General features: G+C 39.1%; 1 protein-coding gene across 3 annotated transcripts; it reads right to left on the bottom strand.

Annotated features, from left to right (window-relative positions):
• Window positions 1–21406: 21406 nt before the first annotated feature.
• Window positions 21407–65744, bottom strand: LRIG3 (leucine rich repeats and immunoglobulin like domains 3). Of its 3 annotated transcripts, none has more exons than XM_032106303.1 (19): window positions 65301–65744; window positions 58053–58124; window positions 57706–57780; window positions 44368–44502; window positions 43590–43733; window positions 41536–41679; window positions 41073–41216; window positions 40503–40646; window positions 39159–39239; window positions 38427–38498; window positions 37996–38067; window positions 35561–35724; window positions 32538–32858; window positions 31728–32009; window positions 30830–31282; window positions 30458–30616; window positions 28855–28995; window positions 28495–28770; window positions 21407–25324 (listed from the first exon to the last, which is right to left on the bottom strand). In XM_032106303.1, exons 1-19 carry the CDS (start codon window positions 65483–65485, stop codon window positions 25080–25082), a joined length of 3309 nt encoding a protein of 1102 aa, XP_031962194.1. In that variant the 5' UTR covers window positions 65486–65744; the 3' UTR covers window positions 21407–25079. The 3 variants fall into 3 exon arrangements, with proteins under 3 accessions (XP_031962194.1, XP_031962195.1, XP_031962196.1); XM_032106304.1 differs by having other exon boundaries at window positions 30524–30616; window positions 65301–65693; XM_032106305.1 differs by lacking the exon at window positions 65301–65744 and adding an exon at window positions 64747–65061.
• Window positions 65745–72089: the final 6345 nt, after the last annotated feature.

Raw genomic sequence — 72089 nt, 5'->3', positions numbered from 1 at the left:
GCTGACTGAAAGGGTCTTTAAGCTGTTATTGCTATTGTCAGTAACTCTAGAAACACTGGAACAATTTCAGAAACTGGAAGAAATTTAATGCTGTACCAGTATGTAAATGTGATAAATGATGACCTGTCTGAATATAGTCTATCAGGCTGACCTTGACCCTAAACAAAATAGTAGAACAGATACATTACATCAATAAATAATAAAATATTATGAATGCCATTCAAATTAGTCTTCTGCAAAACAGGTTCCCTCAAGGTAACATGATTTTTTTTCGGATGGGATTACAAGTTGAGCTGACAAAGGAAGGTACGCCAATGTATATAATCAAAGCTCAGTCAAAACTTTGACTGCATATCACAGGAAAATTTGATTAAAAAATCTAAAATCCTACAAATTTAACACAGTGAACACTATGCATATTTTCCATTAAGTAAGTGACAGACGTCAGAGAAATCATCACCAAGCAGGTGTGCTTTTAGTGTGGTCCCATAGGCAATGCTTAATAATACTTTTTAATGAGTTTTTATCAATGACCTGGAAGATAACATAAGAATATCATGAAGTTTGCAGTTACCAGGAAGAATTAGAGTTTGGCAAATAATAAAGAAGAAATGATATTGACAAAGGGCAGTCTTGATTGCCTGATAAGCTATAAGCTTGCAAACAGTATGTGTTTTGATTTGAACAAGCAGAGAGAGACTAAAGAAGAAAGGAAGTAGATGATACCAACAGAGGAGGAGATGCTAACACGTGAAGGAGTAATTCTGGGAAGAACAGTTGGGATGGTCCTGCTTTAAACTGATCTGAGCTTCACATGAGAGTCTGTGTTTTGAAAGGCTAACAAGACCCTTGAATTTAGTAAAAAGGGAAAACTGACCAAGTGTAAAGAGTGAATAACATTTATGTATTTCTCCCAAAGTAAACTTTATTGGAATACTCAAGTAAATTCCTTTGCCTGCAGTACAAGAAGGATTGATATTTGGAAAGAGTTCAGAGAAGATTTGTGAGAATAATTAGATTATAAGAAAACATGACTCATAGCAAAAAAAATCCAGGCACTTTATCTTTTGAAGTTATGAGGTGATCTTGGCTTGCTTATACCTATGTGAGGAAAAAAAAATTAAAAGGTTGTTCCAGCGGTCATGATTTAGCTCCAGTAAAATCTAAGCTGGGCTAGCCTGATGTCCTGTGTCACAGCTCAAGGTAGTTAACCACACTGGGTCATTTTTGAACATGTAACCTATGACTCATGCAATACTACTTATTTCAAACCAAACAGAATTACAAATTGAATTTGAGTAATTCGAAGTAAGGTTATAGATGGTTACACATTTGAGACAGGCTTCTGTGAGACATCATATTTTGAAGGGCTTGTCTTGACTGGAGAGGATCTGCTGAGCAGGAATGAAAACTGAAAGGTTTGTTAGACTATAGGAATAATGAGGCTTAGTTATGGATGGCATACCTCAAAAAAAATACATATATAAAAAAGGACTAATTTTTTTAGGAAGCAGAATAGAAAAAGATGAAAAAGATAGTGTTCTTTTCTGATTCTTAAGCAAACTGATTTTTTTCCCAGTTATTTCCAACACTTAATTCTTTGGGATAATGAGGAATGAGAAAAACAGTTTGGTTAGAACATGAAATAAACCAACCCTGTCCCAGATTCCAATCTAATGTGGATGACCGTGTAAAAAATGAAGTCAAGGCAGATGATCACTTAGTTTAAAGAGAACAAAGAATTCATATTCTTAGCTCTGTTCTGAAAAAATTGAGTAAAAATAACAGTCACAGCTGTTGCCTGAACTACAAACGCAGCTTCATGTGGATGCACAGAGGCAGCTTCAGAAAGAAATGCAGCATCACATCTGCAACAAGAGGCAAATGGTAGTCATGCCACTCAATAAGTTGCAATCATTGAGCCCAAAAGGATACCTATTGATGTTCAAAATATTTCAATGCACAAATGGGAACACAGGAGGAAGGACAATATCACTGTCAACTCTTGCTCAGTTATAGGATGTTGCTTAAATATCTTGCCTGTCTTAGGGTCTTTGCTTTATGATTAGAAAAGCTAAATCCAGTTCTTTCAACTTTCTGACCTGTATGGGTGGAGAACCAGTCAGAGACGTCTGCAGAAGGAAGTGACATATCCATGAGGAGCTGATGATGAATCTGGGCTCTTGTTTAGATAGGGAGAGCAAAAGGAAGAAATAGCTGATAAACATTCAAACTTTTGAATGTCTTATCCAAGCCTCTCTGGTCTGGAAGCAAGACTGGAAATAACTCAAATAGGATTTCTTGAAGGATTTCCAGAAGCATTTGGTTTTGGCTGAGTCAGGAGTACAGCAAGAATAGACTTCCTGGGATATTTCAGTATTGCTGTTTCCCATCTCAGACACAAACAGAACATTTGTTTTTTATCTCCCCTCCCCTCCCATCCCTTCCCTTCCCCTCCCCTCCCTCTTTGTCTCTCCCTCTGTCTCTCTCTCTCTCCTTCCCTCCCCACCCTTCTAGCATTTCCAAACAGCTCAGGCTGTGGTTCAGCTAGAGATTAGGACAAAAGCTTTGCTTTGGTTGAAACAGCGTCACCAAATTACCTACATGGTTTGCCAAAGTACACTGCTATACACCAGAATCCACGAATCTAAAAGCAAATAGTAACATTTGGTACAGAAAGGAAATGGGAAGCTAATGAATATTATAATTCAGGGAAGTTACATTTCTCTTTCTCCTTAAAACTGTTGATTATACAGAAGCTCAAACGTGTACACACAGAGCCAGATCCTATCCCCAGCTATGCACACACTGTTCCCATTGAAGCACGGAAGCCACACACATGCATCTGAGGGCAAAATGGGGACCCAACAGCTGGACCTTTTAATACAGCCACATTAATTACAGAGCTCAATGACCACTGCATACCACTGAATCTCTGACCACACTGAGCAGATCAGCCTTGTAGTGCCACTTTTGGCTCGTGGACAGCAGACAGCGATGCCTGAGGGAAGAGAAACACACTTTTGAACACCTGTTCATTCTCTGCTTGCACACTAGCATTGGCACCCATCCTTCCATCACCAAGGACTGATTGTTACATACGTGGCCACACACAAAGCCTGCCTGGCAGACAAAGAACTCATAAACCAAACACTGTAATCTACTTTGCTGGCAGCACTCAATGCTATGGATGCAATTGGGATAGTGGTCTTGCTGACTTGGCAAGGGTTTCTTTAGCTGCTTCTGTTAACATTTCAAGATTTGGCTGCCACCAGGCCTTCCCAGCTGCCTTCTTTCACTGGCTTAGTTCAAAGACCCGAGTGAACTGAGTGTATATAGACTGGTTCAACTTTGTTCCACTACATATATACACACATGCAATTAGCTGCATGTATTGAGTTGAAAGTGGTCTCCTATTGACAGTCGAGAAACTGAACATAAATTTTGAACTTGCAATTAAAAAAAAAATTAAACCGATAAAAAAGTAATTTATATTGTTAAATATTGGGCAAAAAGGATGTAATGTAAAATGTGAGACATAAAATTAATACATAGGAAGTGTTCTGTATTTCTGGGTGATGTATGAGGCCTTAAGAAATGCTCACCTGAAAAAGCATAATGTGCTTTTTTTACATAGAAGTGAATCTGACATTATACGTTGGATTCTAGCCTCGCTTTTGGTGTCTTTGACAAAAAAATGTGCATGTTGGCCTGAAACTCCAGTGGAATTACAGCAGGCTGAATTTTGCTCTTTGTGATTCATTAAATGCTTGTTTACCTCTGCCTTTGTTTGAATGGGCAACAACAACAAAACATTCTTTTTTTGGGAAATCCCTTGCTTAAAAATAGAGGAAATTAAAATTACTCTTCCCCAAGAACTTGCACCACTGAACAGCAGTGGAAGAGTTACTTTCTAACAGTGCATCATCAATTTTGCTTCATTTGCCCAGTGTGGAATACACCTTTGAAAAGTGGAGGACAAGGTGAAAGTGCCTTTAGAATACAAATAATTAGCTTGGCTTGGTTTTTTTTTTTTTTTAATGAGACGATTCAAAGTCAGAAAGACTGATTACATTTTACCAACTGGAAATCCTATCCTACAAAGTCAGAAGGCTATTAGCATCAAGAGGAATGACACAACGTGGGAAACCATTGTCACCACAAAAGCATATTACGTCAGAGGACATTAGCAGCTGATAACAGTTTTGGGGGGTAGTTTGTTCAATTTTGTACTAGTTGATTTTGATTTTTTTTTCTCCCTGAAACTATTTTACATATATTTATATTTTAAATATTTTTTTCTTCTGCATCAGAGATTTCAAATGGTTTTGATTTATTGACTCTAAGAAATACCCAGATTCCACTACAGGAGATCCTGTGTCCCCAGGTTGAAAATCTTGCTCTATCTTTTAAATTAAAAATAAATTATAGTTTTATAATGTGCTATGAAATTTAAAAAATGGCATCACAAAAACAGTTGTATTTCTTTAAGGAAGGATACTGTGGTTTTCACAGCAAGGAACAGTTCCCAGCACAATTAAAGTAACAAAATAAATAATAAAAGAATGGAGGATGGCTATAAAACACTTGCACCTGAGGTATTTCCATTTGCTTGATGTAGACCACTTATTGCAGATGCTGGCTGAGTCCTCACCCTCCGTCTCTGATCCTTTATGAGTGTGATTCATTCATTCACTTCTGTTCTCTACACCGTTAATGGAATCGTCATCCCTTGAACCTGTCTTTGTGTAACCAAGGTTCTCTATTTTCTTTTGCCCTCTTAAAATAACGTTCAGACAGTGATGAGTACATCTAGATTCTTCATCTCTTCACACCTCCTCCACTGTTCTTTACAAAAGGTATTGGTACTTGTTGCTTTGAAAAGACTATGAAAAGGAAAAAAGAGAAAAAAAGGAACAGAATATGCTAACCAAATAGATTTCCTAAATCACTTTCTTTTTGCCGATTCAATATATTATAAATATAATATAGATTCTTAATATATACTCATATATAATTATAAATATAATACAGATTTTATTAAATAATGTTCCTTTTAAAGATGCATTTCTTGTGTATATCACAGCACAGATCCACTAAGTACACATTCCTCGAAATGATAATTTCTGTGATGTGGGAACCTTTGTTCTGAGGCTGTAATCTTTAGTATTAAAAACTTGATAATGAAGTAATGTTTGGTCCCTGATATACGTCTGAATAAAAAAAATTAGTTTCTGGTATTTTAGCAAAACATTTATAAATATTTAAATGTTGGCTTTTTTTAAAGGAAATTATATTTTGAAATAATCTACACAATTACTGAATGTACATAAAAACAGTGAGAAAATTAATTTTTAAAATAACATCATCAAGCTTTTTAATTTTAGTAGAGGAAATCAGGTTAAAAAGAGCAAAATATTTATGGTCAAATTCTTTTTCTTTTCTCTTTGCCTGACTTTTCTCCATGGAATATATTTCTGATGCAGTAATTTCACATGTATAAAAACATCCTCTGCTGTAGTTTGGACAAGTCTGCTGAAGGCGTGGCTATGTGTGGGTAGGGCAAAGCCATGTAAAAATATTCATGTTATCTTTAAATGAGCTATTCTAGAAACTTGGTTCAAAAGAGTTTCTTTAGTGGGATCAAACACTATGGGAAAAAATGCACATCACTGTTTTCCAGTACACATTTTAACTCATTTAGGACTGGTTCCTATAGCTTAGTTAGGCACTGCCTACTCTGAGTTAACATTTAGTGAGTTTAATGCTTCAATGGACAACTCTTGTAGGATAATGTCCTATGGCTCAGTCCAAGTCTACTCTGATGAATTTTGCTTCAGAATGTGTGAAGTTTGGACTGCATCAAATACCTTGACGCAGAAGAGAGCACATGGCACTTTTAATGGCACAAAAGGGAGGATATTGCCTGCCTTGCAACCTGGTCAAGAAACTGAAGGAGCAGATGGCAAAGAAATTTACTGTGCTGACTCTCTGCTCTAATCTCCCTCCACAGCAGTGATGGGTTCATATTACACTGCTTTATGATTTCTCTCCTCAACTGCTCCCTGTAACTCGAATTCTACAGCTAGACAGGTATAGGGATTTTCAGTTCAAGATTTTTCATACCATTATTTAAAATAAGTGAATTTTAATTCAGGAGCAATGTAGCCAACCCCTTGATATTTTCGAGCAATTGCAATGGTCTCACCACCTGCGGGGTCACAGATGCAAGTCTCTGTCTAAGATATAGCCACAAGGGTACATAGATACCTTAACTATTAATTTTAACTTCATAAGAAAACAGTATTTTTTCTTCTAAGTAATTGTTGTGTATCACGCTAACTTTATTCTTAAACTGTATTGATCCACTTGCATAAATATTTGATGATCATACTCAAGCATATGATTAAATCTCATGTCTGTATTGAAGCATACTGATCAATATTTGATTCTTGTTCACTGCAGAATTGTTAAGGATCCTCAATAAGCAACATAACATTTTCATCATGAAAGGATGTTATCCACTGTCATGAGGCATGCCATGCTTTGAAACACAACTCAATATCAAAAAACAGTGCAAGATTTCAAATTCCATAAAATTGTAAGTGGCATTCATCTCAACAAACTTTTAAGCACTAATGCAGAAGGCAGGTACATCTGGGTTATTCAGCTAGATTCTTTTTATTGGAGAGGGCATTTAAGTGGCATTAATGACACATTTGAATGGAATTACTAAATCTTACATTTATTACGATATTTTAAGTCTGTTAGTCAGGATGAGGTGAGGTGCTTTCTAGGAGTAGCTGTTTCTCATAGCAGTCTGAAAAAGGAATACCATTAGATATAGATTTCTACAACACAGATGCCTATGCTAGAGACATTTTGAAAGCTACCATTGTTGTCTGACTGCAAAGGCATCTTCTGAAACACAGCCAGAGAGAGCTATACTGGGCTCTTATGTACATAAGATTGTTAAGTTTAATTATCTATTTACGCTGTGATTTACTTCAGTTCACCCAACCTACCTCTTGGCCATATTTTTTTCCGTATGAATAATGCAAATCATATCACTCTTTCCTCTCCTCATGAAAAAAAAAAAAAAACAAAACAAACCAAAAAAACCCAAGGCGGTTATATTTCTGTATGCAAGAACTGAGGAGAAGAAACTAAATACAATCTATTCTGTGTAGCATACATGTTCTATTAATATGTGTAGGATAAATAGCAAGATACACAGGTGAATGAACTTCTTGTATCCATTATCCTTCTCTGGTTGCAATATGTTGCTAGTATAGCATTAACTTGTGATAAGAATGTCTGCTGCTCCAAGTAAGATAGGAGTTGAAAAAGAAAATAAATGAATTTGATTTGGATTCTCAAGGCCAGTATCCAGCCCAAAATGCATTATGCCCGTAGCCAATGGTATGTTAATTCAACGGAAACTTAGTCCAAAGACCTTTGCCTGTATCTTTTCCAAGCTGCATTACTAAACCATTCAGAACAAAATAAATAGGAGAATAGGTCATAAAGGAATTACAGTCCCAAAGGTAGTTGACTGAAGCTCAGATGCTCTTGGCAGCATGACAAATGATGTGCATATGATCAACAAAAAGCATGGAAAAAAAGCAAAGGATAATGACATATTTTGCTATTGTGTTTGTTTTTCTTCCATTTTGTTCATTATATACAAAATTAGAGGTAGAAGTCACAGCCAGAAATCAACAGCTCAACACAAAGTAAAACAGAACGCCTACCCAAATAGCTGGATTAAATAAACTGGGAACAACACCAGGAGCAGCAACAACACAGAAGAGTCAGGAGAGAAAAAAAACAGACCCAACAAACAAACAACAAAACAAAATATACAAAACCATCATCTTTATACCTTTTCAGTGATGAAAAGATTGTGAAAATAATAATAAACTGAAAATTAAATCATAATCAATGGTTAGTTTTCACATCTGCTTCAAGACAAATTCCTATCAGAAATCTCAGCAGGAATACTGCACCTTCCCTGGAGACCTGCGAGTTCCCACATTTGCTTGATGGCCTCAGCCACCCTTGCTGTGTCATCTTCATCACTACCTGCTGCACACAATGAAGTTGTTGGGAAAAAGGAATTTTCTTCCTTAACAACAAACCTGATATGAATCCTACAAAATTCTCTATGTTTACAGAAAAGATATATGTAAAAGTGGAAAAAATATAAAATATCAGAGCTCCTGACAAAAAAAAAAAAAAACCCTAAAGTTTGTTAAAAGACATTCCATGCCAAAGAAAATTTTAAACAAAAAATATGCCACTAGTTCCAACTTAACGTTTTCATGTTCATTTAAACCTGTCTTTACAAGAATATTTTGTGCTCTTTAAATTCACCCAACCTATTCTGTGGGCTGTGCAGGAGGATTTAGTAAGTACAGGAGCCTTATGCAAACATGTTCATGTCAGTAAGCTTTTGTGTTTTGATCCTGAGGCAATATCTTGGCAGCTGTACTTGTGAGAGAATGTCCCTGAAATCTGCATTTTGCACAAGTGAATTAATAAAAACACAAACAACATTTTGCCTTGTTCTTCTGAACCCCTGCAATGTAACAGCTTCAGAAAGAATTATTCAGGTGAGCCTGTGGAATAGATGGCAGGGTAAGAACTCAACTACATTTCACTATCTATCCTTCCATTTTGTGTTCCAAGATTCTGTCTTTATTTCAAAGCTTCCCTGTGAGAGCAATATGGGAGATTAAACAGAGACTGAAAGCAGTGCAATCATGTTATGTTTTTCTTCCTTTTGCATTTTAAAAGATTGGGGTTTATCCATCTTTGTGTTCTTCATTCCCTCAGCTAAACTAGACACCTCTGAAATTTTGTGTTGCCCTCTGGGTTAAAATCCATCCTGGACTTAAATCCATATATATATATCTCCATATCTATCTATATTGTCTATCTTTCTCTCTATATATATGTGCATGTGTAGATATATATATATATATATATATATATATATATATATACATATTTAAATATAAAGTTGGTTTCTTTGGCTCTGACTTTCCACAAGACCTTGAGCAAACCAGTTTGCAGTTGTCTGATCCAGTTTCCTCACCTGGATAATTTTTAAAGGCTACTTTACTTTCTCTTATGCATTGACATTACAAGCTGAAATTACATTATTGCCAGAAAGCCTATCACAGGAGTTTAGGAAGCAAACAGCAATGGATGAGAGACTGAATCCCTCTGAAAATCTCTTAAAATAGCATTGGTGGCTCTACGAATTTAGGAAAGGTTACACTACTATTGCTCGTGGCATCCCTGTTGTGCATGTAAGGAGAGAAAATTGCTCTCTAGAACTGACAAAACCACAAGCTAGAGATTGACTACATAAACAGATAAAATGTTAAAACATGTTTCTCCTTTCTCTGTGTGGGTTGCACTTGTCGATTTGGTTTATCAGCTCTGCACTCTCCACACACACATTCAAAATTCAGGTGATTGTTAAAGACTTATAGGTTAAAACCATAAATAAGCTATAGTCCATCAATATAATGTGCCCCATCTTTTTCTTTTATCAGCCAAGTGAGAAACACAGGCATAGCCATTGAACACTGGTTTAATTGAATCACAGTTGCTTAAGTGCTCTCAAGAGGTGATAAATTAAAAAGTGTTTTATCGATGAAAGAAATGGGTTTCTGCAAGTTGAAGAAGCAATATGGCATGAATCTAGTAATAAATTGTTGGTTATCTACTAACACCAAATTGCTACCAATAAAAATTATCTGTGAGCTTTTTTTAACAAGGAAGGAACAATAAACAGAAGATTCTAGCCCAGACATTACTTTGTTTTGCTTTTTTTGGTCAAATTAATGTCAAGTTAAATGGAGAGCTGATCAAATTATTTCTTGAAGGCAATTATTTCAGTTAATCTGATTTATTTTGCCCTGACTAAATGTTCCCCAAGGAATGCTGATTAGATGATTTTATGTTTCTTTTCCGAATTTTGAAACTATGACCTTTTCTGCAAATTTCTTTTTCTGAAAAGTTCTTATTAACTTTTAAAAGAATTTGCTTTCCCAACTCATATTCTACTGGTTATGTAAAGTCACTGAATAGGGTTTACCTGCAAAAATCTTTTCTATATTTTAATAAAAGTTTTTTTTTTCCTTAGAAGTTGCTAGGTAAAATCCTGACTTGTCTAAAGCTAGTTGATTTTAGCAAGGACAAGAAGCCATATTGCCTGTCTTGAAAGTAACTAAAAATGCAATTGAATAAAACAGAAAAGGCATTTAAAACTAAGTAAAAAAGAATGGCATTAGGTAAATATTAAAAATATTCCCCGGTTATGATCTCTGCCTTTTCCTCCTGCACTGGTTTTCACTGGGACACAGTTAACTTTCTGTATAGTTGTAGTTGTATAGTACCTTGAATAGAGCAATATGTTTTGGATTTGTGACTGAAACAGTGTTGGTAACACACTGACAATTTAGCTATTGCTGAGCAGTGCTTTCACATCATCTTGGCCTTTTCTTCATCAGTGCTGGGGGTGCACAGGCATTCAGAGGGGACAAAGCTGGGACAGCCTCCCTTTTTTTTTTTTCCCTAAAGATCCCTTCCTTCCTTCCTTCCTTCCTTCCTTCCTTCCTGCCTTCCTTCCTTCCTTCCTTCCTTCCTTCCTTCCTTCCTTCCTTCCTTCCGAATTCCTTCCGAATTCCTTCCGAATTCCTTCCTTCCTTCCTTCCTTCCTTCCTTCCTTCCTTCCTTCCTTCCTTCCGAATTCCTTCCTTCCTTCCTTCCTTCCTTCCTTCCTTCCTTCCTTCCTTCCTTCCTTCCTTCCTTCCTTCCGAATTCCTTCCGAATTCCTTCCTTCCTTCCTTCCGAATTCCTTCCGAATTCCTTCCTTCCGAATTCCTTCCTTCCTTCCGAATTCCTTCCCAATTCCTTCCTTCCTTCCTTCCTTCCTTCCTTCCTTCCTTCCTTCCTTCCGAATTCCGAATTCCTTCCGAATTCCTTCCTTCCTTCCGAATTCCTTCCTTCCTTCCTTCCTTCCTTCCTTCCTTCCTTCCGAATTCCTTCCTTCCGAATTCCTTCCTTCCTTCCTTCCTTCCGAATTCCTTCCTTCCGAATTCCTTCCTTCCTTCCGAATTCCTTCCTTCTTTCCTTCCTTCCTTCCTTCCTCCCTCCCTCCCTCCCTCCCTTTCCCTTTCCCTTTCCCTTTCCCTTTCCCTTTCCCTTTCCCTTTCCCTTTCCCTTTCCCTCTTTTTCTCCCCTCCCTCCTTTTTTTTCAACATATGATATTCTGAAATTATGTAAGGACTGTGTTACAGCCTATGAAATGCTTCGGAAGCCCTGATTTGAAGGCATGTGAGAAGGCTCTGCAGGGGGACCACTGCTACTGCTTCCCCAGCTGACCACTGGGAACAGCCTCAAAGAGAGTTGTCCCCAGAAACACATCTGAATTTGATCACAGAAGGATCTGCTTGATTCACTCCAAAAAAAGACAAGACCTGAACAGGGAAACAGAGATGTTAAGACACTGAAGATATTCTCATCCTTCTGCAGGATCCCAATCAGGAAATCTCATTTTGCTGTGCAAGTTTATGGATACAAAGAGAGAATCTTTCTGATATAAGAAAGGCAGGCCTTTGATGTATCCCAATATCAGATATTTCTGGTTCATCAGACAAACTGATAAAGATATTTGGACTTTTCTGAAAACTTGAGGACACTGCTTGGGAAGTCCCTTGGAATTTCCCTGGAGGAAACCAAAATTGAAAGATTCAAATTTAGAAAAAAGAAAACAAAATAAAATAATTTTTTTCAGTCTACAGTTATTTTAGAATGTCAACAATTTTTTTCAGGATTTTATCAATATGGAACAATATTTTTGTTGGAAAAAATTGTTAATCTCTTTTTCTGTTCTGTGTCTTCAGAAACAATATCTTTTATTTATTTATCTTGCTGGTAGTATAAAGTTACAAGAGTTTTCCAGCAGCAAAATATAATTTTCCCATTCAAACTTACAAAATAAATATCTACCTAGTGGATAATTTTATAATAAAACAGTAAATGAAATACAATACTGTTTCATGTTCTATGGCCTTACCTCTCAGGGTTCAGAATAAGACTGAATATATTATGTCTTTGGGGAGTGTGTGATAAAAATTATCCCTGTTTGCACATTTGTGTGCTTAAAGAAAGTCTTTACAGTTCCACCCAGGTTAGTAATGAAATCCTAGCTGTTAGAACCTCGTACATGAATATGTTTCTGAATGGATGTTAGTGATAAAGTAGTCTCTCCATCATGTGTGAGAAGAGCAACACAAAGCAAAAGCCCAGGAGTGATTCTTGCTAACCGAGATGTTTCCCTAGGTCTCTGCCACAAGTACATTTCACTGTCATTAGAGAAACACAGGCACTTCCAAAGGGCTGTCTAGAGCATGGGCTCAGCCAGTCTCTGCAAGGCGTGGATGAATGTGGTATTCTTAAAGCACTCTTGCTAAGTGCTTCAGGAATGATAGGATGCATTAAAAAAATAAAAAGAGTTACATTTTCTTTTTTCATTTGTATATTTTCTTGTATCTTTAGGTTGTTTTACGCTCAGCTGGTGAGGGGTTTGATCAACTGTTTCCATTAAGGAAGTATTAATAGGGGACTAAACAATCTGTTGCAAGAAAACTAATTCCCTTTAGATAATGCTGGCTGCACAAAAGGGCAAAACCCTTCAGCAAATACACAAAAGCAAAAGACAAACCAAAGCCAAAATTAGAAGTAAGCATGTTCTGAGCCAATGCAGATTCATCCTGCAGCTGCAGAGGAAAGTCACCTGCCCGATTTGTGAAATCATGAGGAGTGTGAAGAATCACAGAAAAAAAAGAAGCATTTGGTGCCCAAAGCTGGGCTTGAGGGGTGAGAAAAGCTGAAACTGGGGAACGCTCTGCAGCCAGTTGTGAGGCTGTCTCTGCTTCCCAGAGGAATGACCCTTTCAAAGCACAACCTGCTTTTCCTGCTTGGCCTTTGCCCCATGTCAGGACACAGACAGAAACAGAGACATGTCATAAATGCCTAAGCATAGCAGCATGGTAGCTGTTCCCACAGGAAGCTTATATTCGAGCAATTATAAATTCAGAGGAAAGGCCGTATTTCTTTCACAGTGCATCTCAGTTGAAAGCAAAAAGGAGATAAGAAAAAAACCCAAGACCACTAAGTTTTGAAGGGAGTCACGACAACGCTGAACGCATAGGCAGTCTGAATATGACTTCATTTGCTTAGTTAGTTACTTGCGCAGGAAAGTTAAGGCTTTGCGTTTTTTCTTTCACTGCCTTCTCTGTATTTAATTTCAGGTTTAAACCTAGAATGATACATTGGTACAGTGTAGTTAAAATTATTCAAGTGCTTTAAACAACTATCATTCAGTGCAATCAGAATGGGGATTAGACAAGCTAAAGTGTCGGAGTATGTTCTTGCTTTTCATTAAAATTCAGGTTTCTGAGAAGTGGCACATTTTGAATTTTGATCAAATTGATTTATTTCCATTAGTCGTAAGTGACAATTAATTGTTTGTTGCATTAATGAGAGATTAGATCATTTTAATAGAAAGATCCAAACCCAGTGTTCCCTTTCACTGTAACCAGCCCCTTCAGTCATCCTATTCTTAACAGTTAGAACACTAATAAAATCCTAATTTAAATAGGAATATCACCATTGACTTCAAACAAGGCCAACTTGCACCCAGTGTAACTCATCCCATTTTAGAACAAGACAGAACCTTCTTGTGATTCTGTTCAACAGAAATTGTTTTCTTCCTTCCTGGAGCTAAATTAGTCAATATTTAACTCAAAGTTTTGAATAAAGCTAATTTTTCAGAGGATTGCCATTGTTGATTTACAGAGATCCTTTGTTGAATTTATAAATTTAGAGGAAAGAGATGCGCAAAATATTAAGGAAAAGGCAAGTGATATTCAAAGAAAAGTACAGAACTATGGCTTCTCTAAACCAGGAAGGTAGAGAAGGAATATGCTTGGTCTTTACGAAAACGTTGGAATCTACATATTGGATACTGTTCCATCCACTTTCAGCAACAGAAAGCTGTTATTCCAAAGAGCAAATATCTGTCCTGAGTAAATTTGGGCTGAAAATCAAAGAGATTCCTACATTTGTGAGCAAGCGGGTTTTAGCAGACCTTTCTAAGTGGATTGAAGGAGGAAACAGATGGTTTTACAAAGGAACACTTTCTACAATCATTTGTTTGTCATAGTATTGTCAAAATAGACCCAACCCCATTCCTATTGTGAGCATTTAAAGTCAGCAAAAAAGATCATGCTAATGATCTCAGCTTCATCGTCAGAATGCAACACATTACAATTAAATATCTGGGGTGTTTTTTGTTGGCAGCTTCTATAAACCTATTTGGGGCTTTCTGAAGTCAGCTAAACTGTGCTCTGTTTTCTCATTTCTAGTGAGTAACAAATATTGTTATAGCACAAGATTTACTGACCTACCCCTATCTGACCAGAAGTTAAGCTTTTAATTTGATCTGTTTTCTAAGGTTGTCAGCAGAGGTGTGGGCAGCCTTGAACATCAGTGCAGCTCCTTCTCAGATGGGTTTCCAAGACATGGGGACAAGCATCTCCTGAGATGCTTATCACATATCCACTGAGCCCAGAGGAAACCAAGACAGTTACCTGAGCCTACAGGCCTAACCTTCCATTAGCTAAAAGGTTTCAGGAAGAACCCAAGCCCTACCTACCACCTGTATCTGCTTGTATGAGTTAAAACTTCCTTTTGAAGACTTTACAGAAATCTTTTCATGGTGCACCTGAAGATGTGAATTATCTTTCCCGTGTGTGGTTTGAGTGGTGCTAATACAAGACAGTGAAATTATTTTTTGTACTGATCTCTGGCAGAACAGACATTTAAATTTGTTCAGAATAGCTCATACTGTGCAGAGCAGATCCTCTTTGTGGCACATTCAACTTTCTCCTCTCCTTCGTCCCAACCCAACCTCCAGCCTACAGACACGGCTGCAGGGAGGAGTCAGTCAGACCCTTTCTGCTGATTTGTTTGGATTTTCTCAGAGTTTTTAGGTAGTTGATCATCCCTATTCATGCACATCTCTATGTTCCACTCTGTGTGTCTCTTCATCCCACGATTCTCCCTAGTCACTCTCTTTTTCTGTCTTTGATCCCCTCCACATCCATTGAGTTTTTCCACCCTAAGCTCCTGATAAAACCATCACAACATCACATCCTTATTTTAGCCCTTGCCTTCTCTGTGAAAGCTTGAGGTCCGAGGCAGGAGTCTCACCACTGGAAGCCAGTCTTGTGTGGCTTCTCATCACTGACATAAAAGAAAGACCAGGCAGCAGTAACAAGTAGCCACCACTTTATCACTTGAGGGAAATGACACTATTTTGGGTCACCTTTTGGATCAACTGGTTTTAAATTATACAGGATCTAGAAGAATGCTAATGTGCAACATGCAGGGTAATAATAATTTTTAAAAGTAGGCTGATTTTGAGATTAGAATTATAAATTTTTCATAAAATCAAATACTTTGATGGACGAAAGCACCTGGGTTTAAACATGGTCTTTTCAGGAAATACTGATATAAACACTAATAATCATAAACCAGAAAAAAAATAGAATACTCACTGGTTAGTCTTCCAAGTAAGCTATTTGATTTATTCCACAAGTTTTAAATTCTAATAATCCTTGTCTGTTGAAAATTGTATTGCATTTAGTGGGTGGACTGTATTTGAAATATAAGTGAAAACACAGTATACAGACTACTTTACTAGATGTAGAAAACTGCTTGTTTCCAAGCAGCTAAAGATAGATACTGCATGAAGACTTTGACAAGGCCAAATACTCATTTTTACCTTTAAAAACACCTGAATTTAAAGTCTGTAACTGTGAGAATAAATATTCTTTTAGCACTAGTTCTGTGTGCAGCTTGATGTTCGTCACTGTATCCATGCTCTACAAATATTATTATGTAGTGTAAGTCGGAATTCTGTTCTAAATTATGTTTCTGTAGTGATGATTGAAATAATAGCTAAGAAAGAGGTTTCTAGGGTGAGCTTTAGTTGTTAAGCAATTATTCTTTTTACCATTCATTGTAAGAAGAGGCGATATTTCTAAAATTAGTGTTCCCAGAATTTCTGCCTGGCTTTCCTCCCAGGTAGTTCAGCAGAAGCAGCTCATCAAATTCTAAGATTCCTCCAAATGTTTTGCTCTTAGCTGTTGTGTAACAACTCCTGAGTAGTCTTATACTCATGTAATCAAAGGGAACAGCCAGAAAATACTAATTTTCGGAGAAAGGATGGTCTAATTCCTTGACTGGCTCAGCATGTATTCAGATGAAAAGCAAGTTCTCATCAGGGAGGCAGAATGATTGGCACAGCCAGGAAGGCTGGATGGGGGCTGCCTTGTTAGCATGGACCATTCAGTAGGATTAGCTGCATTCCCAAACATATCCAAACATCTCGCCTCTCAGAACTGATCACACAAGGAAACAGGAAAAGCAAAAGATCTCGGGGCGATGCACATTCCCATCCCTGCCCAGTGCTGTGAACTACCAGCACAGTGTTCCAGCTCACTGCTGAATTCTCCTGAGCAGCTCGGCTCAGCCCTCCCAGAAGCAGAAACTCATGGTGGGTACCTGAAATGGCTCTTTTGTCATTGTCTGAGGGGCTGCTGTGAAGCTTGTCACGGTTGACCAGGGCCAGCTCCTACCTTCAGCTGCCACAACCTCCTGCTTCAACTTCCGGGCACACATTCTCTCTCTAAAACCTTGTTAGGAAGAAAATTTTGAGTTTAATGAGAGTATTTATTTTTCTAATTTGCTTCGAGTAGCTGAAATAAGTAATGGAAGTGGTGTACCACCTAGAGGACTCCTTAGAGCGAATAAGTACAGGCAACCTCTACGCCCCAACCTCCACGCACACATGTGCACGCAGGCGCGCACACACACGTGCATACATTATTTGTGACTATCTTTCCACCTGTGCTGACATGGATGGGAATTTACAACTGCATTGAAAAAGTTACAAGCAATACCTCAGAAATTCCACATTTTACTGAGCTGTGTTATTATGGCACATTTGTCAGGCAACCAAATGCTATGTCAGCCCCATAACCGATTTAGAGCAACATCTGTAAGAATATTTGAGGAGAGGAGGAAACTAATGTTCAGTTTTCATTCCAGCGTTGCAAAGAAACTAATGGCCATAAGAGATTCACAAATAGAAAACACAGAAATAAATAGCATATCTAAAAGTTTATGTGCTAAATGTTACAAAAAGGAAGGGGAAAAATAACAAATAAATGCAGTACTTTTCAGACAGGAAAACAACCACAGCCTTTCCAGGCATGTTTTAACTCAGCCATATAAAACACCTGGCCCTAAAAAAGCAGACCCTTTTTCTTTCTTTCCTGACAAATACATGAAGCTTGAGCAGGAAGTCCACATAAGCTTAAAACTCCTTTGTGAAAGACCTCATTAAAAAAAAAAGAAGAAAAACCCCACCAAAATTTATTAAATAGTTTCTTTGTAATTGCTATGAACTACAAGAGCAAATTCCTGCTTTTCCATTTAAGAATGTTTTGTGAAGAGTAAAGAGGTCCAACACTACTGAACAGCTGGAAAGCTTTGAGTGGAGGAAAGAGGTAGGAAAGCCTTTCCCAGATGACTCTCCTCAGCCCCTGCACCTGACCAATGATCAGATGCTACAGACTCTAAGAAGTTTCCTCAGCTGCCTTGTCTGAGAGATAAACTGAAGTGCACATAAAAGGCCACATCAGGTAGTTAACAGAAGAGATGATTTGGGCATTGCTCACACAGCTCCTGAATCTGAGGTGCTGTTTGAGATCTGCTGCAGCAAGGCATCCCCCAGGGGGGGAGTTGTGGAGAGCAAGGCTGCCCCTGTGGCTCCCCTGCCAACAGCACACACAGCAATGCTGAGAGGCCACTTGGAGCTTGCTCAGAACCCATCCTGGGTTACACAGGAGGTGCAGGGACCAGCCTCCTACAGCTCTCAAAGCGCACAGGGAGCAGAACATTTCTAATCACACAGAAAAATCTCAAGCCTGACTCTTTATGATTATAGAAATTTGTTGAATCAGTACTTCTAAGAAGAAATCAAGGAGAGAAACCTACTCTGGTAGGAAGGAGAATCAATCCCCGAGGACCTGCCAAACTTAGATCAAATGGATTTGGGAAGAAGGATGTGCAGCAGGGAAAGAACAAGCAACAGCTCTACACACTCCAGCTGTGTACCTGGTCTGTGTTGCCCTGATAACCCAAGGGGCTCTGCACTTTATATTCCAGTTCTGAATGGAAAAGGAAGAATTCAAAAACAAAAATGAAAATAATTTTGAGAAAAGTAATTTCAAAGTGAAAAATCAAAACATTTCTATTTTTTCAGTCTTTTTTCATGTTCTGATTTAAGACAGTAAAACAAGTTCAGTGACTCAGTGTCACAGAATTGCTTTTTGATTTCATCCTCTTCTCTTTTTTTTTCAAAGAACCCCCATACTTTGAATGTAAATGCTGTTTCAGACAAAACTGCTAGATTGTGCTGGTAGGTGAAATAAAACAGATGTTATAAGCTACAGAACAATAAACAAACACATTTTTTAAATAAGGCACTTAAGAACCTCGGTTTATATTAAAGGACAATTTTATTCATTAACTTAATGCAGCTTTCTGATTAGTCATATTTTCCATCATCACCACCATTTTACTATTTTACCTACTGTGTGGTCACATTTATGTGAAATTTAATTCATTCTAAGAATATTTTTACACGTGGGCTTTTGTGCCCTTGCCAAAATCTGAGAGCAGATTAACTTTTCCCTGCTAACAGCAAATACCTACGAGGCTGCTGCAAGCACCCCTGACACTTTCCATTCTTTAGCTTACATGGAAGGCTGTTCAAGCTAATTACAATGGAGGCCATGTTTCCCCTTTCCTGAGGGAAGGTTAATAGAGAAAGAACTTTACACTAATAAAGAATCCAATCACTCTGTGGCAGAGGCCAGGCTACGGGCAGCTGGCTGCTGTAGCACTAATGCTTTCTTAATGCTGCTGGTGTACAGACCTGCAGCAGGTAGCAGTACAAATACAGTTTATTTTAAGCCAGGAGAGTGGCTAGTTTCAGTTATGAGTTGGCTTAATTATCTATGTCTCCTACCACTTACTCAAACAGCAGCTTCTTCGTTGCTATGCTAGTCAGCCACAGCTATTAAAAAAAGCGTAGAACAAAAGTCTCATTTGGAGATGTGTTAACAATTATTATGTGGTACCAGTGAATGAATTTTTTGTGGTGTGAACTCTCTGGTTAGTCAATAGACTGCTAAATTTTTCTGCATGCAGTAAGGCAGATCATGAGGGACCTCCATATGCCAAATGAAGGACCAAATCTTTCTGCTCCCTTCTAAGAGTCTAGAATCACAATGAGATCAAAAAGCAGTTCCAAAAACTCCATCGTACTGTCCTGCAGAAAATGCACACCTTCCCCATTCAAGGGCTAATAAAGTGGCAGCTCTAACTCTTTGATAAGCTTATTGAATTATGGGGACTAAACATTAAAACCTGCACAAGTTACTCCCTTAGAACAAGAGAACTATTCAAAACCCCTCTGTGGAGGGAAACTACAGCCCTCCTCTCCTGAATCCCCTTTAAGGTATCTCTGTAGCTCTGCCTTACAGTAGCTCTGACTACTTCCCTAACATGAAGCATGCCAGCACAGGACAGAACTAGATACGGCTGTCAAGTGCTGGCACATCTATGAAAATCAGGATGAAAGTAGTCTACTATTTGTTGATGAACAGAGGCTGAATGGAGTCCTGAATTCTTCATGTTACAGCAAAACAAAATGCAAGCATTTTGCAAGCAACCAAAGGACATCAATGTCTATTCCTCCATGACAGTATTTTTTCAGTGATTTCTAAAATAAGTAGGCTGAACACCAGGAAGAGTACCAAAGGGCATTTCTTTAACTGGATAGGAACTGATGTGGCCTTGCATCATTTTGCCATAAAAGAAGCTGAGGCCTCACTCTCCAAGATGTTATTTCACACATCTCTATAACCAATACCTGAATTTTGATAATCCAGCAGCAGACCCAAATCATAAGCCATAGCTTCTCCATGCACACCTACAAAGGAAGTGCTGAAAATAAGTAGGTCACACATTGCTATGGCAAATGAGTGTGTCTTTAGACAATGTTGTATACCAGCCTTTCAAAGTAGGGGCCTACAAAATCCCAAAGCCTGTCTTATATCCAGGGGATCTTACTACCTCTGTCAAGTAAGTTGGATCTTCATTTCCAATGCCATATTTGAAATTCACATGCCTTAAAATTAGTCACCATTAATTTCAGAACAGAGTACATACAGGTACTCACACTGCAAATTCCTGCACTGAAACTGCTGCTCAACAGCCCATGGTCAAGAGCCAAACTGAATAGGAATAACACCAATACCCTTGTTGATGGCTGAGGCAGAGGGATCATGCAGAAGTGCTATTCAGTATTCCCTAACCTAGAGTAATTTATGGTTCCGTTCTCTGTTGTGTGGGGGAAAAGCAAATTCTGAAGTCACAAAGCCTAAATTTGTTTTATGAGCAGCGAACTTAGAATCACTACCAACTTCACTGTCAGGTCCTACTGTCCCATGGCATTCTTGAGTCACATTGATCACATGCATTCTGACACAGTGGACCCCACAGACCACATGACTCTGGGAAACTATGCACCACATCAGCAGTATTTAGTCTTGAACACAAATACAGAATAACAAATGGGTCTTGTTTCTTGCCTACCAGAAAAGGAGATTTTTGATGCAGTAAGAGGTCACTCTCCAGATGATGTGCTCTTCAGTGCATTGCTGTTTTGGCATTTGAAAGCACGGAGGATGAGAAGAATTAAACACGCAAAAAGTATTGTAAAGCTTGTAAAGTACAGAAATGCTCTTTATTATGCTCATATTATTGTATTATAAATATTTTATCCCTGTCCCCTGAATTACGCATTTTCTGCACATTCATACCGAGTTCTTCCTAAAGCTGTGGCTAGCCTGTCTCTCTCCCAACACTTTCCCTCCTCTCTTCCAGCACACAATCACTTACTGTCTGCAATTGCACTGTGCTCTGTACACTGAGTCCATTTGTCCCAGCCTGTCACCACAGTGACATGGCAAGCAGAGAAACTGGAAACAGAGGAGTGTAGGTTACCAGAGAGGGTCCCCTGAGGACATGGGAGCACTATTGAGCCATGAGAAAAAGATCAGCAGGGGAAACAGGAGAGGCCACCTGTGCCTTTGGTAAGAGGTCAGGTGTGCACATATTTATTTCAGGGGAACAACGACCTTTATACTTAAGCACAACAACCAAGAGAAGCACTTTTTGCCACACATTAATGAGTCAAGACATTGTTGCTTTTATTCCTTCCTGTAACACTTCCCTGAAACATAAAAAAGGAAGGTATCTGGTAAGTTCTTAATCGGAGTACAATGGTATGAACACAAACTGCATCTTGTTACACACAGTTTTTTTCCCTTCATTAAACAGGCTGAGGCTCCCCTCTCTCATTTTCTTAACGAAATAATTTCACAAGGCTGTGAACTAACATCCAAGTAGTCAAGACACATTCTCTATGACAAAGCAATACACAAAGTGAACAAAAAAAAGATAGACCTCACTGAGAAAGTATAATTCTCTGAGACGTGTCATACCTGCAACAAGAAATCTTGCAAATAGCTAACAGAATTTCTGCTTATGTTTATATTCAAGAAGGAACACAGTCCCCAATTATAGTCCTGGTTTGTAAGACAGGCAGAACATAAATGTTTGCAGTGCAAATTTAAAGTCTTAGTTTTAAGCTTCTTTGAAGTGGCTCAAGGAATAAAGCTTTCGTGTTCAAGAGATCCCCGAGACTGAAGTAAGAAATGTTTGGTGAAACTAATGAGCCCTCAGTTGGAGAAAACTTTGCACCTAACTTTACCATTTGTCAAGATCCTCTTACAGTTAAGAATTCTAAATTAAAGCACTTGCTGCTGCATTACAGTAGTACTCCATAAGGTTTTTTGTGTTTGAAATTCTAACAGCCTTCAGTAAATGCAGGTATCCCTAGTGTCATCTCATACACACCATTTCGATTACTCGTTAAGAAAATGCTTGCTCCAGAGAGATTCTGGTAAATGAGTAACTCCACTCATCTGTCTAAAACTATTAAAATTATTATTTAGGGCTTGCAGAAACTATACCTCAGCAACTGCTTATGTGAGTTCAACAGATAATGCTTTACATAACAAAATGTTTTAAGTGGATACTACCCTTAAAGAACATTCTACAAGTTTTAAGTGAGCCCATGGCAAGATTCCAGCTGCTGCTGGTCATTAAACCACAAAATGTCTGTTTTGTCATACAGCAACACAACACTTGTTTCTAACTCTTGAGATGCAGTGTAAGCTTTACTCAGGGTTGGCTGCGATTTATTTTCCCATCACATCAATTTACGATTTAGCTTTCAGCTGGGTCAATATCCCCAACTACCAACTCACTATCATCTGCATCTTTAGAGGGGAGAAGAAAAAAAGAAAGAATGAAGGCAAGCAAACTTGCAAGCCTTTAAAACAGATGTTTGGTTACATCAGTGGTCTTAAAAAGAACTACTAAGATATTTGCAACTATCTTGCAAATTTCAGATTGCCACTGTATTTAAGCACAATCTGCTTATTAAACACAAAAACTCAAGCTAGCAGAAAAGAGGACTTTGGAGCTCTCATTTCCATTTCTGGGCATTTAAGGCATGAAATAAAAATTTAAGGCATCCTATGTCTAGATTGCTAAATGAAACTTGATGGAAAGCATTTAAAACTCAAGTCATTGACCCTGAACATTTATTTAGGTACAGACATCCAAGCCTTTGGAAGATTAGTATCTCTGCAAGGGAAAAGATGGAAAAGGAATAAAATGACATTGCCACTGTTCTCAACCTTCACCCACTACAGAAAATAAATTTAAAGCTTGTTTTTCATGATGGACCTTTAACATAGAGTTCTTAAGGATAAACACTAAATCTGGAGTTACTGTTTTTAACTTCAGTATTTTTTATTATGTCAAAAAAGCAATGTCTGGTTATAAACAGGAGCTATCATAGCCCCGGGCTCTCCTCTCCCTAAAAACAGGGTCATTGGGGAGGCGGGTGCAGGGCAGAAAAAGGAGAGATATATTAGTGAATCAAATTTTAGATTGCTTGCCTTATTGACCTACAGGTTTGTGCTTAACTGAGGAAAAATTAATCTCTTTCAAATGCACTTAATTATAATCAAACACCCATACCCATGTCTGTCACCACATCAGCGCATCTGGCAGCAATGAAGACAAATTAACAGTAAGTCAAAAAATCTGGCAATATGATCAACTAAAACACGCAAAATCCATTCTGTAGACTTAAGACCACCAGTGCCTAAGGATGGATTAACTTCCTGTCTCTAATACTGGTGTCTAAATTAAAGAGAAATTGCATTGCAATCTGGGTACCAGGTTTCTGGCTACAGACAACTAAAAGCCCTTAGTTCAGGCAACAAAATCTTTGCTCTCGCTTTAGCCCTGATGCCTGTGATGGCCTATTCTAACAGCTGCTTTTAATTTAGTTTAAAAGAAGCTATTTGGCAACCATGTAAGTTTACACCTTCAAAGCAGGCAGATTTAAAAAGCCAATGTCCTGTAGAATTAACCATTTTGAAGTCTCGCTGTTTTAGAGCAGTGATGACAACAGGATTCACGGCTTTTTTAAAAAGGCATCTGTACATAGAAAAACAAAATAGTGTTTTCACTCAGTTTTAACTACAATTTTATAGTAAGCAATCCTCTTTCTCTGACTTTGTATAGTTAAAGATATTGGGTTCATTACTACAAATACAATCCAGCAAGAGTTTACAATTGCTCAACTTGACTGAGCAATTAAATACAGCACAGATCTCATCTATAACCAGAGAAGGGCAGCCAAGTAAGGAACAGAAGCATGAATTAAACCAAAGAAAACATTATCTTGTTCTTGGATTACCTCGTGTTGAGCAGGGAGTGGTTGCAGAAGCAAAAAAGAGGGAGAAAGGGTATGGGAAAGCAAAGACTCAGGCACGCACTGTGTACTTGGCAAACACTTGACACTGAGCAACTCGGAGAAGAGTGAGGTTACCAGGCAGATATCCAGTGCCTTTTTTCTTCTTTTACTTAATAGCTTGATATGAATTTGTGCATCTACTGCATATATCCCTCCACCAGATGCAGGCACACTAACAAAGGCACGGGCAAACTGCTGGTACTACAGCCCTGCGGGCATGAAAACCAAGTGTGTGCGCGCACACATTTGATATGGGGAATTCACACACTGGAAAATTTACAGCCTTGTTTTGGTTCAAATAGCTTCAACCCACCTTACCAGTAGCTGTGGTGGGACCACACCCACTCTTCGAAGATGAACACATTTTACATAGTAAATCTAAAGGTACATGTTTAAGTCAAATAAAGGTGCAAACATGCATCAGAAGGCACCTACATTTGCAACACTGTCTACAAACATAATTCACACTTTTCATTCTTCATACACTAATGTGGGTCAGAGACCACACGGCAGCATATTTTATTAAAGTAATGTGCAAATAAGATGCATGATACCTGCAAACAGCATGGAGTTTCCATTTGTAAAAAGGTACAAGTAACAGTACAAAATTAGAATGCTTACTACTCATTTCAGGAAAATTAAGTCTGACACAGAAATACATATGCTGTATTATTTACACCATTAATTTACAAAACATATTATCTGCATTAAAAAAAAGTTATAAAATAATTACAAATATAGTATTTTTATAAGGAATGTTTTCCCTGTATAACCAATGTAGAGCATCTTGGAAATTATGCTTTATTGGAAAAAAATTTTTTTTTTCTTCTGATTTCACAGCATCATGTGGTTTCTTTCTTCCCTTCTTCTCCTTCTTCCCTTTTTAAATAAAGTTCCATACTGAGGTAGTAGTATGTCAAATTACTTCTTTGGTTCCAGAAATCATTAAGTCCAAAAGGAGCTATGTATCCAAATCACAGGATTGGAAAGTAGAAGTCCTAAAGTTTTCAAAGGACTGTTTGCAAGTATAAAAGCTGTTTTCTCCTTTTGAAACTGTCCTTTCCTTTCCCTCTTCATCTGCCTCTGCATCGAAGTCCAGTGAGACACGATGACTATTACGGGAGGTTTTTGGTTGGCAACTTGCTGGCTGTCTACAGCTTGTAAGAGAGTCCAGCTGAGGCCTCCATAAAGGCTTTCCAAATGTTCCTGAAAGACAGTGAAAGAGTGAGCACAGAAATACTAATGCTAAAAGCTTTGTGTTTTGTAGGTTACGGGACGGCCGGACGTACGGAGACGAACGGAGACGAGAGATCTCTATAGGCAGGTCTTGGGACACAGTCGGTTTATTGTAAAAGGCGTGGGTATAGGGGCACTGCTCAGAGCTGCCAGACTCAGCTCTGAGCAGGCCCAAGAAAGCAAGAGAGTTAAGTGGGTGAGAGAGAGAGAGAGAGAGAGTGTAAGAGCAAGAGTGGAAGTAAGAGCAGGAGTGGAAGTAGTAGTAAGGAAAGGAATGGAAGTAAGGAAAGGAATCTCTGAAGTCCTGGTTACAATACAATAAATCATCTTCTGTACTGAATATTCTAATTGTCACTAACCAATCTAATACAAGATACAAATCCTATAGCATTTACATACAGCCTATAAGAGTTCTTATATTACCATAGAGTGTTACATCTTAACTTCTAAAAACTACTCTTTGGACCCCTTCTGCTGAGCTAGTAGGGTCTGCTCTGACCCTTGGACCTGTCTGCAAGCAGAGGGTATTGTTCCATCAAGAGGGGATTACCTTCAGTTGGCCATACCATTGTTTTCTAGTTGTTCAGTAAGTAAGACTTGGTATTTCAAAAGTGGCTTTCATTTCGATGTTGCCTGTAGTTTTCATATTCCCAAAATCTTTTGTCAGGCTATCATATTTATAAGGCTTTCCTGTTTCATCTTCCCCAACAGTGTTTCACCCTAGTGTCCATAAGTGACACTGGAATGCAAGCCAAGGATTGACAAAAGTTCATCAAAGTGAGAGTTTACTTAACCGTTGTTTTACCGTTTAACATCCATGCAATCACAAGCATAAGGCAAGATTCTGCCACCAGAGACATTAAAAACATTTCCAAGTAGTTGTATAGCCACCCACAACTTTATTTCTTTTGTTTTCATGACTACTTCCATACCCATTTTTCTTTGGGGGGAGTGGTGAGGGGGGAACGTGAGAACACAAACCAAACTGCAAATGCATCACAGGACACTTTCAAATGCGAAAGTCACAGCAGCCTCCCTGTTTTGTTCTTCAATAAATGAATGACACATGCAACCTGCCATGCAGTTCAGAAAAAATAAAAGGAATTAAAAAAAAATGTAACCCTGCGACCTCTGTCAGGTTATACAACATTGTCCCACAGTACGATCTGAATGCTAAAGCAATCTTCTTATGGCTAGCATCAATAAAGGTGCAGATAGCCACATGCTCCCTTCACCACTGATCATCCACAGCCAGTTGCGGGCAAGGAGAACTGTAGCAACCCAAAGATGATTCCACATTTCAGTTCAATTTTTATTAATAATTATCTGGATTTACCAGTCAGAAACAATCAGTGTGTGTCACTTTTCACCACTGGGAAGCTGCTAGGATCAACACCTCTACAAGAAGGGCCTTCTCTTTTTTCACTGAACAAAGATACAGCTGTCAAAAGTCATAGTGTCTGTAAGGACTTATTTTCAGAGGACAATGTGCCACAGGCTGACTTTGAAGAACTCTAGTTTTTATTAATAATTTAACACTGCAATCTTTAATAAATTTTGGACCTGAATGCAACACTTCTGCTTTTGCTTAGTTGCTAGAAGCAAGGGTTTCAAGTAAAACTGTGATCTGTGAAGTTAATAAAAAAGGAATTCAACAAAATCTCTATTTGCATCAATGACTTGTAGAGCAATTTTGACCTAACACAATATGAAAGGATGTTCCTCACAGCACCAAGCTACAAATGAATTCTGTCTTAAAACCAAAGATCCTACGAACTTTCTGGCTCATGCATCAACAGTGATGCTAATGCCAGCTGTCTTCTTCACTGTGATTGCACAGGCAAAAGGGGGCTTGAATTTGACAACCATTTTGAGGAAGCAAATCCACAACTAAAGACAAGAAATATATCACAGGTTCTTATACAGCCACCACCTCCAAGATCTAACCATAGGCTCTTTGAGGGAAGAGTGCTAATGATTATGAAGCATCCAAGGCAATGACAATGCAACTTAAGTGGGGTAGTACGCTCAGAGAACTGATGAAAGAAGTAACTCTGCATAGATTTTTAGGGCAGAAAGAGGACTATGTACCCTTGAGGTGACATTAACTCCTGGATATACGAACATACAGTTGAACTACTTTCTGCAGGAGACATGCTAAAACCCTATCTGCACAATCTCACCACAGTAATAGTGGCAGGCAGCCAGGAGGCCAGCCATGTGCAGTCCCAGGGTCTCTGCCAGATGTCCTGGCATCTGCAACATTTTACAATTCAAACATCTGGCTTTTGAAGGGGGAAAACTTCAGAGCTTGTGCCTCCCTTCCCACCTCCCGAGAACAAAGAGCCCAGTGGTGAACATTCCCCCAGGTCCCCTTCAGAGCCAGCAGACCCAGACCTCGATCAGCCAGTGCTGACACGCCAGCTGGGAGACAATCCATGGTACCAGGGCTGTGCTTGGCGCTAAGATATCACAAGGATGAAAGCAGTATGTGGTTTTATATGCGTTTTAAACCAAGCAGCCAAACCAACATCCAAAATTTAATGAGTTTCAAGGAGAAAGCAATGTTTTTCTCCTTCCCCCACTTCTCCCCGCAATGTGGATTAAAATTGTAAACCCTAAACTAAGCTTTGGGAATTCTTTTGTCACGCACATCATGAGAAAATGACAAAGGAGGGATAGAGAGGGCATTTTTACATAGTGCCTTATTTTGAAGGGTAAATAGTTCTGGTTGATGATGTTACACAATACGTACGCATACAAGTTCAAGTCTCTCTCCACCTGCCCTGAGCCCTCCTTGCATACCTTTTGCCTGTCAGGCAAAACTTCTGGTATGCCTGAAGTTTGTTAAGGTATATTTAAGTTATGTATTCTAACACTCACAGAAATCTGCCAGCTATATTAAGACAGAAGATAAGAATCGCATCACTGATGAGATTTTTACATAAGTGTGAGCTATTAAGATCTGGTAATCTAAATATTCTCATTACACAGTTTTACTGTAGTCACTTTCCTGTTCCTTAGCTTCAAACATTTGGGAAAGAAAAAGCTGAAAAATTAGTTTTGCTTAGTGTCGTAGGTAGGAAACAAGACAGGAATGACAATGGCAGTTTGAATAAAAAACAATAGCTAGAACATACCCATGAAAGTGCTGTTACTTGTAATAGATGAAGGTTCCAAACTTCTGCTTAAATCAAATACGTCTGAGTTGACACTTTTGCTTTTCAGTCCAGTTCCTTCATTTTGAGTATAAGTAGAGTTCATCAATCTGCTACTTGCAGCCTGTGTCCCAATAATTCTGACACACTGGTCAAAGGGATCTTCCTGTGGAGGTGAGTATTGACAGCATTCCTTTTTTTTTAAATATCCAGACTCATAAAGGCCTAAGCCTGCTGTTCTTTGGTCAGGGCTGCAACCTAAAGGAAATGAAAAATTTATTTTATATAGATTCATCATAACAAAGATCGAATTAGGACTAAAACTTCCACCCAACAACTTACTTGTACTGTATGCTTCAAATGCATCAGAACTGTAAGTGTTTCCTTTTAAATACAAAGTCCCCGAAGTCCCATAGTGGAATAGGAATGGATCTGCAACTCCCTCCAAGTCTGTTTCACTGCTGTTATCTAGATGGCAAATGCCTTAAAAATAAAAATGATGTGTCAGCATACAGTCTTTTCTGAGTCTTCAGCTTAGAGTTTCTTGAGTAAGTTTTAAGAACCCCATGTATTCAACTACATTTCATAGTGTAGTTTAGAGTTTGCTTAACCTAACCTTTGGATGAGAATTCTAATTCCAGCAGCTGATCAATTAATTAGCTTGACAGAGCATATGTCACAGTTTGCTTCGCTATACAACCCCTGAATAACAAAACAAAACCAAACCAATCACAGGGATCAGAACCAGGGACTCCCTTCTTCTAAAGCACAGAAGACAAGTCCATGATCTGTCTGACAGACACCTTTTGGAGCACAGTGTCAATGTCAAAGTCCCAACTGGAAGAATCTGAGGGAGTCACTGGCTGCTTGAACAGCTATACAGATTTTCAGTTCAATGGTTCCTGAAAGCTGTGGACACAGTCTGTTGTGGGGAGAGATAAGACAGAATTGGGTTACAGGCTGTGGGATGTGCCTGCAGAACACTATGGCAGCATGGAGAAGCTTGTCTCTGCCTGACCTTAGTGGAAGGAGATGCCACACAGCACAGCCCTAGAGAGGAGCCTGCCAGAAGCTGACAGACACCTGAACAGTGCGCGATCAGCCCACAGAAGGACATTAAGAAAGTGCACTGCTGACGCAGCAACGTGTGACAGGTCGCTTAGTGAAAAATACCATATATGGAAATACTGCGTCTTGAAGAAGTGTATAAAAACCAGCTCGTTTCTTTGAATAAGTGATTTCAGATTCCCTGCTGGTCTGGGTCCGTGTCTCGGTCACTCACAGTCTGTGGTTCTTGATCCACAAAGAGGCTGTTCCTCTCACTATCCTGCAACTGCAAAACTATCTCACCATCACTCCATTCCCATCTGTCCCAGCTCCTGATTGTATCTCAACCCCAAGCCCTTTCCCAGCAAGGTGCCTTTTTCTCCTTAGACCAGGTATGTATGGGATTCTTAGGGGTCATATGTATAAAGGTCAAGTACTGCAGCTTTTAACTTGCAGTCACCACAAATCCTTTACTGACTCTGACCCTAATGATTTTTAACAGACAACTTTAAACGGTTATACTGAAGTTCCACTGGTATTACCACACATGCCTACATTCCACTAAAAACACCCTTTTCAAGCTGTAAGAGAGGAAGTCATGCTGACACAATTTCTTTTGGACACTCTTGTTTTGCAAATGTCATCTTAATTTCAAATTTACCCTTGAGACTAGAAAAAAAACTTCCTGATTTAATAAACACCATAATGTCATTTGGATGCACAGAACCAAGTTTCAGTTATTATCTTGTTGAAAAAATCCCAAGCAATAAATTTCACATCCTCTATTAAACATCAGTAAAGATGCTTCTTAATTGTTATTTCTATTAATTAGAAAGACAATAGCCAAACTGGAGCTCCTCAAGCCACATGAAAAATCTGCTTGGCATTTTCTACCTACCATTACTGTCCCTCTGCTGCAAGAAATACCCTCCCACAGAAAATGTGAGGAACTGATGGTGACTACCATTTTCAGATGAGCCATATCCATCCTGCCTTTCAGCCAGTGTCCCCTGGGATGACAGGTAACTTGGAATGTCAGTAGGCAAATTTGTTTCATCTGTGGGGAAGCAAAACACACATAAAACCAAGCCATCAGCATACTTCAGTTTGTAGAAACATTTTAAACTTGTCAGCAAAGCACTGAAAGTAACAAATAATTCACCTTTCTGCCTCTGAGTCAAAGCACACAAATGTTCCTACAATAAAGTCACTGCAAAGCAACCACAAGCATTTTTCTTTCCTTTCCAAGGCAAACCTTCAGTTTACACACCTGTATTTGTGATGCTGCAATCTTCATTTCTTCTTCTGGTGTGGTAGATGATGACCACCCACACCAAGGAAGTGCCCACCACACAGCAAACCACAGCTATGATCACAATGCCAACTGTGGCCCATCCATCATCATCAAGTGATGGGGCAATATTTTGAGGAGAGTCACAGGTGGGAGTAGGAATTACATTAAGATGGATGTTGCCTCGTTCCGTTCCAAGCGTATTAGACATTTCACAAGTATATTTCCCAGCATCTTCTACATCTGTATCCACAATAATTAGTAACTGATTGCCTGCAGCAAAGAAGTGTCTTTCTGTTACCACGAGTGGGCTGTCATCTTTAGTCCAGTTCAGCCGGGGTGGAGGGCTACCACCAGCAATGCACTGCAAAACTGCGGTTTCACCTTTTGTTACAGTTCGATCCAGCAAAGGCCGCAAAAATGATGGTGTTTCTGAAAAGAAAGCATAAGCCTTATATTCTAAATGATCTTGCAAGAGTAAGAAGTGTCCCTTTCCTTCATAGCTCAAAAGCAAAAGCTAATTTAAATGCCTTAGTAAGGCCTAATGAAGCTTACTCTCATTCTAAGAAGAAACTAAAGGATTTGTACTTAAAGCCTACAATTTGTCAATTGATCTGATTGAGATACTCGACTACCTTAAAAGGTAAAAAGGCCAAATTATATATGCTTAAGATTTCAGAGAATTACAATAAAAATGGTTAACAAAATGTCAAGAAATCAAAAGTTAAACCAATCTACTGTCTCTAAATGAAAATAGAAGCCCCTTCTTCCCTCCACCCTATGCATACCAGATGTGTATACACTGAGAAATGTAAATAACTTTTATTATTTTGCATCATAATAGTGATTGTGCTGTTAAGGTTTGCCAGTACCTTACCTAGTACTGTTAATGTTGCGTTAGCTGAAATGCTTCCAGCAGTGTTTTGAGCTGTACAGCTGTAAACACCTGTGTCCTCGATCTTTACATCAACAATAAAGAATACATCATCTTCAGGCATGACATGCATGCGTCTCTTGCGTGCTGCAGGAAAATCTGTTCCACCATCTTTCTGCCAAGCAATCTGTGGGATAGGATGCCCAACTGCAGCACATTCCAAACGTGCTGTTGCCCCGGCTCGAACGGTTAAGTCCATGGGGATTTTTGTAAATGAAGGAAGCACTAAAGAAAAGTCCGTGATACCAAAATCAATACATGAAACATACTTTTCCTTTTTTGTACAGCATTTTCTTGAACACCCTTCATGGGCCTAAAAACCCTAAAGAAAAATACAACCTAAACTGATCAGTAGCTAGCAGAAAGGGAGGGAACTGTGAAGTATGTGAGACCACCTAGATCAAAATCTCATTTTTGCTAACAGCCTCCTACATGACCTTTCCATAGCATCTTGAAACAGAGCACACGCTTACCTCCTGTGAGGAAAAGATAATATTTTTCCATCTTGTAACATTGATTTTGCCAGATTTACTATTAATTGGGTATGTTATTTGTTTTTTTCTATACTATGCTTCAGCACACTGGGACCAGAGGTAAAACTGAATGGTGACCTTGGAAGTGAATACATTTTTAAGAAATAATCTCATATTAAAGGATCTTCTAAAAGATGCAGATGATGAGAATGGAAAATCTATGATTACCTATCTTGATTAAAATCATTCTAAGTCCACAAGCAAAACACAACATACTTACTGTTTACTGTAAGTTTGGCTTTGACAGAGTAGGATGAACCAAAATGATTTGAAATAACACACTGGTATTTCCCTTCACTGCTGAACTCGACATTGCGCAGTCGAAGGATGGTGGTGTACTCCATCACCTCTCCGCCCTGGGCCCGGAGGTGCGCGTAATTCTCCATTTCAGCATCTTGCAGTAATTCGTTGTCTTTCTTCCATGCAAAAGTCATTGGGGAATCACTGCTGCTGGCTGCCGAACACACAAAACTTAAATTGGAGCCTTTAATTGCTGACTGGGTTTCTGGCTGGACAGTTATCTGTGGTTTAGGAAAATCATCTGCACAGAGGGAAAAGAAAAAATAATGTGATGCCTGAGGATTCTTTCCAGAGAGTTTGTAAGCCTTGTTTTATAGGTTTGAGAGAAGAGTCAGATAAGTATTTATTAAAGGGATCCACAATGCTTTTGTTTTAAATTTTGTTAGCCTTAGGGGCATTTAAAGATGCCGTATTTATGAGTTTATTGTGCCAAGCCATCTCTTATTGAAGAGAAAGCACACTTAAAAGCAAATTGTGTGCATAGTTTATTCAATAGGAGCACTAAAGACAGAAGAGTTACCTCCTGACATCCATAGGAACTATTCTGAACACCAGTCATGAAGCCTACCTCTCATCTTTACGACACCTCAGTCTGCTGTGAGTTTTTCTTTATTGAAAGCAAAGCTCTTCTGCTATCAGAAACTGCAAGTTACAGTTGAGGGTTTTACCCAAACCCACCAAAAAAATCATGTACAAGTCAGTGTTCCAGTGATCTGCATCTGTTTGGGCCAAAGGGGATGGAAGGTCCCTTAAGCAGGGCAGAACACAAGAATTTCAAGAATTCCTGGAGGTCCCATTACAATAGGAAAGTTACCTTCAAAGTGCCATTTTGGGAGTTTACAGAATTAGTTGACTTCTGAATTATTTATTGAACTGTGTGTACACTGCATGTACAAAAGCAATGGGCAAGTAAATGCTTGGTCACCCAACAGCAAAAGCCTTTAGCATATTCCAAACTTTCAAGATGTCTCCAATCTGTGGACAAACTTCACAGGAACTGCAGGGAAAGCCCTGTGCCCCAAAAATTCCTCCCTACAGACCCTGCTGTTTTTCCTAGCCCCTTTGTCTCATCACATCTCAACTGTGTGGGAAACAGATGGGGTCAAAGTGTTATTTCTTTGAAGAACCTCCACGCTGTTTGCTACAGAAGAAATGAGATATGCAGAGATAGCCTAACCTTGAACTGTCTGCAAAACTCCTGCAGGCATGAAGCTGTGCTCCAGTGACAGGGCAACATGGATCTGGGACTCTAGACATGGGCTTTAAGAACCTCCCAGGCCATTTGCTTTTCATGCTTCATACCCACGTCTTAAATCCTCCATGACAAAATATACCATTTGCAAATTGAGTTAATACATTCACTGACTTTGCACAGGGATAACTAAATACAACACTCTAAATACTTAAATTAGCCTTGTGAAAGGACAAGAGAACTACTTCAATCTTAATTATTTGAGAGGGAGGGGTGATAAAAAGGTCACTCAAATAAGCGTACAGTACAGAATACAGAAAAACACACTAGGATAAGACTAGCATTGGAGACTTTAGCTATTGCATGGCAATTGCGTTAAGTATTAAGTGCAACAACTGACGCAGTACATTTCTTTTTACTAATACATCTTAAACAGTTTGAAATTAATTACTTAAAAATAGCATTCAGAAGCTAAAAGAAAGAACACAATTCCCCCTGATTTAATGAATGAAAGATACATATTTAAATCCCCAGTTTAATTTTTTGACAGAATGCATTTCTCATAAATCAGGACGTCTATTTCATATATACTCCTTTAGCCACTGAGTAATCTGTAATTCCCTGTATTATGTCAACCTCTCCTTCTCACCAGTAGCTAGAATCTGCTCATTATTTAATTTATTAAATATTTGACCACTAATAGGAAGGGGAAAGGCAACATTTTGGTACACTATATTCTGCACCTGCTTTCACACTGAAAAAAGGCTATGAGTAGCAACAGTAAAAATTAACCAGTTATATTTGCTATGAGAGGAAGTTATTGAGAAAACACTTATTGTTTTGTCTCCAAAGAATAAAAAGTTTGAATTTTCTTTAGTAAGAAAAATAAAATGTATTCAGCAAAAATACATGAAATGCAGTTAGCTTTTAAATTTCCTGGTATTTTCAAAATTCCCACTTTACGTATCAGAGTACTCAAATATATGTCTTTACTCTGAATGCTTAGCTTCACTTTGCTTTAAATAGAGAACATAACATAGGTGATAATGAATGCTACTAAACACATAGAAAAATTTCATTTTTAAGGCAGATGCTATCACCTTAAATTCTCAGGTCTTAAAGTAAAAATATTTTACTAGCATTTACTATCTGGTGAACTGAAATAAAAAAACATCAGTATTGTAACTGTGGTAAACAGGTATTTTTTTTAACAGTTTATATAAAGGCAGTAATTTACATACTACAAATACTTTTTGAAGCAGACAACAAGCACACATAAAAAATGTCAGAACTGAGGCTGGTATGGCTTTACTTCCAAATTTTATCAGCCCTGGAATAACCTCAAGACTAATGGAGTATGAAAAAAAATTTCATATACTCAAATCCAAAAACTGCATCCTAATTTTGCCAAAATATGCCTCGTTTAAAAACCACAGTTATCTAAGCAATCTTTTAAATCTAGAGGCACATTCATTTACCCTCACAAGCTGATGAGCTTTCACTTGCATGCTATGCTATGTTCTATGCAAGCTGTACTTGAAATAAAAGTCAGAATACCATCACTCCCTGTGTTACACAAAGCCACAAGCTTTGAGCATCTACATCATAGTCTGAGAACAGAAGAAAATGTTAATAAGTATCACATCCTCTCCATTTTGTTGCAGAAATCACAACACATCAAGGAACCACAAAAAACCCCAAGCACACAGCAAAATTTGGTTTATGGAATGAGAAATTGAGGCTACACTCACCACAGACAAACCCATCCAGGCTAACAGCAAAAATACTCCTCCCTTTTAGCAGCTGAGGATGGGCACAACTGGCATTTACAAAGTTCTGGAAGTTATTCTCTGACATCCACTGTGGTAGCCATTTTAACTGGCAGTCACACAAGAGACTTGATGTGTTGAAGTGCCTAAGAAAAAGCAATTAAAATCAAAGCCTGTTTTTTTCTGTTTGCAATACAGATCTGCATGAGCAAACTTTTGTAACAAAACTAAGTTTTCAGGTTGAATACAGATATTGAAAGAGAAAGACAGCAATATTGTTCAGCTCTAATTAGTGACACCCATTGTCATGACTCCTACATGCCACAGAGCAGACATGTTATCCTCAACTCCCAGCTTCAGCTATGAGTTCAGGCAAACAAGCATGTTTGTAGTGTCTCTCAATACAAAACTACAGTCTGCAGTCACACACACAGAATGGGCATGCAGGAGAGCAGTCCAGAAGGCAGGTACTCTGAAAGTCAACATCTGAGACAAATTCATTCTCTAATTTCCTTTTCAGCCAGAATTTATCTTGGCGAAGATATTTAAAAAGATGAGTGAAAAGAAAAAGAATAGTAATGTGTTGAAATAACAAGTGCCGAACTAGTTATTAGCTTACATAACCTGTAAGAGTATCTCCATTCACAGAGGGAAAAAATAAGAAAGCTAAGGAATATTCTGGTAAACATCTAGAATCAGAAGTTTAAGCAAGAGAAGTTCCCAGTTTTGGCTGAAAACTCAAATCACCCTTAAAAAACATATTAAAAACCCACACTCAGTAACAAAATACCGTTCCTTCAAATCTTACTTGTTCTTGAAAAAAAAAGCAAAAATAATTCACACAGATCCACAGAATATGCTGAGTTGGAAGGGACTCACAAGGATCATCAAAAGTCCCACTCTTGGCCTTGCACAGAACCATTCCCAAGAATCACACCATATACCCAAGAGCATTGTCCAAATCCTTCAGCAATGTCAGGCTTGGTGCTGTGAACTTCCCCCGGGGAGCCTGTTCCAGTGCCCAACTACCCTCCAGTGAAGACCCTTTTTCTAGGGTTCAACCTAAATCTCCCTTGACACAACTTCAGGCCATTCTCTCTGTCCTGTCACTGGTCCCCACAGAGCAGAGATCAGTGTCTGCCCCTCATCTTCCCCTCATGAGGAAGTTGCAGACTGCAATGAGGTCTCCCCTCAGTCTTGTTGACCCCAGGCTTAACAGTCCAAATGACCTCAGCTGCTCCTCATATGGCTTTGCCTCAAGGCCCTTCACCATCTTTGCTGCCCTCCTTTGGACACACTAAGAGTTTAATATATTTTCCTGTACTGTGGCTCCCAAAACTGCACACAGCGCTCGAGGTGAGGCCGCCCCAGTGCAGAGCAGAGCGGGACCATCCCCTCCTTTTCCTGGCTGGCGATGCTGTGCCTGCTGCACCCCAGCACAAGGGTGGCCCTCCTGGCTGCCAGGGTACTGGTGACTCACATTCAACTTTCCCTCGACCAGGACACCAGGTCCCTTTCCAGGGCTCTGCTTTCCAGCACCTCATTACCCAGCCTGTACCTACATTCAGGGCTGCCCTACCCCAGGTGCAAAACCCAGCACTTTCTCTTGCTGAACTTCACACAGCTGGTGATCACTCAGCCCTCTCACTTGTTGAGGTCTCTCTGTGGGGCCTCCCTGACTTCGAGGGAGTCAACAGCTCCTCCCAGTTTTGTATTGCCTGTGAACTTGCTCAGTATCCCTTCCAGTCCTGCGTCCAAGTCTTTTATGTAGAGCACAGGGCCAAGGATGGAGCCCTGCTGAACCCCACTAGTGACAGGTTGTCAGTTTGATGTCACCCCTTTCGGTACAACCCTCTGCACTCAATCCCTGAGCCAGTGCTGTTCTGCATTGATCAATCGAAAAAAGCGGTAAAAGGACAAAAACCCATCCTCACTAGAACACATTTTTCGCAGTGACCGCTTCATGCCTTCTCTGAAGATCTGTCTCTCTGCTACTACAAGAGAGAAGGAGCCAATTACAAGCACTGACAACCAGGTCTTTACAAAAGAATTACAGCACTGCATTTCACTGGTCCAGCAAGCTTTAGCTCAGTGATAGCACTGCTGATCTTAGAGCACATTACATCAACGTCTCTCTTATCTAAAACCTGTTACGAGTTCACCCAATTTAAAATAAGAAGACAACAAACGTAGGAGAAAGTGAAATGCCTCCTATCCTACACTTTCTCATTTAAATACCCCCATCATATAAAAAATAAAAAAACCCCAAAACACTGACATAACCTTTTGATGTTACTTCAGAGAGATTACAGCAGGAGTCTATCACTGCATCAGGTGACGTCTTACAAGGCTCTTATTTATATATTTATCAGGATACAAATACTTAATAGAGATCACGTCTTTTGATAGGAACTTACAATTCTTTGAGTTTCTTCATTTGTGAAAATGCATTCCCTTGAACTGACATAATTGCATTGTTACTTAGATCTCTAGGAAAAAAAACCAGAATGATTACAGTAATTTATTAAACTGAATGGATTTAAGACTCAAGCAATAGTTTGCTATTTTATTGATATACAAAGAACTCTCCAGCTCAAAAGTGAAAGAGACACAAATAAGGAGTTTCATAGCATGCTTAATATGTAAGAATTTCTGCATTAATTCCAAAATTCATACTCAGTGTAACTCCAAAACAGAAAAATCTTCTGAAGATCACAGCAGCAACGTGATCGTAAGTGTATTGCATCCCAAGTCATAAGCAAAGCTTGTTAGTCCTACTTTAATTTCAGTTAGTATCAAAGTTCATTTTATTCCAATTCTGCATTAAATGTGACTTTCTACTACTTACAAGTGTTCAAGTGCATCCAAACCAGAAAATGCTTTCTTTGTAATGGATCTAATCCTGTTCCCTTGGAGTACCCTGAGAAATTTAAGCACAAGATGCAAAAGAGATGTAATTAAATGGGAGAATTTTTGAGCTGAATAATTACATTTTTGGCATTTGTTTTTGAACTGTGACTCGTATTCACCACTAACCCATCTCCAATGGAGCCAAATGTCTCACATGTAAAAAATACTCATTTATTCCCCTTGAATAAATATCTAGATTACAATGATTTTAGAAGACATTTAAGATGTCCAGTTAAGTGACATGGATTATTCTAAATGTAAAACTATAAACACCTTTTAATTTCATAAATATGCATTTGAAAATTTCAATGCAATGGAGCCACTTCCACTGGATGCTGTTTTATCTTATTGAAGACTATCCCTATCACTATGCCTTTGTCATATGATACACTTATTACTCCTTGCTATGGAAAACCTCACTCTTTGATAAATATGTCCATAAATATTAATAATACTTAAAATATTTCAGATTAGTTTGACTTGGAAAATCTGGAATTTCTTTTACTGAAAAGGAACAGGTTATAGAGAATAAAGTGGTAAGGAAGAAAAAAATCATCTCTGCTGTGGAAAATTTAATATCCGTAAGTGTTGGGCTTGTCGCTTGAAAGACACATAATAAGCTAATTTTTTTAAGGCATGATGATAATACAAATATTGCAGCAATACTCACAGCTTCCTAAGTTTATCTAAGCCAGAGAAAGCACCATTCATATCTTCAATAGTCCATGATATTTCATTGTTTTTCAGATCCCTGTTTAAGAGGGGAGGGGAAATCAAACCACAAAAACTATTAAAAAGAACAAGGTATATACTTCTTCAACAGCATGTATTATTTTTAAAAAAATTCTAAAACAGCTTTCTGTTAGGTTGGATTTTTGTTTAGCTGGTTTTTGTGGGTTTTTTAAGAAAAGCTTTTCCTGATTAACTTTATAATTTCAATTTTCTCCGAGAGACTCTGAAGATTATTAGTTCTTTTTGATAATTAAAAAGATCACAAACTCAATAATTTTTAGAACTGTGAGCAAATAAACCCACATACCCCTTCAAAGGTATTCAGATACAGGACTATCTTAAGAGAAGGTGCATCGCAGGAAGAGAAGGGATCAACTGTCATCCCTTTGAAATGAAACACCGTCATGTCTTTTTAAGTCCATAATATTAACACCCAGAGAATCATTTTAATATCCCCAAATACCTGCTTAATTATCTGTGAAGCATAAAGAGATTAGAGATTTGTGTACATAATGGTCTGTCAGCAAAGAATCAACAGGGTAGGGCTGGAGGAGAAAGAAAAATCTATGAGGAAAAGCCTAACACTTAATTCCTAAACACCTTGCAATTTTCTAACTTCCTCTCTTTATGATCTCCAACTCTCTGTATTCTTAAAAAACATAGTGTACACCCCTCTAATCTGCATCTTTCCTGGATGCCCTAAGTGTGAGTATGTGAGCAAACCCCTGAAAACAAAGCCTAGAGGGAAAGGCAATCGTTGTGCTCATCTGGCTGACAGATGGGTCAGTGGTATGCAGTGGGAAGGTTTTAATGAAGTGAAATATATTTAGATTAGTTTACTTTGTTCTTTCCCTTCCTTTAAGAAACGCTATTTCAAAACATGCTCAAATGCTTAAAGCAATTGTCCAGTCATGACAATGAGTTTCGTCTTCTTACTTCTACCATGAGGGAAAATGATTTAATTAGGACACAACTATGATCCAGATCCCCAAAACTGTGGGTAGCAGTGCTCTGCTTGCTGCCTTCAAGCAAAGATATGCCTCTCCCACAATAATGCTACTGAAAGTTTGTATCACAGTTACCATCAACACTGTGCACAGCCTTAACAAAAGAGTCCCTTCCCCAACTATTCTGAAAAGATATCCTACTGTACCAAAATCATACACTGATCAGGGGATGTTAACAGAACATTCTTGTCTATTTCAAAAGGAAAAAAAAGAACCTATAAACACAGGATTTTTCTTAAGGTTTTTTACGTTACAAATTGAGTTTGTCAACTTACAGAATCTGTAGACCGGAAAGTCCCTTGAAGGCACAATCAGCAATGTAATTTACTTTGTTGTTTCCAATGTACAGTCCAACCAGCACGCTTAAACCAATGAAGCTTGAATCATCTAACCTTGCTAATTGATTGAATGTCAAATCTCTGCAAATTTAAGGGGGGGAAAAAAGCATTTTAATGTTCATGCTGAAGTGCTAATTTAACTCAGTTCAACCCACATAAATTTTCAGGGGGGAGCACAATTTTTCCCCTTGTGATTATCACACAAACCTACTACATCATTTCTGACCACACAGCATTTTGCACTGTTTCGAACAATTCACAAATTACTGCAGAAATAACTTCCTTCATTTGAAAATGACTGTGTTACAGCTTTAGTACAACTGCTACAGTGAAATAAAGCCATCACAGTTAACTTCAACTTCTTTCAACAAGACGTAACTGTCCAATACAGTAAAGTTGTTGTCACCTTGGAAACTTTGCTATGAAAAATTCACAAATCAGTGGTAAGAAACTCATGTTTTAGCATGTGCCCGGCTTTTGAAACTGGAAGAGAATAAAGGTACTCACAGCTCACTGAGTTTTTGGCAAAACTCCCAGGCATCAGGGCTGATCCTGCTGATGGCATTTTGGCTGAGATGGAGTTGATGCAGCATCAGTAAGCCATAAAGCCAGCCTTTGGTTACCTCTGTTAAGTTGTTATGGTCCAGCTGCCTACAAACACATTCAAACAGAAAAAGACGTAAGGTTCAGAAACTCAGCAGCATGCATTGCTATGCCACAGGTCCACATCTGGACAACACACATCTCACAATACTGCTAGCTAGCTGGAGCCTCTATTTAAATTTAGAACTGTATGCATTTAAAATGTGCTGCTCTACACATTCACTAATGACTGCTTGCTGCTTTTCAGACCACACCACAACATTTTAATTCAAAAACGCCTTAAAATTTTACCAAGCAATTCTATTAATTTTGTGCAAATCTACTTAATATGTTATCAGCAGAACCTACCAGCAAGTTTGATACTTACAAGACTTCCATGTTGGTCAAACCCCAGAAAGCACCATCCATGAGCCTCATAACCCCATTTCTCTGCAGTTTTAATGATTTCAAAGCAGGAAGTCCTTGGAAAGTAAGTCCATCTATTTTTTTGATTTTGTTGCGATTCAGCTCCCTGCATCAATAAAATTTACAGTTACAGCACAGTAATTTTACCTATGTGCCAACAACCTTTCTTCCCTCTCTGGAAAAAACTATTTAAACACTTTTCTTGCACATAAAACAGAGACAAAAAGTAATAAAAATCAAACATTTTATTTTAACACATTATGTTCAACCATGTTAATACCTTTGTGCCTTTCTGATACTGAGGACAAATACTTGGTAGTTCCTTGACTTTCAGTCTTAAAAGAATCCCTGCAGACCTAGAATGTCATGGTTAATCCTGTTCGCTAATTCAAAACTGAAAGCAAGTTCCTGGTGTTTATCCAGCAGTAGAGCTGTTAAGGTTGGACTGTAATTGCAATCAATAATCAGTCAAGAAAAAGTTAAAATTTTAGTTGCGATAACTAGACAAAATTGAGTATCCTGGGTGACCTCTTCCTGTACCTGTAGCCAAGCACTCATTACATGTATCTCTCCCTCCTCCACAACCAGTTACACATAGTGCCTTCCCTCTTTCTCAAGTGGTCCTGGCACACACCCTTCTGCCACTACATTCACCCTCTGCAGTCAGAAACCGGGAGCAATGTGTATCCTGTGAGGGAGCTGGAGGCCAAGACGCAGTGACAGGATTAGACAATACTACCAAAAGATGAGTGATCATCTGCCCCCTCAAGGAAGTCTTAGATCTACCAAACTAAGAGGAATCCTCTCCTTCCAAAACTTACTGCCCCATGCAAAGTAAAAGTCTAAATAATCCTTTCCCCATAGTTATACCATCATTATTTTTCAGGGTGTCAGTCCCGAAAGAATTCACCTTTCCTCTATGGCAGTCTGATACAAAACCTACCTGATAACAGACCTGAGGGAGAACCCTACTTCTCATCGTGTGTTTAAATATGAATAAAAAGTGAAGAACATTCAATAAGAACAGGCTTTAGTTCTTCCCCACTCCTCTCTGAATACTTTCAGGTGATAACACAAATTTTTTGCCTTTCTTGCAAATGAACTACCTAACATAACTCGGTCAGCATACCAACTATTCACAAAGGGAACATTTTTAGGCAAGAATATAACCAACATCCAAAATTTAAGGTGAATTTAAGATCAGAAAGTCTACCAAGATCATTAACAAATCCCGAGCTCTGCAAGACTGGTCTCATACTCTTCTACTGAGGCCTGATTAAACCCTTCCTGCATTTGTATACAGAAGAAACACAATCACTGTTTCCAGAAGTGTCAAGAACCCTAACATTTTGGTGTTCCTATAACCTATCACTTTCAAGGTTAACCTAAGAGACTCTGTCATTTTTAACTCCTGACTATCTGATATGGAAAATAATTATCCAGGATTTGACAAAGTGCAATCCATTCTCTTGTCCATTTTCTGCACTTTCTAAGCTTTCCAACAACAACAAAAAAATCCCACAGTCTCTTTCACATAACTTTATTATTTATTCAGTAAAACCTTTATGGACAGCACTCCATCGGTAAAGCTGAAGGTCCATTTATTCAAGCATATTGCTTATTGTCATGCCATGTGAAAGCAAATTAATTTCCTTCACTTCACTGTGAAAGCACAAAGCAAGTAAATGACTGCTGCAGTGAACTATATAGGTTTACTTTACTTACTATTTTCCTGATGCTTTTTTACAGAAATATTGCTACTACCCCTTTTCCAGCCTTTTTTTCTTTTTAAACTTTTAAAAGGCGAACATAATTTTAAACACAAAGACTGTTCACATCTCACCAACATATAAGACTAGTTTTGTTCAGTACAACGCTGCAGTTAGTAAGGGTTGTAGTAATATGTTTTCTCTGTCTGTCTCACTCTGCCTCTGGTTAAATTAAAGGCTAAAGTTCAAGCACTGCCAGTGCTTTGGAAAACCTGAAAACAATTAGTCAATTGTAGGTTACACTTACAGGTGCTGCAGATGGGACAGTTTAAACATCTTTTGAGGAATTGCTGAAATTTTGTTCCTGTTCAGTTTCAGTACTTGAAGTGTGGTAGACAAATTGTCAAAGGTACCAGGCTCCATAGAGGTTATTCGGTTACTGTTAATATACCTGTTGAAACAATGTCTAGAAGGTCAAATTTACAGCTATTTAATAAATTCTTAACAACAAGTAGTGAAACACAAAGCTCTTGTGGTGCTTACTCATCTATAAATGGAATTTTATATTAATTAGAGCTCTTGACAGCTAATTCTATAGTCAAATAGTATTTCACCCCCACCGTTTTACTCTATTCTGCCAGAGTGCGATAATGGAAGAAGATAATGTGGCAATCCTGTTACTGTTTTATCAGTGAGTATATCTGGCATTGCAATATTCCTGAACAAGAACTGAAGTGTATTCACAAGAAGTCTACCAAACTCCATATAACTACAAACTAGCCTATCCATGGGGAACTTAAATTCATTTTATTGCATAATTATTTCTCTCAAGAGACACGTCTCTTTGTTTCATCTCAAAATAATGGCCTTAGCCTTTTTTAATGAATTAAAACATCTCATTGTAACAACTCATGTATTCAAGTTAGCAGCTTATCTTAAACTAGACAGGTGAAAGTAGGAATATTTAATGTCATTCTAACTAAAAGAAGATTTAGTACCTTAATAAACAGCTACGAATCTAAATTATCAAAGAAGATTTTTCAAAGCAACCTGAAAGAAGGAAAAAAAAATTAATTTTTACTTACAGATACTTGAGCTGTAATGGTGGAAATGATGACATTTTTAGCTCAGATATATTGTTGTTGCTCAAGTCCAAAGTTTCCAGACTCTGAAATGGCTTCAGATGTTCAGACAAAATGCTGGCGATCTTGTTACTGGTCCTGAAATTTAAGGGCAGTAGGGAAAAGACTGTCATTTCCAGAGTAAGCACATCTTAACTACACAACTCTGGCAAAAGTTACTTCCTAATTCCCCTACTTGAAAACAACTTTGAGTTACAGAAAACCAATAAAGTATGTTCTTTATGCATAACATTAAAAATTTCCAAAATCACAAATTGGAATAGTTTAAATAAACGTTCATTAGTATTTCTTAAAATATAATCCCAGGAAACTATGAAAAAAATGCAATATGATAAAATTACTGCACTTCATGACTGTTAAAAAGAGATGTAAAACTCTATAATAATCTGTTTCTGAACAGTAGAAATATCTGGTACTTGCACGGAACAGTATGTCACAGTATTGCAATGAAATAAGGTTAGAGCTGTTTCCTATTTTAAGCAAATGTCCTGGGTTGCAGTGTATTCTATTACCATCCCCATCAGCTGTTAAAATCAGGTGGGGCAGTGTTTCCTTGCCTCCTCCCCCCAGACTATCTTTCTGTTAATTGCCCATCATTGTCCTGCCGCATGACTCAGAGATAACTCCCTCCGGACTATCTTCTGTTAATGAGCCTAATCAACACTTTGCCTCATGACTCGTTACCCCATTGTGAGATGCTCCACCCAGAGGGAGGAACCAAGCATCCCATCGTGGATATAATCTGAGGCTGAACACCAGAGACACCGGCTTCCCACTGGATTTCCAGAGGACAGGAGCTACACAGCCACCACTGGACTTCCTGAGGAAGAGCAGACTGTTTTACTACAGGATCACTGCTTCAGAGGACTGCAGCCACCTTTCTACCAGACTGCTACCACCACCCTGCCTAACAGGGTGTCAGGTTGTACCTTGACTCTGTCAGTTTGACGGTGTTTTCTTTTACCTTTTTTTCCCCTTTTCTTTAATTTCCATTAAATTGTTATTCTGACTTGGTGCCTCCCACTGGTTTGTCTTCAAACTAGTACAGCAAATTAATATCATAGCAGCTAAATACAGTGTTTTGGGTTTTTTTGAAAACTCCCTTGGCATGAAAGTCCAACTGAGTTTCCAGGAAAAAAAATAGAGCTGGATTATAAAACATGGATGACAGTGCACCCCCTCTGAAAAACATTCTCTAATTGTGGAATTAGACCTAGTATTTCAACCTACAGATTCTTCTACTGAGTTGGCAAAGAACAAAAATTCTGCATATTAGAGGTCATTACAGGAGTTTTGGACTTCATGTCTGGTCAAACTTCAGCTCAGCATCACACCCAATTCCACAACAAAACACATGCAACAATCTGAAGACGTGGGTATCATAGTCTGCTATAAGGAACACCTCTTTTTTCACTTTCGAGGACATGAACTTTTTCCAGAGACCCTATTTCATGTTCATACCCAGCAACCTACAAGTTTTTCCCATCTCAGCAGCAAAACGTACAGAATCATACATGAACATCAGCAACATTAATAGGGTTATTCGTTTGGGGCTACCAGTACATAGGTGAAAGCAGATCATGACCAATTAAATGTAACCTGAAATTATTCTTGTTACCTTGGTAAGTTCAAGTCAGTTCTAGCTGTGGTACATTCTGTACCTTGTCTAATGAATTACCAAAATTTAGGAGCTTTCCCCAGATCCTAGAGATTGGAGGCAAATGCGATTTTAGTAAAACTATCAACAAGAATATTAATTCTGGAAGGTGTTTACCTTTACTGGAAGTACTTGCTCTGGATCAAACAGTAAGCCAAACATTAGGGTAGCATGGACAACCCTCATGTATTCAAGGGATGTGGGGGAACTACTGCTCTAGACAAAAATGTCCCAACTCACAAACTGAACCAGAAGTGAGATTAATGGGCTTTCTGACCACGTGTGGGAATGGGTAAGTGATCCTGCAGCCTCTCCAATGCCGAGCTTGTATCATGTTTCATTCCTTAGGCTGTCTGGTAGAGGTACACTGCATTTTTTAACTCTTAGCTAAAAGTATTTATAACAAATGGAAACAAATTACTTTAATAAAAAACAACAACAAACACCACCACCATGCATCAGTTCCACCAGCCAAATAATAATGTGAGTTAGATAACAGGTCATAGAGCCTTGCATTTATGCATTACTTTGTTTATAAGGTAATTACTAACAAGATATTAAAACTGCCAATTACTTGAGTGACGAATAAAATTTTCCTTGCAGTAAAAGTGTGCTCCAGCACAAGCCAGCAATTTCCTGAACTGCACGCCTCCTAAATTGCAGTGTGAAAGTGTTCAGTTATAAGACGGCTTGCACAGTACTGTCTTTGTGTCAGCACTGCTCCATAAAACAGAAATTCCTCACAACTGGCAGGATAATAGCCCCTGTATTACAAAGTTTAGTTGGACCTAATGGAACCAAATAAAACTCTTACACAGTCTTCAGAGTAGCACTTAAACCAGCTGGCAAATTACCTGACACAGACCAGGTTACAACAACAACAAAAAACCCCAAACAAACAAAAAACCCAGAGCTTGTTTGTTTCAGGAACATTTTTCTTTTTTTGGAGATGGTAAGGCCATATTGAGGAGTGATGAACAACTTCTTTTGCTCACTGAAACTGCACTACACATTGCAGTCCTAGTCCATCTCACAATCAAAAACCAGCCCTCACTGCACCTTCCTGCTTAATCATATTTGTAGAAGTTACTCAGCTGCGGAACAGCTGAACGGTTCACTCCCTATTGCTCCAACACCCTAGTCCAGTTTCTTTTCGAAAGAATGTAAGCGTAGTAATTCACACCTGGAAGATTACTCAGCACTGAAGATATCCAAACAGTTTAAGACCCAACTTTATTTAAAATGAGAAAGTTCAACTCTAATTTGGTATTTCTTCATCACTTAAGCAAATTGAAAAAAACAATGTATCATCTTTCTCATAACTGCCAAATCACCATCAAAATTAGTCAAGAAGGACGTGCTTGAAAACACAAGCCTATCTTAATTGTCAAGACAGAACCAAACAGTATGTGTGTGGGTACAATGACATGAAAGTTTTTTCACTGAGAGGAGGGTGGGGGTAAGAAAACCCAAAAGAAAACCTTTCCTGTGAGATGCTGCTACAGACAAAAGGAGCTGCACACACCCCATTGGTTTACTTTCACAAACCTTCAAGGGGAGATGAGAGAAATAGAGATCCCATGCAACAAGAAAACCAGCACATCAAGCTCTCCCAGAAACAAATCTGCAGCAATTTGATAACAATTTCTTCATGTGGAAGGAACAGCAACATGCTGCAGCTTCCTTACAACTTCTCCTGTTACAGCTAAAGCAGCAGGAACACCAGGGAATGCAGATAAAACCACCAAAAATATCTACGTGAATTTGAACATGCCTTTTGCAATTTGAGTGCCTACACCCTGACTTGCAGCAAAAAACCCCACAAACCAATGACCATGAATGCATACAGCCTGATTTAATTACTTTTACATAAGCCTGTGTAAATACCAGCTTAACAGAGAATACCAGTTTTTCATTATGTGTATGAGAAACCTTAGCCTTCCCTCTCAACATTCATGACTTGAAACACACCAGGTAGGCCAGAAATCCTGTAACAGCCCTATCAATCCTGATCTTAAGCTTCATTCCATGTAAACAGCTACCATACATCTGACATACTGACTTGTACTTTCCTTACTCTGGGGAAATACAAAGCAGCACAGAAACTTCTGCATCCATTTTGCTGAGGGTCTAATTAACACCTTTCAGATGTAAAAGCTCTTAAGTGCTCAAACATTGCCCCCACACCAGTTTTTAAAGATCTGAGATAGTCATACTGTTTCTTGATAAAGATTGTCAGTATGAAATGTTTTCTACCGAAGAAAAATATCCATGTAAGCTTCATGGTCCTGATGAGTTGGAACTCATCAAGCACACTGTAACATGGAAAATCCAAGGCAAGAACAGATTAAAACCTGAATTCCTATCTTTTGTTTCTCTTTGAAAGCTCAGCACAAAAAAAAAAGACTCCTGCACTTTCAGCATAACTTTTTCTTCCAGCTATATCCTGATCAGCAGTGTTTTGGAAACTTCTTAGTTGGATCTCACCCTACTATCCTGACAAGGAGTATGTGTAGGAGCCTGGAGGTGGAGCAACCTGGTAAAAAACAAGTAAAAGTAAAGTAAAAAAAAAAAACAAGTAAAAACCAAGTAAAAAAAAAAAGTAAAAGACAATTTTGGAGAACAGTCCATGCAGCCTGTTCTGCATACCTGTCAGATGTAAAGTAACTATCTTAACATATGTGTGTATGTCAACTAATACAGTACCTCCTGTTCCTCAACTAAGCCCTGAGAGGCAGAATAATCTGAATCACAAACAGGCAAATTAAACCATAGTGGAATCTCCTGATGGAAAATAAGTGGATACATGAAGAGAAAAAAACCACATTTTGCTAGGACTAGATGTACCTTTCTAACCAGTGCTGAGGCTGAGACATGGAAATTGATGGATGCCTGGTCTGACCATATTGTGTTTGCACAGATTCCAGATTAGAGCTCTCTTGGAGGCAGCCATAGCAGAGTCCTTGCAAAACCAACATGACTGTCCACATCTGGGCATGTTCTGGGTGGTCTCCACTGCGTGCCACTACAACTCACAGCCTCCTTTTAAATTTTTCTGGGTTTTTCACCTGTTCTTGCTGTCACTCACCAGCTGGCATCATATTCATATAGCTGGCATATTCTTTCTTGCACTCCCCCTCCTCCCCTCCCAAACTCCTTTGAGAACAATGATGTAAACATGCTATGTGGAAGAAAACTGAAGCAAAAAGAAAAAACACATTATACTATATACAAAGGATCAAGACTGTAATTGGAAGTGCTGGAAGATACATACCTTGTGGCTTTTAGGATAAAGCTAGACAACTTTAAGGAATACTTATCAGAAGAGCCTCAGTAACTACTACTTCCAGAAGATCAAAAATGTCCTTTTTTTCTTCAATTTCTACTCATTTGACTACTGAAACATATTGCAATGAACAATTACATCATTTAAAATACTGAAATTGTGGTTTTAAGCTGAACACTACCCTGAAAAAAAAAAGCAGTCTCTGATGTGAATGGGACTACATGCTCTTCTCACCATTAAGACACCCAACTGGACTGAATTAAGGAAGTCTGGGGGTTTTTTAACATATTTGCAAGTGTTAGTCACAGAAATATTACAAGTGAAACTGTTTGTCTCCAAGACAAAGTTAGCAGAAATGGAGCCCAGATTCTGGCTCACTTCCAGTTCTACTGGTAGGTTTACAAGTCCGATGACTCTTTAACACACAAGCTTCTTGTGTTCCTTGCGGCAAGCAGCTGTTCCTTCTTTTGAAGGTCTCCTTCATTCCATGATCCATGCCTTCATTCCTCTTTCAAGCCAGATGTCAGAAAGACTCTGCTTTTGTATTTTGTGTTTTTTATGGTATACAGGCATCAAATAGAAAATGAAAACTCAGAACTCTGTAGGCTACTGATACCCTGTCCAAAACTTGAAACCAAAGCTTTATTGATTCCCAAATCAAACATAAACTGGCAAAGGGGGAAGAGAAAGATACAGACTGAAACAACTCAGTGATCAGATATGTCTTCATCATCAAAAAGAAAGAGGCAAATCCAAACTTTCAAACACATGATACTTCCATAACAATTCTCTTCTGATTCCAGTCACAGTACCAATATGCAACTAATTAAGCTTTCCTTCCAAACTCACTTCTTAATACCCTGATGTCTGTTTCCAATTCAGTTTTCTGGCTTTTCCAAAATAATCACAAGTTACTTAGCACGTGATAGACAAGTGAATGTGTAAGTTCATCCCTTTATTTTAACAACTGTAAACAAAAGCAATGCAGGCATAACTATTTTGGCAAGAGCTGACTGCAGGAATAATAGCCCAGTGCAGACTTGGTGTGCTCTGTGACAGTTAATGCTAAAATCTTGGAAAACTTTAAATATGACTTAGATTAAACCCACCATAGTGCCCTCCAGTACTATAAATCATTTTTCTAATCTAATGTATAGAGTTCCTAGGTAAAAACACCTATCCTTTATTGTTACAGAGCAGCCGCTCCTTTTAGAGGGTGCAGACCAATGTCCAGCCAGTTTAGACTGCACACCCTTTTAGATGTATCCCTAACTTCAATACAAGGTGAGGAATATTCTCCCATCCACTTCTTTCACTGAAGGCCCCAGTGATTTCACTGCTCTACTGCAATCACCACCACCAATTCTCTAAAACATAATCCAAATGCTTTTGCCTGACCTCTTAATTTCATTCTCACTTCTCTTCCATATCGTATGCCCTACTCCTCTGTAAAATTCCTACCACTCTTCCATTCTGTCATATCAGAACAGTGTTCTCTGTTTTTGTAGTCCATTACTACTCTTTTTAATTCACCTTTTCCTTTACCACTGTGATCAGAAAATCATGACAGATTTATCCACTGCAAATAGATCAAAGTTTGCATTCTTTTCCACTCTCATTGCAAAAGCATTAATCTAGGCTCTCACTCTTTATATTTTTGCTACAAGAAACTCTGGGTTTCTACATACTTCTCTTTCCCATCATTCAGCCTAAATTGCTGCCATAAAAACTGAGTTTCCATGTCTGCAAGTCTGAGTAAGTCAGGTTCCTTTTCAGATTCTTTCATTTATTTCCTCTTAAGTCTCCACACCAAATGTGAAAGACTGCAAGAACTAATTCCAGTAAGTTCCTCGCTCTAGCTTTTTGCTCACAACTTCAGACCAAGTCACACATGGTTTACCACCACTCTCATTTTTGGGACATTCTCCAAGTAGCCTTATGCCTGAAGCCCAGTCTGGCCTTCCTCTATCCTTTCTTTCACTCCTTCTTCAAAACAAACTCTTCCAGGCAGCATCCAAATCTTAATCCTTCCCATAATAAAGTGGTAGCTGAAGAGATGACAAGGATGTAAAATATTTGACCAGCGTTTTCTTAATACTGGGATCCAGACTTCAGTTTAGCATGCTAGCTTTATAAACAAACAATACCACTTTCTCTGGCAAGCACAGGAGGGAAAGGCATCCACTCCTACTGAATGTAAGCTTTCATTTTCAGGAGTTTCATCTAAACATCTTTCTAAATGCATACCGAGACAGTGTTCTCCTGGATTTTACACACAGATTTCACTCCCAGACCCCTCTGAGATGACAAGGAGGCAAATTTCTCATACCTACCCCTATTCCAAACAATCTTGAACACACGGATTACGAAAAAAAAAAACCCTTCTGTCTTTACTGAAGGCCCTTCACAGGGGTTTAAGTTACTGCCACGAAGTGCAAACTATCACTCTTATTTACAAACTGTCAGCTGGGACAAATACGTAATTTATTTTGCATGTTTGCTTCAATCAGTTGGATTTTATTTCTCAGTACAACTATCTGAACCCTGATCTGGGATGCCCATTATCACACAACATACATAAATACACTTTTCCACATTTTAAACAGAAAGGGACACACAATACTAAAAAAAAAAAAAATCCCTTCTCAGTAGTAGAAGGGATTAATTGCCACTTTTCTGCTGTAACTATGTTTGTGCAAAAAGATAAGTAATCACACTAATTTTGTGGTGGCTGATCAGAAAGCTACACATAAGGTTGAAACAGTTTTTTGTACTAGAAAAACTTGTGACCTGTGCAGTCACCTAGGACTGGCTACTTGACAGTTTTTTGTCCTGTTTTTATCTTCTGACCTTCTCTGCTAATACTTTTTGTTCATTTTAAACATCCAGGATACAAGACATGTATTCAACGTCAGTGAATTTATATTCAGCACATATTGACAGAAAGACATTACAAACCAAAGGCTGTAGAAAACCTTCAGAAAAGTGGCTTGTGGATTCTGTTCATCATCTAACAAACACGTGGACACATTGCAAAAAACTGCCTGAATTTTGGCAGCACTTTTAGCTATCTCAGAATTCAAAAGTGAATGGTCACTGCCTTAAATGCTTCCTGGACAGAGTTGGAGGGTTCCCCCAGCAGAGCAGAGAAAAACCTCTATCATCTTACATTTTCATTATGCCTCTTATAAACAGAAGATTTCGCATTCTAAAAAAAAAGTGAAGCAGGAACCTAATATAAAGCACACATTAATGTAAGACTTGAAAAACATTCCTGAACTGTGAACCATCCATACTCCCTTTAACTTCCACACCACGACTTTTGCATTTTCGTCTCTGGCTTTACTGAGAACAAATATTTTGTTTGTGTTCTAGACTAACATGATCAGTCCTTACAACACAATTTAAATCACCTACACCATATACATGAGTGCCTTTAAATAAAATATCTCCTATTCAATAAAATGTAAAATTACAAGTTTATTTAAAACACTCCATTGTTGAAAACTACTCTAATGTTAGAATTTCATTATACCCACTGAAGACTTGGGCATGTACAGCTTTTCTCATCCCTACTAACTGCAAGTGGATTACTACATTACATATCCTGGATGTGGGTAATGAGAAACATGGGGGTTTTAATATTAGCTCTACACGTATGTTTTGATAAGAACAAAAAATTCTAGCTGGAAAAGCAGGGTACTTTAATACTCAAAGCTGTTCCATCTCTTCATAGTCGCTGCTACCTTCCATTTTCCACAGTACTCAAGGATACGGTGTACTGATGATGTTGGATGGTGTCTACAATTATGTATTTTTAAAAATTCTGCAAGTAAAAGTAGCATGGGTTTCTTATCTAAACTGCATATCCTTAAACAAAATTTTAAATAACATCGCTGAATTTGCAAATCACTGTCTCCTTACAAAGCACTAGTAACATTAAAAGTAGTTAACATTTTCAGAAGAATTTTAAAGTAAAACCTCTATGCAAATAGTAGTTGGTAGTTAACCAAGCAGGACTTCTATACAAGGCTATCATACTTGCATTATTTAGTTTCGATCTATTTCTGGATTTTTACCCTAGATCCAAAACTACAACTGTGATAGACCAAAAAGGCAGTATTAGTTTTCCTCTCATGTGTCAAGATCACTGGTTCAGGCAGATTTTTAGGATGAATAGGACAGAACTGGTACATTGTTGATAAGCAATGTCATTAGAATGGAAACAATACTCAGAACATTTTGCTCATTTTGGAATGAGGGCACTAGTACTCATCTTTGCACCTGGCACAAAAGCAATCCACCTATCTTCGAACAGTAAAAAGTAATTTTTTTTTTCTCCAAGAAATGAAGAATGTACTACAACCATTTAAAGCAATTCTACATTAACTTAACTGTTTTTACATTTATTTCAGGAATGCAAACTAGAAAACATCTAACCTATTTTCCTTCTAGGGATAGATAAATACACCTACATTACTGTGTGTGGTGTCTGCACATTATATATCTGTGGTAATCAGTTGTTAAATACAATATTCTCCTCAAAAGCTTATGCTGCCAGCACATGGGGGACCTGGCCTCCTGGCTAGAGCTATTGTGCTGACAGTCTCCAGCAAATACCTGAACTTCCCTCTTCATGCCTTCTCTCATACAAGGTATAAAAGTGCTTGGTGGCTGTGCAAAAAGAACACCCTGCAATATAATTTTCAAAAACTTGACCTAAGCCTCCTGACCAGATACAGCCCAAACTATCACCCATGTAGGTCACAGTAGTATCCAGATTCCCAGGAGGCTCACATGCTCTCCTGTGACATGTAACAAGATACATACTCATCACATGAATAAAATCACAGATATCTCCAGCTGTGTAATAAAGAGTGTGCCTGAATATCCTTGTATACTCACTCCTTCACACTGACACATCTTCCCAGGGTGGTGGTGAGGGGGTGTGCCTGCCTGATACTTTTCACTCCCAAGATGTTCAACCCTCAACAGGCATCAGTAAAAACAAAATGTTAGCATCACTGTTTCATGTTACAGACAGACTGGGACCATCTCCTGCTCTGGGTATGTTTATCCTGAATAATTCATTAGTATGTAAATATCTCATTTAGATAAAATATCAATTAGATAGCTAGAAATGAGGTAGCTCCAGAAATGGAAACTGGACTAACATGATAATCCACCCATGCTTGTTTATATTGTTCAAAGAATTCAGACACACATGGCTGTGTGGACTAACCTGCACTGTTATGGAGACACACCAGCAGTGTATTTTCCTCTGCAGGGCAAGAGGATTCTTGCAGAACATGCAAAATTCTAAGGCTACCCAGCTCAGTGAGAGTTCTTAAATGAAAGAAAAACTTGGAAGAGAGCTTCTTCAGCAATGAAGATACTGGCAAGAAAAGAGGGTACTACTTCTACAGCATTCCTTGAAGATTCCTTGGAAAAAACCAGCTGGCTTTTCAACTGACAGTAATGAACCAACATATATGTATCTCGTAAAAAGTGTAATCAAATCAAGTTTCAGAAGACTATCACCCTCTTTTATGCTATTATTTGAATGCCAGAACAAAGACTCAACATGGAAACTGGTTTGCTTTGGAAAGGCTCTACAAGCTCCTTTCTTATAAAAGTTTAAAATCCTGGAGAAAGTCATCAGATATTTCTCTGAAGAGTGGTTCTAAAACTTAAACTCTACTTGTTCCGTATGTGCTCTCTTTGCATGACTTAGATATATTAACTCAGTTCAATTCAACCCCTTCAAATAACAGCCACCACAGAAAAAACAAATGCACGTAATTTTTTCACTTCTAGAAAAAAAACCTGTTAGATTTTTTGTCTGTTTAGGCTACCACAATACTATATATATTTTTATGCTAAACAGCTGTATGTTTATTTCTCTTTATTTATACTATTTTCTATAAAATTAAATTTAGTATCTTTACATAAATATCATCCAACTAATAAGAACAGGAGGCTCAGGGGAGACCTTATCACTCTCACAACTACCTGAAAGGAGGGGGGGGGGGGGGGTGTCAGTCTCTTTTCTGAAGTAACAAGCAATAGGACAGAAGAAAATGGCCTCAAATTGTGCCATGGAAAGTTCAGACTGATATTACGAAAAATTTCATCATGGTAAAGGTTGTCAAGCATTGTAACAGGCTGCCCAGGGAAGGGGTTAAGCCACCATCTCTGGAGGTATTTACAAGATGTGCAGATGTGGCTTTTAGGGAAATGGTTTAGTGGTGGCCTTGACAGTGCAGGGTTAATGGCTGGACTTGATGAACTTAATGGTCTTTTTCAACTTAAACAATTCTATGACTCTACTCTAAGTTTTAAAGAAAACCGGTGCAAAAGAAACAAGATACTTTATTTTTGAACAATACAATACCACCCTAATTTTATATTCAGTGTTCATCTGTTTTGATACAGAACAAACCATTATCTTAACTATTGTAGACTGGTATTCACAAGTTAACACAAAACATTAAAATAATTATTTCTGCCATATTAATCTCAAGCAATCTCTGCTGTAGTCATAGAATAGGTATTAAGTCTCAGCTGAAGAACAGTTATATTCAGTAATCTCCTCCTCCACACATAGAATTACAACGAAAACAAGCTAACACCCAACCAGAGCAACTTTAACTGCATCAGTAGTGTGATAACAGCTTTTAAAAAATACTTTTTTTTTTTCTTTCATGTGTTAGCATATACAGTGCATAGCACAGATCTAACAAAGATTTCTCCATGTTTGACCACCTAAGTAAATGCACCAAGCCAGGGACCTAAGGATATGAAACAAACAATTCAACAGTGACTGACAGTCATTTATTCTCTCAAAGGAATACCAAAATTTTTGCACAGCTGCAAAAGAATGATTTTAGGTTCCTCTAAACTTAAGTTTCCATGAGAAGGAGAGATGCTAAGAATTCAGAAGTAAAGCAAGATAATATAAACCACTTTACTATTATGTTAGTACTTTTAGCCTTGTGGTAAAAAAGACCTTAGCAAGGTGGTAATATGAAATATAATGTTTAGATCAATTAGATGCTTAAACTACAGAATGCCATGCCACTGTAAAGGTAACGGCAATGGTACTGCAAAATAAAAGATGTGCTTAAATTCAACAGTTATTTGTCAGACACCATCTGCTTTTTCTTTCATTCTCTTCTGATTTTGATCTGTAAGAAACCACATCAGTATCAAATGTCACTTAGTTCTTATTCAAACAGAGCAGTCCAGACACAGCGGCTGCACCAGCTGACTTAGCTGACCTAGGCCTAGAGTAAAAACAAACCCCTATAAATCACCAGATGTAAGCAATTGAATAGTGATCAATTTAATTAACTGAACAGCTTTCCAAAGTTTATTGTATTGTTTCAACCCTTCAGGATTCTTCAAGAAAGGTAACTTGCAACTTGTATTCAAGGACAGGATTTGGCCAGAGGGCTACATATTAATAGCTTTTTTAGATTCCCATTGATAAAACACAAACCCCACACATGAAAACCAGGTCTTCTCTTTTTTCCTAACTAATAGTATGATAGTAACTACTTTTCTACACCTGCCTTCAACAGTTTATTGAAACTAAATCACAGAAAAAAAACCCAACTGACTTATCTTTAAAACATCAGGACTAAAATTTCCTTTAAAATCAACTTTTTCTGTTATTGGCCCTACATGCCTTTTACAACTTTATACTAATATTACAAATGAACACCAAGTAACCTACTCATTTCTTTCATGCAAAGCAATGAACATGGACACAATCATGTATTACAATTTTATGTATTAACTGCAGTCATAAAAAAATGTGGCACCCATTAAAATGGGCTCAAAAAGAATTTTTCAAGACATTGGCAAAACATCTTCTAACCTAGCTACTTGTTCTGAAGCTACATCTCAAGGGGATTTCCCTGTACTGTCCAGTGAAATTAATAGAATTCTGCCATGATTTAACACATCAGGATCTCAGCCAAGATGCATAACGACAGTGTATAAGTCTTGTTTTAAAGACAGCACTATACAAGTTTGTGTAACATTTACTGATGTTTGTACAGTGCCTAGCAAAATAGGACTGAGGCTTCTGGGCACTATTACAACATAAATTAATTCTAATGCAGTCTTTGTATCTGGGAAGCACAAAAACTACAAGGATTAAGCTCAATTATACACATTTTAAAGAACTACTAAATAACATGACATAATCAACTTCCTAACCACAAGCCGCTCTATTTCCAATTATTTCACTTTAATCTCGGTAATGCACCCATTTCCATGAACCCTGTAGAGTTAGTTCCACTAACTAGGGACAAGAGTAAGATTCACTTACAAAGACAGAAGAGTTATATTTGCCGAGACTGGTCCCAGATCTGGAATGATCTCCAGTTCATTGTTGTTCAACTTCCTATTAATATTACAAAAGGGAGAGTTAGCTTTGATGTTAATCGGAAGTATGTACATTGGACTTGCTAAACTGCTGAACTGTGTCACCTCAAAATTAAAAAATAATTCCAGTTTCACTTAATGTAAAATATCAGAACAGCAAGTATCTTTGTTGTTCAAGCAACTATCCCTAGAGAAATAACTATACAATTAGCATACACAAACACCAGGTTGGGTATTTTTGGTTGAGGTTTATGTTTTGGTATGGTTTTTAATTAAGACAAATTAACTTACACTTCCTGAAGACTATGAAGGTGATCCAAGATACTGGTCTTGATTGAAGATAATTTGTTGTGACTTAAGTCCCTATGAGGTTACAAAAACAAACACTCTGTCAGTTTTGCCATACAATATCAGGTAAAGCAGTACAATTTCAATCCAAATTATGTTCTCACTTGTCTCCAAGTACATAAAAAGATTTTTTTCTATTAGTAAAATTAGAATAGAAACTCATTTGCTTATACAAGGTATAAATATACAAATTCAAATGCAAATACCTTGATCACTGCTAGCAGTGTCAAAGAAATTCCTGTACCTCTGAACAATGTAGAACTGTTCATTGGAATGTGCATAAGACCCATGGAAAACATCTTAAGATTTTGACTCAGATACACCAACAACCCCTCTCCCACATCCCCTCACAATGAAAGATATGGCTAAAACAACCTTCTAGTTATTTTAACAACAAAAATTCAAAAACCAGTAGTCATTGCAGTCTCATTCCTTAGGTTAATCATAATATTTCTACCATTTACTCTTCTCACTAGTGTCTCTAAAGCAATGCATAGCTCATGAATACACAATGAGGACTGTCCATAAACTGAAATTGTATTTTCATGCTTTCACAAAAGTTCAGGACACCATTTCCACATAACCAAATTTAATGGAGATCTTAAGAAATAGCAGAAGAAAACAGACATAGCAAGGGCTAATTCTGAGTTTTAAGATGTCTGTACACTAGTAATATTAATACCACACTTAATTACACTTGAAGAAGTAGCTCGAACACTTAGCTTGTCCCATGCTGTACTGAAGATCCCCAGCATATACTGATGCAGTTAATATGCAATCTTGTTAACACCTTTGTAGCATTTGCTGTGAAACAAGCCAGGTACTAAAAATGCAACACTTTTTGTTGACCACAAGAAATACTTTTCCTTACAGTGCCATGTATCTTTACCCTCTCAAACATTTATGCCCTCTCAAACACTTGACACCATACAAGAGTCCTAATAAATTTTTGCTGTAGCCTCAGAAGTACTGGAAACGTAACAGAAATAAGAGTGACCATGAAGTAAAAGACAGAAAAGCTAGTTGCAGGAATTCAAATCTGCACATCTCCAAACCTCTGCAGAAGTGGTACAGACTCACAACTCATCTTATAACCGTGACTAGATCTGTTGAAGGCCTCCTCCTTCTCAGTCACTCATCCACCAAAATGTGCACTTTTCTGTTCCCCTACTACAGACTATCACTACCTCATCAGTATCAATCCAGCCATCTGCAAGCATTTGTTACAAGTTAAAACACTACATTTATCCAAGCCAGCGAACAAAAACTGTGTTTTTTAAAATTAGTTCTTAAATTCACTCCAGTGAGTGTTTGTAATGCAGACATATAAAGAAATTAATCAGCACACCTCAGCAGTGAGCAGCTGCAGCATCAGGTAAATGTTGCTTTAAAAAGCACGCTTTTGAAAAAATACTGCACACACTTCATGATACTTTTCCCCATGCTAATTAAGCACTAAAGAGTCATCCACCACACCTGGGGTCCTCATCAAGCCACACAGGCACAAAGTGTTATTTCAAGTTGAATCTATGAGGAAACTACATGATTCCTCACTTTTTCTGGGTAAGATGACTCAGTACAGTCATCTGTGCTGAGCACGCGAAACAGAGGCCTCACTGCCACGGATGTGTATACTCTCCATCTACAGTTCCAGAAGTGAAGAAACCTGATGAACAGCATATCCCTGCTGCACACAGACCAGAACTGGCTTAAATGAAGCCAAGTTCAGTGTCCGTGCTAGGCATTCTGCTCTGTGACTAAGCCCTGAAAAACCACAGATGCAGAGAACTCCAGTTTCCCCGCACCCATGACTCCACATCCTCAGACACAGGTGTAATGCTGCAACCCAGCCAGGCACCTAGGTTTCCTCAGCAGAACATGTGGATAGTAAAACTGTATTTTAGATTCTCCCAGCTGACTTGTTCAATGTTGCCAGGACAGTTTCACTGTCACTTTTGTCCTCGCCTGCAGCTGGCAGTTAAAAAAAAAAAAAAAAAAAAAACAAAACAGTAACAAGAAAAATTAAGTTTAAAAAATAATCCCAGGCACATATGGGTATTATGAGGGGTACCACCAGTACTTGGCTGCAAGGTGTGCTCTGAGCCAGCCAACTGGACCAGGCCCAGTGGGCTGCTGAGCTGTGGTACCAGCGCCTGGCTCAGGGCCACAGGCAGGGAAAAGAGATGTTCTGTGTTTCCCAAGCCAGGGCTGCACAAGAGAGTGCACACAGCAGACCCACCGGTGTGAATGGCATTTTCCAGAACAAAAGAAGGGGGGTGAGTGTGGGGGGAGAGTCACCTAGAGAAGGGGAACACACTCTACCACCTTCAGGTGGCCTGAAGGGATCTTTTCAGAGACTCAGCTCTGGACTCCTCCTCTTAATGATGGAAAACCAATTCAGTGTCAATGTTTTCAAAAGTCCACTAATGTTAGTTTCACCATTATGATTTTGAGTTCTCCTGTATATTAATTAGGTTAACCACACTTAAGTTAGAGGACCGCATCTTTCACTACCTAAAAATCTAGTGCAAACATTCTCCTGGCAATACACTGGAGAAAAATCCCTTTGTTTAACATCTGAAGGCATCAGCTGCACAGATTCAAAATTCTCACACTGCATTCTTAAGTGTAAATACTGAAAAAGTATGCTGCTACAAAAATCTACATGGCAATCTAACTTCGTCCTTTAAAGCAGAGTAGAGACAGTTTTTGCCCTTAAACTTAATTCAGTATTTGGCTTTAGTCTGTAGGGATTATAAGAACTATGCAAATAAACAGCCAAAATTCAGTTAAGTTATGGCTGTTAGTGCCTAACATGTTACTGTTGTTCACGCTTCAGACAAGACTTAGGAATCAGTAATTATTTCAACAAAGAGCTTTCAACATTAGTGCTAAAAACCTGCATTTCTTCATTTCACCTAAAAACTCTGCAAAAGGTTTATTTAAAGCATGTTTGCCTAAAGGACCTACCAGACAGTAACAGACGTGAGTAGATTTGTTCTGCTGGAGTTATAACATGTTAAAAAAAAAAAAAGTCTGGCAGAGTCCTTAAACTATAAAAATCCTGCAATTACAACCACTGCTGTGCATGATCACCACACTGGAGCCAGACACTTTCACTCATAGCTCAAGCTCACATCCATCTGGAGTCTATCAAGGCAACTGTGAGCGTAACTTACACTAGGTTTCAAACTAATTTTTTTTGTTTGTTTTTTAACACTAAAGATACATTCACAGTTTCCAAGTAGCACCTACTTTAAAAAATATGTACATAAAAATTTCTTATGCCTAGTTTACTTACAGCAGGTTGTCAAATACAGGTTGGAAAAAAAATCCCAAAGCAAAAGAGCAACAAAAAACCCCCAACCCTCCAGACAATACTGAATTGCCTGTTTCATACAGTACACATGCTTGTCTACCAATAGTTGCATAAAACATGTTTACAAATATTTTATTAAACTTTATTTCAGTACTACTGGCATAAGAAACTTCATGAAAATTCAGGGAAAAAAGCCTTGCAAGTTACATTTTAAGTTCAAACAGAGTGGTTGGAAGTGAACCAAGAGTTAAAATATTTGCCTTTTACTAATAATCTAACTGAAGCTTAAGCCTGTAGAAGTTTCTCAAATTTATAAGCACTGGATCAGCAGAACTTTTAAAATATAAAAGTCTATCATCCCAGTTGCAAAGCTACATTTCAGTCAACTGCATTTCTCGACACACCTTATAACTAGTATAAAGAAAAAGTTGGAAAATTAAATTCTATTTTTCCTTCACAGAAATGGAACTGACAATGTTCAAACATAAAGATTATTACTATGTGCCTTCCATTTCTGAATTTTCCTTGTATTTTAAAACCACATTACAAGGGGGGAGAAAATTCCCTCTGTGATCACTTCTGCTACTAGAATTTTGAGTCATAGAAGATAGAACACACTCTGAAACATCAGAAATCAGATGCATATTACGAAATTCTTTATAGCAATAATAAGCATATAGCTGTTCTTCACCTCACAAATAGAAGTGATCGGACATTTAAGTAGAATTGCCTCCACTTGAAAAAGCATGCCATAGTTTTTGCCCTCTAAGAACCTGTTCTACGAAAGAAACTATTTTCTATGTTCCATTATGTTTGTATGACCATCTTTTATAACTCACAAGTCTCAGCATTAGCTGAAACTTAACTCCGAACATCAATGTTTGTGTGATTAAAAACTCAAAAGAAGCCTAATGCATAGAGGGAGAGGGCAAGTGCTTCTTCACACATTTTATAGATATAACTTTTAGACTCTAACTTAATTTACAACACTTAGTCACAATTATCAACATCTTCCTTTACAGAACTCAGAAACCTGAGCCCCAAGTCAAATTTTAAAATGCAAATCCAGCAACAGTTCCTTAATCAGTCCCACTGGGGCCTATACAGCTGCTAATTCAGCAGAAATCAGCAGAGCTGAAAAACAAAAAGCCAGGCTGTAGCTGTTTTAAGACACTGATCCAAAGTGACTCATAAATCAGCTTGCTATGTTCAAGCTTTAGTCTGGAAAATATTGAAAAACAGCTGTGAAAACCATACAGCTTTTTTTTCGGGCAATTCTGGTAGAGAACTAGAGGATTTATAAAATGTAAATACTAAAGATGTAATACAAACACAAGTGAAAACCATTTTTCAGACTTTCCCTCCTGCCCCACCGACAGTTCTAGCATTCCTGAGTGAACCTGGTGAAGGGTTCAGCCGTGCCAGTGGGAGTTCGCACACATGGAGGACACTGGCCAATGCTCAACACTCTTCCTCCAGTTCTGCTATACCAGCTCTAACAATGCCACATTCCTGCAGTATCAGGAATCCTGGACTGGATTTAATTTCCTGGAATTAAATGGAAATCTAACTTCAAAACTATCTGTACACAAAGCCATTATAAATGTTTATCAATGTTCGGCACACTGTTACCTCTCATGAAGGCAAGGTAATAGAAGGTATTTTTGGCTAAAATCGCACTGAAGTTGGCAATTACAGCCTGTTTACACTCCACTTTGTGAAGCCACTTCCATACAAAGCAGTAGACTCCCACCTGGCACCAAGAAGGGGACATAACTCAGGCTCATTTTTCTACCCCTCCTTGTCCATTCTGAGGTCACACTCATTTTACTTCAGCAGGGAATTTGAACAAAAAAAGGCATGAAAGAATGCAACAAGAGCTTCAAAAACCCGCTCTCCATCTGGGCGAGTGCAGGTGGGCAAAGGAAAGTGTAAAACCTAACGTGGGCCTAGACCTTCTCAGGCAGAAGAGCTTTGACTCTCCTGCTTGGGGGAGCTCGCCTGCATATGCTGAGAACGCAGTAAAAAAAAAAAAACCTGTTGCTTTCTCAAGAGGACAGGAAAGCCTACAATTAAACTACTAGCCTTTGGCTATAACCACTATAGACTTCCATGGAAAACATGGTAGACATATAGCAATAAAATTCATCAACAGTCTTTTACAATTTGTAATGTGCAGTTTGTTGCAACAATAATCCAGACTAGTCAAACCTTTTTTGCGTATGTAAAGCTGAACGCATTAATTATCTTACAGATTGCACAATCCCAGGTCCAAGTACCGGAGTAGCTGGAGGTAACAGACAACGCCACACTCTTCCTTGTTCTTATTAAGAGAGGAAAGAAGAAAGAGCTGGGTACTTCTAAGGCATTTGTCACAAACAAAAGAAATATTTACACAAAAGTGGCCAGACCACATGGTTTGGTGACACCTACAAAGATGTACTTCTGTGAGCTTAAAAGCAAGTGACACAGCTGTCCAATGAGTAATCACAGCAGGGTTTCTTACAACAGACCAAAGCTTATTTATACAAGCGGAACTTATTTTCTCACACTTTTAAAGGAATGTGAACTTACATAAGGGCAATTTACACTACCAAGGGAATTCTAATTAGAAAAATGTCCCTTGTGCTAACAAAAAGCCCTGCAATGTGCTTTATTGTCTCTCGGGAACATAAGTGGAAAAGACAAATTTGGATTACTGCTAAGGAAAAATGCTTTTTAAAGCATCTCTAAAAAATTAAAAGTTCTGTGATTTCTCCCCTTGTGTTTTTATTCACTGCATCTGAATTTTAACAGCACTGATGTATGCAAAGCTAAGAAACTAGACTATAAAGCCTACCTTAATAAATTTTAAAAAATCCTTACTTTTTGTAAGAAAAATTAACAGGGCATACTGAAACAGTTCAAAAGAATAAGAGGCATGAATATAACAGAAAGCAAAACCAGTTGTTGAATGTAAAGCAGTTCCAGCGTTAGATCTGTATGTTTCAATCACATACACAAAAAAAAAAAAAGTTTCTTTCCCTTCACACTTTCCTATACCAGTCCTATTCAACTCCCAGAGCCATGCCTGTATTCAGTTCCATATGGTGTCAATACAGCCATCCACATTTCATGAGTAAAGCAGCATGACCTCCAGACGAGGCAATTGAACAGAATTAGCCACAGCTAATTGAAAGTCTTCCTGTTTACTTTAAAGCCCTTATCTCGATCTGCTTTGAAAATGTAATAGAAAATTAATACGAGTAATATAGAAGATCTTTCCATGGCAAGCGATTAAAAACAAATCGGCCATTTTCAAGATTTTAGAAAGCTGACCTAATTTATGCTTGCTTTGTAGAAGTCTGTCACTGGAAGCAACTTTTCCTCAGCTGGCACTTGGCTTCGCGCTGCCAGGGGTTCGGCCACCGTGCGGCACCGGGCCGAGCGGGCCCGCACCATCGCCAGCCCCAAAACTACCCAAGGAATGAAGAGCTGCGCGAAGAAAACCGATAGCACCTTTCCCGACACACAGATCAGCGTTAAAGCGATGATTACTGCACGTTGTCCGAAAAACTCAACAGAACTTTCTCCTCGCCCTCTCCGACACTGAGCAGCGCTCTCGGGCCCGTTTCAGCCCGGCGCTTATCGCCACCACCGCTCGGGGCCGCAGCCCGCCCCAAGGGACGCCGTCCCGCTGCGGCCGCCGCCGCCCTCGCCGCGCCCGCTGACAGCTCGGCCGCGACCCCGGCGCTGCCCGCTCCCGCACCTCGCTGCCGCCACCACACCCGCGCTCCCCTCAAAGCCCGCCCGTCCGCGGCCCCCAGGGGTAGAAGATGGCGGGCGGGCCGGCGCCCCCGGCCCGCCACGGTGCCCGCAGCCCCGATACTCACAGCTGCACCGCCCCCCGCGGCAGCCGCTCGGGCAGCCGGCTCAACTCCAGGCGGCTGCAGACGACGAGGTGCCCAGCGCAGCGGCAGGGCGCGGGGCAGCGGGCGGCAGCGGGGCGGCCGCCCAGCAGCAGGAGCAGGAGCAGGGCCGGGAGAGCGGCGGGCGCCGTGCGGGGCTGGCGGAGCATGGCGGGCTTGGAGCCGCTGCCCGCGCTCCCGTCCCTGGCGTTCCCCACTGACAGAGCCGGGCGCGACACGACGTCCTACTTCTTAGCGCGGGTGGCGGCTGCCGCTCATGCCCCGGAGCGGCTGCTGAGGGGGGAAGGCGGTGGGAGACGGGGGCGTAGAAAAAAGTAAAGACAAGAAAGCGGGAAGGGACCGCAGCACCGCCAACGCCGTCAACCACTCCGCAAACTTTCCGCCGCCTCAGCCCGCCTCCGCGCGGCCGGGGGAGCCCCGAGCGCGGCCCGCCCCGCCGCAGCCCCCTCCCCCTGCCATGTGACAGCCGTGACCGGGCCCCGCGGGCGCGGGGGTGCGAGATGACGGGCCGGGGTGCGGGTGGGAGGGCGTCGTGCCCCGCTGCTGCCAGGCCTCGGCGGTGGCACCCCCGGGCCCCCGTCCCGCCCCGGGCCGGAGCACATGGCCGGCCTCGCAGCACGGCGGGCGCTACTGTGGGATCCTGCTGCCGTCCTCGGCCTCTCCATGGCCGGGCGGGAGTGGGCAGTGGGTCCTGCGTGCCCTGAGCGTCCCACGCCCGGGCCGAGGTGGGAAGGCACGGGCACCATGGCCCTGCTCGCGCGGAGTTTCCCTTTGCCATCGCACCAAGTAGCGCGTGTCGTGGTAATCCAGAAGCTGCTCCAGAGGCCCCAAGGGGTTCCCCGCCAAGCCTGGGGTCACTGGCATGTAAAAGGTGAGGTGAGGTTAACTCCTGCCTTCCGGGTCCTACATGGCTAGTCCAGACACCGTAATTAAGCCCATTATGTTCCCCACAGGATCCCAGCTCCAAAGGTTCAGGGAAGTGGGCAGGGCATACAGATTCCACATCTCTGAGGTAATCTATGTAATTTAAGTAAATACCTATTGTTCAAGTTCCATATGTAAGCCCGGACCTTGCAACGGATTCAATTACTGAAGGCTTAACACCTCCGTACTCTGCAGCAGCAACCATAAAATTGCTCACGAACACTGCTTTCCCTCCCACCTTTATATGTTCACCTGAAAGATTATAGACATCTTAGACACTGTGAACCTGGGGCCTCTAAAAGTTTGACAGCTCCAGTATCAAGATATATAAGGTTGAAACTTTGTCCCGGTTTTTATCTTTTCCATCTGTATCTCATAAAACAGGGATTTTTGTTAAAGAAACGAAACTACATTTTAGTCAGGAATCGTGAATTTGCAAGCCAGACTGACGAGTCCTAAGTAACTACAAACATTCACGTGCCACTGTCAACATGACTGTTTCAGGTGCTTAGGGTGTGCAGAGCTGTGCAATGTTTTGTCAGCTTGTGCTCCATTGACCACTGGTGTTCGTTAAGGAAATTACCATGGGAAAACAAACAAACGCTGCAGGAACATGCTTTTTTCTCCATAGAAAAGCAAGCAAGCAAGCAAACAAAATACAGGATAGAAATTACTTAGTATGTCTTTACAAGTTATTCTTTTTTATTTAAAGTGAATGAAAACTGTCCCAGTACCATTGGCATGTCAGTATTGTAGTTTCTTTAGTAGTCTATACCTGTTCCTGTCGAAGTCAGTGGGAGAGCTTCCTTTTTCAAGTGCCAGCATTTGTTCCAGCTGTCCAGTTGTTTCACACCGTAATGCCAAGATACAGAGACACTTGAACATGTTGTGTTCCTATATTGGTAAGATATGCTATACTTGCTAATTTTGCAAAGTAATCAAAAATTCAAGAGAAAGATCTTTATGTTGCTCCAGGTGATTATTGAACAACCTACTAAAATTAAAACAGATTTAAAGGAACTAAGCCTTGTATTATGGTTCCCAGAGTGCACAGCAAAGGGCCTCACTTTTCTGGGAAAAGTGAGCTTCTCTTATCTTGAGTGTTGGTAAGGGTGGTGATTCAGTAGTAGGTGGCAAGAGAGTCATTAAGCTGTCAGTTTTAACATTCAAGGAAAAGAAAAATTAGAAACAAAGCATTTTGAGTTTATTTTATCACAGCAGTCAATAATATATACGGTGCATATATGAACTATGGAACAAGAGAGAATCTGAGAAACAAAAGCAGAAAAAACAAGATGAAAAGGACAGGAACTTCTGGTTTTGTAATTTTGAAAACCACTCATGCAGTGAGGGAATATTGTGTCTTTAGAAAAACCTAATGCATATTTAGTGCTAGTAATATATGAAGCTATTTTAAATTAAGCAAGGTAAATCAATTCAGAAAATTAGCTCATTTGTCTTTGCAGCTTCTTTTCTCAAAATAATCGATATTATGAATCCTACAGTGCTTATATGCTGTACTTCAGAGTCCATGACACAAAGTCTTTCTTCCCACAGGGAGATCTGCTCTCTTCAGAAGTCTCAGGGACCGATTCTGCATCTCATATGAGTACTGCAAGCTCTGGCAACCCTCAGTTCCAGGCGTCTCTTCATCATTGGTTTTAGGTTGAGAGTGCACTGTGACTGTACATAAGCAAATACAAGTCCCTCTTTCACGGGTTTGGCTGGACTATATCTTATAAGCTTAAAAGTAAGCTTATATCAAAAAAGAGGTCTCCTGTTCCTCTACCCTGTTATCTCCACATGTAGCAAGGAACTTCTGGTGACCACTGTTTGGCACTGGCATTAGCGTAACTGCGGATTCACCGGGATTAGGGGACTTATTTGACTGAAACCCCTTAAAAATAATAACACTACGCACACATGCAGAGACACACTTTAATTCTGAGTTGGAATAATTTCCTTACCCAGTTTTCTGTGTAGCTGCACAAGGAAGAGACCTTGCTTGTGGTGGTAATGCAAAGTCAGGCCCTTTCCATGACAGCCTGACTACAGGTCAGCCTGAGGGGATGATGTTGAGGAGGGGGAAGCACAGCTGCAGAGAAAAATTCTTGTAAAACTAGACCCTCAAGCTCTCTCTTTGCCTAATGAGATTAGTTTCCTCCACAACACTACCAAGCATAGTCCTGTGGATGAGTTGGGAGTGGAGGATAGGGGGTTGTGTAGTGAGCTATAGCCCATTGTTTGGGATGTTATGGCTTGATTCTAATGGTGTCATTTTCAGTCTCTGATTTTAAATCAGATAAACACAGGTTTACAGCTTCAAGTCCAAACATATGTTGTTTAAAATATGTATTCACTTCAGGCAAAAGACACACCCAGAAGCTAAGTATGATTTTTTTGCATATCATTAATGCACTGAAATCAGGCACTGCTTTCAAATAACCTACTTCCAGAAAAACCAGTGGGTTTATTAAAAATAATTTACCTATTGTTAAATTAAGCACAACCAAATTAAGATGATATACATTTTCTGTTCTGAGTTCAAATTAGAACATCTTTTATAACATTAGTAAGAATTCAGTTAATCTAATTACAGGTTTTTTTATTCATTTTGCGAAGGAATCTCAAGTCATCACATCAGACAATTACGTATAGTTGTATATAGATACCTGTAGTTAAATCTGCAGCATTAGTATCAGAAGGTCAAAAGGACTGAACATCTACTAAAAACTAAATGATTTTGTCCACTAAGGCCACCTCAGGAATTAAAAGTCTTCCCATGTACTCCTGGATCACCTTGTAATCCAAATCTGTGTCTGGTATTCATCTCAGGTTTTCTGCTTTTCATGGGTAAATGAAGTGATGTGGGTAGTGTTCAGCAGCAAAAAGCAGAAGCAAAGCAGGACAACATTGCTTACACTCTGACACATCTCAGTTCGGATAGTGAGATAGAAACCAATGGCCTATCTACTTGCTTTCCTGTCAGTAAATGACCCTGTAGGAGCATCGGCAGAATTAATGTCCTGTCTATTTATTCCTAAACTTTCACAGTTCAGTTTTATTTATTGTCAAAGAAGATGTTTAGGGTTATGTGGGAGAAGGAAATGAAGAGTTCATGCTCTCAAGATCATTACTCCCTGCTGGAGATTCACCAATTTAGTCCATTAAAAAGAATAATTTAAAGGCTAACAAAACTTTTTTTTCTAAAACCACAGCTGGAGGGAGAGATGAACCAGGGAGACCCATCCTGCTTATAAAACAAAAGTGGAGCATGACATGCTTTTTTGTGGAGGCTGCTTGCCTACATTAATACCTTGCAATAGGCGAGAGAAAGTTTTGCCTCAGGCACCTGTCTGGAAGTTACTAAAGAGTCCCACAAAAACTCCATATTGTGTGCAGAAGAGCCGTTTCACTTCTTTGTGTGTAAACAATAATCACATCCAATATAATGGAATCTTTTTCATAAAAATTACTCTAAATGCAGGGCTTTGCCACCCTCCTTTGCTTCTGCCCATTTGGTATAGCAATTGATACTACTTTTAGATTATTGTAACACTAAGACTTTATGACTATTTATTTCAAACTCTGTGATTAACCATAGTAATTTTATTTGCATTTGAGGAAAATAATAAAATATTCTTTAAAAATTTCCTAGTAATTGTGAATCTTCTTCTAGTGTGTCATAACTCCATGGTGAATATTCCAAGGTGCATACAGAAATTTATTTTTGGTAGTAATTTTAATTGACTTTATGTTATCCAACACTGAAACCATGAAAACCAAATTATGCATAATTTGAATGCACTGATTACAACCAGAAAAACCATATGAGGTCTTTCTGAAAACTTTGCCTAGGGCAGAAAATGTTCAGCTTTTATAGAATTCATCCCAACAGTGAGTGTTTGTCTCCTTTACAAATAAACTTGAAACATCCTTAGGCAATCCACATTAGTGACGATTGTTAATGTCTTCAAGTCATGTCCTGCGTGGGGCTAAGTAGGAATTTGAGTGCTTGATTGGAAGGACAATTAAACAATCAACATCTACAATGATGTAACTTCAAAGTGGAAAAAGGAAGACTTAGTTTTATGTCATTAAGGAACACTCAAGTTGAAATGTTTCAATTTGAATAAAAATAAGTAGATGTAATTTCAGGATGGTGCTACTGTAATAAAACACCTGCCAGGTGTGTTCTACCTGTTGTTTTAGTTTATTGAGGGTTTTTAAATAATCTTTTAAAATAAGTAAACATTTTGTGGTAAGAAAGATCAAGGAGTGGTCCAAAAGGGAATCTGAAAGAATGCTCTGTTGAACCTAGCAGTGGCTCTTCCAGACAGTAATGTCTTTGGCTCTTCCCTCGTCCCCTTCCTTGGGGTGGGGGATTATGGTACCTGAAGCTCAAACATATGTTCCTTTTTTCAGTGGGGATGGAAACTTTTGCCACAGGAAAAAGGGCTTGAAGGCTGGATCTGCTTAGTCACAGGCCGAGTTGGTAAGATTTTTATCAGTGTTTTGCAGCCCCGATGTTAAGTATTCACTACCTTTAGGTGTGAAACTCTCACTGAAGTCAACTGCTTGAAGAATCTCACAGTGAGAAATGAATGGGAGTTAGATCCTAAGTCTTTGAAGAATTTATGTCTGATTGTCTGTTCTAGGGGGAGAATGAGCTGCAGCTGGGACTCATCTTGTGTAATTTTAGCAATTTGGAAGTTTGGTATCTCTTCTAAAGCATTTGCATTGGCTTCTTCTGTAGTCAGTGGAAAAAGACACATCCGGGAAGTGATTACTACCTTTCTAAAATAGACAATCAAGGCATTTAGAGTGAATCGGTCTCTGGAGATTTTCTCATTCTGCCTAAAAGGAGCCTTATGACTGGTTTAGTCTAGACCCTGTTTTTTCAGATGATTCTCAATGTGTGCCTTCAAACATACACATTAAGTAGTTAAATAGAATAATATGGAAGCATATTTCTCAAACTTCTTTCTGTAATGGGGACCTGTGGCCTGGTTTTGGTAGTGGGGAGGCTACAGGGGTGGCTTCTGTGAGAAGCTGTTATAAGCTTCTTCCATGTCCAGCAGAACCAGTCCCTGGTGGCTCCCAAAATGGACATGCCACTGGCTAAGGCTGGGCCGATCAGAAATGGTAGTAATGCCTCTGTGCTAACATATTTAAGAAGAAAGATAAATAAAGTTGTGGCGTAGTTTTATTTCGGCCCGAGAAGCATGGAGTGAAAATATGTGAGAAGAACAACTCTGCAGACACCAAGGTCAGTGAAGAAGGAGAGGGAGGAGGTGCTCCAGGTGTGGGAGCTAAGATTCCCCTACAGGCCATGGTGCAGACCATGGTGAGGCAGCTGTGCCCGTAACAGCCCATGGAGGTCCATGGGGATTCAGAGATCTACCTGTAGCCTATAGAGAACTCCCACACCGGAGCGAGTGCATGCCTGAGAGAAGGCTGTGATCCTGTGGGAGACCCATGGAGAGAGGGGCCCTCATGGGAGCAGCCTGTCCTTGAAGGACTGTGCCCCATGAAAGAGTGACCCACGCCGCAGCAGTCTGGGGAGGACTGCTGCCCATGGGATGGACTCACGTTCAGCAGTTTGCAGGGAGCTGTTGCTTGTGAGATGGACTCACACTGGAGAAGTTCATGGAGAACTGTCTCCCATGGGAGGGACCCCACGGTGCCACCAGGGAATGACTCCTCTCCCTGAGCAGCAGGAGAAGCCTTGGGTGGTGAACTGACCGTAAGCCCCATTCCCTGTCTCGAGCCACTGGAGTAGGAGGTAGAGCTCAAAGGAGGGAGGGGTGAGGGGAAGGTGTTTTTCAG

Source organism: Corvus moneduloides, chromosome 4, assembly GCF_009650955.1.
Source record: "Corvus moneduloides isolate bCorMon1 chromosome 4, bCorMon1.pri, whole genome shotgun sequence".
NCBI lineage: Eukaryota > Metazoa > Chordata > Aves > Passeriformes > Corvidae > Corvus > Corvus moneduloides.
Note: the sequence above shows the minus strand (reverse complement) of the source record. Positions and strands in the feature narration are given on the sequence as shown.

Bases quoted from the DNA above. Each gene is read 5' to 3' on its own strand.
- LRIG3 (XM_032106303.1), bottom strand. From the start codon at position 65,485: ATGCTCCGCCAGCCCCGCACGGCGCCCGCCGCTCTCCCGGCCCTGCTC. The intron at 30,617-30,829 runs GTGTGTAAACTG...GCTTCCCCACAG, and splicing joins TTGCAGCATCACAAATACAG to ATGAAACAAATTTGCCTACT. The intron at 28,996-30,457 runs GTAGGTAGAAAA...TTTATTTTTAAG, and splicing joins GCAGCAGAGGGACAGTAATG to GCATTTGCCATCTAGATAAC.